General features: G+C 46.8%; 1 protein-coding gene across 1 annotated transcript; it reads left to right on the top strand.

Moving 5' to 3' along the window:
- Positions 1-26,356: 26,356 nt before the first annotated feature.
- On the top strand, positions 26,357-39,843 carry LOC140905496 (zona pellucida sperm-binding protein 4). The gene is made up of 12 exons (XM_073328944.2): positions 26,357-26,564; positions 29,249-29,367; positions 30,663-30,762; positions 31,066-31,221; positions 34,598-34,785; positions 35,212-35,309; positions 36,121-36,248; positions 36,870-37,059; positions 37,142-37,289; positions 37,875-37,953; positions 38,607-38,720; positions 39,695-39,843. Exons 1-12 carry the CDS (start codon positions 26,357-26,359, stop codon positions 39,841-39,843), a joined length of 1,677 nt encoding a protein of 558 aa, XP_073185045.1.
- Positions 39,844-71,816: the final 31,973 nt, after the last annotated feature.

Raw genomic sequence — 71,816 nt, 5'->3', positions numbered from 1 at the left:
ATACATATTCTCTACAACTCAGAGATAGATGTAGGTTTCATTTTTAGAAGGTACACACGATACTTTTTAAACAGTGATTTATTTTGAAAACTTTTCAGATTCATTTTCTGATATAGCCAGTAATGAGCTGCCAAAATCTTAACAACGGGTTCCATCCTCACCTCACGAGGGGGTCGTTGCCCACCCCTGCCCCCCAGGACTCCTGCCCCATCCAACCCCCCTGCGTTCCTTGATGCCAGCCCCTTCCCTTATCCCCTGACTGTCCCCAGAACCGGGCAGGAAGGTCTTGTGGGCCACTGTAGTGGGTGCCCACCCCACTCCTAAGAGCCAGAGGCACCTGCCGGGGGGCGAGGTGGGGAGTCCCGGAGGTGCTTACCTGGGGCAGCTCCCAGGAAGCATCCGGCAGGTCCCTCTGGCTCCTAGGAGCAGGGGAGCATAGATGGGGGGGGAACAGGGGGAGCGGCCACTCCCCCACTGATGACATCAAAAGTGGCGCTTTAGGTGCCGACTCCGTGGGTGCTCTGAGTCTGGAGCACCCACGGGGAAAATTTGGTGGGTGCAGAGCACCCACTGGCAGCTCCCCGCCCCGTGCCCAGCCCCAGCTCACCTCACCTCCGCTGTGCCTCCTCCCCTGAACGCACAGCCCTGCTTCTCCGCCCCCTGGCTTCCTGCGAATCAGCTGTTCAGCGGGAAGCCAGGGAGGGCTAAGAAGCAGGCGGCAGCGGCTTCCTGCTCAGGCCCAGGGTGGCAGAGGTGAGGTGGGGCGGGGAGCAGTTCTCCTGTGCGCCCCCCCTCACCCAGGTTACCTGCTGCGGCGCGGGCGGCCCTCCTTGCGCCCCCCCGCCCCAGCTCCCCTCCGCCTCCCTGGGCCTGAGCGGGAAGCTGCGGCCTGCTTCTCAGCCTGCCCCAGCTTCCCATACGAACAGCTGATTCGCGGGAAGCCTGGGGTGGGGGGCGGAGAAGCAGGGCGGGGCGGCACTTTCAGGGGAGGAGGCGGAGCAGAGGTGAGCTGGGGCTGGGGCCAGGGCAGAGAGCTGCCGGTGGGTGCTCTGCACCCACCAAATTTTCCCTTTGGGTGCTTTTGCCCTGTTAAATTTAGAAGCCCTTTTAGGACCGGTTGTCCCTCGTGGAACAACCATTCTAAAAGGGCTTCTAAATTTAACAACCGGTTCTAGCAAATCGGTGGGAACTGGCTCCAGCTCACCACTGGATATAGCTGTAAAACTGATTATTTCATTTACCAAAGATAATTGAAGCAGATATTTATGAAGTCATTGGGAGGAGATCTATCTCCAATTCAACAGGTTAATCATTAATATTTGGAGGATTTTCTTGCCAGGCTGTGTTAGGAGGAGAACATCACCAGACAGACATTTAAATTGTTTTATTTAACTAAAACATCGTTAAGTATTCTGGATTTTTTCTTTAACAGCAAACTTAATATTTTAACAAAAAAGCAGATGTCCCTTGCTTCTCACATTTATCTCCAGACTTCTCCTTCTTCAGATCTATTCCGCCCCCAACAATCTTCTATTCATTGAACTTTTGAAAGTTTTCAGTTTTAAAGAGAGGTAAGGGATTTACTATGTACACAAATTTGCAGAGGGACAATAGAGTTGAGGTCTGTTATTTCTCACCTCTGTATATTATTTAAAAACATTTTTGCTGTTAACAAGCATGTTACCTCTGGAGACACAAATCCAGTTTGAGAACTGCAAAACTAAGCATCTCTGATGCTATCTTCTAGACTGAGCACTGAGTCACATTGGGTAGATAGAAAGTTTAACCTAAATAATCTATACAGAAGCCCCTGGAACCCCATAAGATTGGGTCCCTAATCCATGAACTATTAGAACTCATTTACAAAACTTTTCTTAAATATTACATGAATATATTGTCTCATACTACAGAATTAGAATTTATAATCCCTATTCCATGATGAGATATAATGTATCTTAATTAAAACTATTTTAGATAGGTTTTTTCCTCAAAAATCCAATTTATATAAAAAAATCCGAAAAAAGTGATTGATTTTTTTATCCACCCTGACAGCGGAGCATGGTGGTGGTGGTGGTGGGGGAAGGATTGGTCTCCAGATGGAGTGAGGAGGGGGCCAGGGGCAAGATGAGCACAGTGGGACATGGGGGGGGGAGGATTAGTCCCTGCTGACTAGAACAAGGCAGGGGCTGGGGGCAAAAGCACAGTGGGCGGCATCTAGGGTTGGTCCCTGGAGCAAGGGAGGGGCCGGGGGTAAACTGCAAGTGCAGGAGGGCTGGGGAGGGGGTAAACAGGATCCACCCCACCCCTGCCCATATAGAGCAGGTACCTACCTTCTCCCTGGTTCTAGCCCATTCTCTTTTGTCTCTCTCTGCACTGAGCTGAGAGTGGGGGTGCACTGAGCACAGGGCTGGGGGTGCAGGGTCTGGGAGGGAGTTAGGGTGCAGGAGCAGGCTGGGGTACATGCAGGGTCTGGCCAGGAGCTAGGGTGAGGGAGGGGACTTAGGGTTGGGGCAGGCAGTTGGGGTGTGGAGTGCTTACCAGAGGCAGCTCCCATTTGGTGTGAGGGGTGCAGGTGGGAATGTGTGTTGGGGGGGTGCAGGAGCTCCCGTTTGGTGCTCAGGCTGGAGGTGGGGATGTGGGGATGCAGGAGTCAGGATTGGGGTTTGGAGGTGTGTGAGGGGGTGCAGGAGTCAGAGCAGGGGGCTGGGAGTGTGGGCTGGGGTTGTGGGGGTGCTCCCAGCCCCCTGCAGCTCACGGCAGGGGGCTCGAGGGGGTATGCCCTGATTCCACCCCCTTCCCGAAGGCCCCGCCCCTTCTCTGCCTCCTCCCCCGAGCAACAAGCGCACTGCAATTCTGCTCCTCCCCCTCCCTCGTGCCGGTGAACAGCTGTTCGGTGGCAGGGAGGGGGAGGGCCGGGAACGTGGCATGCTGGGGGAAGAGGCGGGAGAGAAGCTTGGCTGCCAGCAGAGCCTGACTTGCAGCAGCCGGAGCTGGCAGGACCAAGCTTCTGCCCCCTGCACCCACAGGAGAGAACCGAGGGGCAGGGGGCGGAGAAGAACAGGCCAGACCGGGCCTCCTTTGGAGCGTGGGCCCAGCACCATGGCAAATCAGGTACTGCAGATTGGCACAGTACCACCCTCAACCATGTCCTGGCCTGGGCTAAACAGTCATGAAAGGACTGCTGAGCTGACTACTCTGCTAAAGGCAGCTGCCCTGTGGCCAAATCGTGCAGTCCTTGCTTAGTTCTGAGTAGATCTGAGCAAATAATTTCCAAGCAATAATCTCTTGGCTGAAGTTCATTTGCCTTTCTGTCTGAGCAAATAAATTGAAATTTTCCCAAATCAGTCCCTTCAAATATTCTCAAAATGCATTTGTTCTATGCCTTGATATAGGAAGTTGAGCCATATTGCTTAGTTGTAATTGGTCATACAAGCGCCAAGGAGTTGTTTCTCCTTCCTTCTCATAAGGCAGTCAGGTTTCTGGTATGAACACACCCAGAAAGAGAATTTACAATTCACTCTACACAGGTATTTGCATGTGTGAATGTAAAAATTAATTTCCCTAGAGAATGTCTGAGTAAAAATCCATCACACAAGCATAAAAGGCTCTGTATCCCGTCTCTGAAAGTGGCCAGAGTCAAATACACCAGGGAGAGGAACAAACCTCCCTCCCTGAATCATACAGGATTGTACCATGAGAGGGGAGGGCACTTTCTTCCTGACCAGAGCTAGAGATCAGTGAAAGCCCTGAAGCAGGAGGATTAATTATACTAACATGTATTGTAATAAGCATAACTGCAGAAGCTGTTCCTATTCATAATACTGTCTACTTTCATCTGCTTGGAATTTACCAAACCCTATCATTGTAAGTGAACAAATCCTGTTGCAAATCCAGAGCCCCCTCTCTTACCCCATGAAAATACTTCCTCCTTATCTCACTGACAAAAAGGCCTTGGAAGTAGAAGTGCAACACGGCACACTTTGTGCGACTCTCTCCCTCAGGTAAGGAAGGAGTTTTGGAAAGTGCTGCAATAAGATGTTTGAAAGTCTTCTTGTTTAAATTGCCCCACATTTGCTTCTGTTTAAATAATGTTAAGCCACATTCTAGGCTTTTCTCCTTTCTTTTCAAATGAGCGTGTAAATTTCATGCTCAGGAACCTATCTGACTAAAAGCTAGGCTGACCAGACAGCAAGTGTGAAAAATCAGGACAGGGGTTGGGGGGGTAATAGGAGCCGATTTAAGAAAAAGCCTCAAATATCGGGACTGCCCCTATAAAATCAGGACATCTGGTCAACCTACAAAGCAGTCAGTAGAACAGCAGCAGATGGCATCCAAGTTCTACAGGCTTCGCCACTAACACTACCAGCATACCCCACACAGTACCCCCTTGTTTCCATTCAGAACCCCACACACTTCTGTCAATGTATCTCACTCCGACCGCCTGCACCCCTAGCTAATCTCCTTTTGTTTCCCTTAGCTCACATACTACTTGCCAAAATATTTAATTATATATTTTGTGACAAAGCTCCGACCTTGTCTTAGTGGGTCCCGCACATCCTGGCAGATTACACTAGCCTCAGAGGCTCACTGTGACCCTCCACGTAGTCCTTCTCTCTCTAGAGACAAGGGTGGCAGCCTACTGAGCCATTTTCATCATAAGCCAGCAAGGGAGGTGAGGAGAAGGTACCCTCCCTTGCACAGTCTCTGTTGTCTCCCAGTCTCAGTGATTAGTCAGGGAGGGAGAGCCCAGGCCCACCCTCGACTCCGGGCTCCAGCCCTGGGACCCTGACAATAGCAGCTTTTGGTAGCTCACTTTTTGGAAACAGGATGAATACAATTGCCTGGGTCACTTCCCCACAGCAGCCCCCACTTCCTCAATATCTACATCACCCTTACCTCGGGGCCTCTTTTCTTGTGCCTGATAAGGTTTGTACTGCTCTGTTTCTCCAGCAGCTCAGCTTCCTCCTACAGCTCCTGACACATACCCCACACTTGACTAAATGGGAGGCTTTTACCTAGTTTCAGCCAGCCCCTGATTGGCTTCAGGTGTCCCAATCAACCTAGCTGTTTCCACTGCTTTCTGGAAGGATCTTAATTGGCCCCAGGTGTCTTGATTAACCTGGAACAACTGCCATTTTGTTACCACGGTAACAGGGATTTGTTTAGCCTGGGGCTAACATACCTGTTTCTCAATACTTTCCTATAGCCATCTGGCCTTGCCCCATCACAATAGGTATATATAAAAATGATTAGAGTGAAGATATCAATGGAAGCCCCTCATCAGCTATTCCAGCTCTGTTGCTATACTAGCCACATCTGATAAAGTCTTATTTCATAGCCATAAATGTCACTGGCTTGAATTGGCAGCTGTTTTGAACTCCAAACTCTTCTAAACCAATGGGAGTTGTGTGCACAAAACAAAACTGCAGGATAATCAGGCCCCATCAGCTCAGGAATGGCACAACACAGTATGTATTTAAATATGTGGATTGTTTGTTAGGTGCCAACACCATGCAGATATCACTCACCCTGAAAGATAGACAACATCCCCTGAGGGGGACATTGCATGTTGATAAAATAGCCATATGACTGATACCAGTGCTGAGTGCATGTGAGAACACATTAAGTCCCTTCCATCCCAATGTTTAACAAATGTTCATGAATTAAAACTGACATTTTCAAACATGGCTTATGATCTGGGGGGTCTGATGCTGGTAGACCACGTGCCAGTTCATGCCGTGGTCCCTAGGCCTCAAGGGAACACTATCAAATGCACAGCTGGAAGCCAGTCTAACTCCCCTCTTTCAGAGACTGGGAAAATGGACAAGTCACTATGCATCAAAGGTCACAAGACCATAAAAACAGCCAAACTGAGGCAGACCAATGTCTATCTAGCCTGGTATCCTGTCTTCTGACAGTGACCAATGACAGGTGCTTCAGAGGGAATGAAGAGAACAGGGCAATTATCAAATCATCCATCACCTGTCATCCAGTCCCAGCTTCTAGCAGTCAGAGGTTTAGGGACACCCAAAGCATGGGGTTGCGTCCCTGAGCAGCTTTGCTAATAGCCATTGATGGACTTGTCCTCCATGAATTTAATTCTTTTTTGAACCCAGTTATACTTTTGGCCTTTTTTTGGGTCACACAGTGAGTCAGTGACTGAGCCAAGCATAGAACTCAAGTCTCCTGTGGCCTAATCCTGTGCTGTAATCACAAAACCACCCTATGCCCTGTGATTCTTGCCTATCCATGATGCTAGTTATACATCTCATTCTTGGAGCGAGAAAACCATCTATGAGTACCAAAGTAAATATCAAGTATGCAGAGAAGAACTTCACCTTTCTATTGTTATCAGTTACAAGTAGATTTTGATATCTATGTAGTTTACTACGAAGCTCTCTGTATCCAAAAGGAAGTATTTTATGAGACCGATTAGTGCCTGGGACTCCCTGTGGCTTCCACTGGTCAACAACAAAGCAAAGCACAAATGAAAAGAGAGAATTCCTCCAGGGAACTGAAAGTAACCAGTGGGATATTTTTAAGTTTCCTCAGGCCATGGTAGTTTGTTCTACTGCAGCATCCCTGGTGATTGGTACAACACCTCCCTTCTTTTCAGGCACTGGGTAAAAGGGAGCATGTGATGGTTCCCCTCTCTAGTTCTCCGCTCAGCCCCAGCGCAAGTCAGAGCTGTCAGCTGAAGGTAGCCAGAGTGTGGTGCCCTCCAGATACTCCTCCTCCCCCACTCCCTGTTTCTATTCCCCTCACCCTGCACTGGGCCCTGTGGAGTAGGAGCCAGCCATGCCAAGGCTATCTCTACTGTGGACTCCCCACACCAAGGGAATCCTTGTAGAAAGAGGAAGGGACAGAGACTCTGTCTCAATGTCCATTTTTCATTTCATGTCCCCCACATTATCTGCCCTGTCCCTCTCTCCCCCATGAACTTGCAGTCCAGGTCCCTTCTCCCCATGACATACTACGCATCTGCTTTGTTCTTTTCCTCTGCTGCTGGTGGCTGGCAGCCTCAGTCCCCAAGGATGTTTCAATTAAATCTTTGTATGCAGTGTCCATTGATGAGTAGGGGGCTAGCTGAGCTGGAAGTTTCCACCTCCCAGGTTGTAAAAAGCTTTAGTGGCATCACTGGCAAAATTAGCCTGAAACCCTTCCACAGTATCACGCCTCTGCAATTGCTCCTGTTGGGTAGACAGCTGATGTAGAATCGCTTGACACCCAGCTTTGGAAAAACCTCACACAAACAGGAGCTATAGTGTCCTCCAGCAAAACGTAAATCCTGATTAGGATTCTGAAAATTCAAGCTGGCGATTTTCCCCCGGCCTGTGTTACAGATGCCAAATCAAATACCTATGGGATCTTGCTGGACGACACTCTATCTTTCAGTGTACTATTGACTACATGACAAATAAGATTTCTTCCAAATCGAACATTTCTCCTGAAGATTTAGACACCGTCTCTGTCACAATTGGCAGCGTCTTGTAGAACTGTCAATTCATTTGCTACACCTCATCTGGGCTGCCGGGCTTGGGGCGTTAATATGCCATGAAATACTTGTGAACCTTTGAAGCGCTCGGCACGCAGAAACAGCAGCAGTGCTGCTGCGAGGTACTGCTTGGTGGCTGCCGCTGTGAACTGAGCATTCAGGCCACCTCATGCAAAAAAACAAGGGAGGCACTGCATGACGAATGAAGCTTTGCAAGGGCACCTAAATAATTTAGGAGCACAACTCCCAGTGGCTTTCAATAGGACGTGTGCTCTCAACTTTTAGTTGCTGTAATAGGGTGGGGCTCACTCGTCTCTCACGAGTGCCCCCAGCTGAGTGCACGGGCCTGCACTCTTTCTCCCTCTCTCTCTCTCTCTGGTTACAGAGTCTTTCCAGTGACTCAACCCTCAGGCAGAGTCACACGCAGTCTGTATGTGCAACACAAGCAAAACACACCCCTTCTAGGGTACACAATCCAACACTATCCTAGTACCCCACTGTTGGAACATCTCTTGCTGGAGCCCTCCTGGGCTCAGTCCCTTAACCAGTCCCACAGTCTTTGAACAGTCCCAGCCCTGCTTCCTCCCTGGAGCCAATTTCTTTGCTTTCCCTGGCCCCAGCTGGGTCATTAAACTGTTCAGGTCCCCTTCCAGGAGTGTATCAAACTCCAATATCACAGACCCTCTTCGAGGCCTTCAATCCTCTCTCCTGGGCCTAGTTCAACTCCTCTCTCTGGGGTTAGGCCACATCACCTGGGGGGAGAGGAACGGACCCAGTCCCACCCTCTACTCTGGGTCCCCACCCAGGAACCCTACAAATAGCAGCCACATCCTGCTGCCTCCCCTTTAACTCTGCTTCACCCTTAGCTCAGGCTATTCAGCTACCAAGCCCCAGCAGCCTGCCAGGAACTCCTCCGTACCCCCCTAGTCCGACCAGCCATGAACATGATTGGTGCTCTTCTGCCTCCCAGCAGCAACTGACTCCTACACAGGACTGCAGCTCCTTTTACTTGGGCCTGCTGAGCCCTGATTAGTGCTCCCTGCAGCCTCTCTTTGATTGACTGCTTCCCACGCAGCCTCTCTAGGGAATTTGGAGGACTCAGCTCCACTGCTCCTTTTTTGGTATGAGGTGTGGTAGTACCTTGATGGCATGTATTGGTTTAGGTTGCACATGTAAGGCCTGGTCTATGCTTCAAAGTTAGGTCAACTTAACTATGTTGGTCAGGCGTGTGAAAAACCCACACTCATGGTGCCGAAACTGTGCTGACCTAATTCCTGATGTAGGCGCAGCTATGTCAACAGAAGAATGCTTCCATCAGTGTGGACGCAGCTTCAATCAACCTAGCTACCCATGCTTGGGGAGGCGGTGTTCCTACACCAATGGAAAACCCCCTTCTATTAGTGTAGGCTGTGTCTACACTACGGGATTAGGCTGGCATAGCTGTAGACATGAAGACATATGTAGACATAAATTAACAGTGACGGTTGAGTAAGGACCTACATAAGGTTTGGTCCTAACTGATTTGGTACTAATTTTTTTTAAAGGCAAGAGGCTGATCATTCCACCTAGCTCCATCCCCACAGAGGATGTCAGACCACAACCACCAAGGCTGCTGGGTCCTAAGCAGTGGAGGAGTTGACCCAAAAGTTAGGGGGAACAAAGGGATGGCTCCCCAGATGAGCTCAATTCCTGTCTCTCAAAATTGCCCGCTAGCACCATATCCTACATTCATACCACAAAAAGCAAGTGTGTCTGGGGTCCTCAGAATTATCCATACTTGAAAATTTAGCTGTGCTTTAACATGGGCTAATTAACACTTGATAACTCAGCCACCTGCACGTTCTAATGTAGACACTACACAAATGCTTGCTGCTGGACAGAAATGTTGTCTCCTAGTCACGTTAACATGACTAATGAAAGTTGTGTCCTGTCCACATTAGAAGTGGCAATCTTTTCCAATGAACACATGAAAACAACTAAAAAGTCAAGTGTAGTGTCACAGGCTGGCTGGCCCTTTAAAGCAAGCTGGGCTCAGCCTCGCTTGTGGCCTAGCAACTTAGTGATAATTAGTGACCCTAGCTGAACGTGGTAGGGAGGTTTCATTATAATAACTGACCTGAGCTGCAGGGAGGGAATTAGGAAGGACTCTGAATACAGAGCTGAGCATTCCCAAGGCCAGTCACAGCTAAGAGCAGCAGGGGGTGAGTGTTGGGGCTGAGTGCCTGAGAGAAGCCATCTGGGAAGTATTCAAGGAGTAGCATGAAAGTTTAGAGATTACAGAGCCTGGGTAACCCCATGAGCTGGGAGAGGGGAGGAACAGACTAGATGAACTTAAAGTCTAAAGGGGCTGAGATTCTGGGTTTAGCTGGGGACAACTGAAGACAGACCTCAGCAAGGGCATGCTGTGCCTGCTGGGAGAGTGGGAGGAGAAAGAAGGTGTTTTAAAACTCTAAAGCAGCCAGACCTTAGAGAGGTGGTGCTGTGCCCCCAGTGAGATGCTGTATGTTAATAAACTAGTGCCTGAGACGGGGGTGCTAAGATAGGACTCAGAGCTTGGCTGTGTATTGAGGAGCTCTGGGGAGGAGGGTGAGGATGGGTGCTGCAGAACCAGCCATGACCAGTAAGGGGCATTGCAACATGGGCATGTATGTCTGCATGGCCGCATGCCTCAAGTGTATGTACATGACACTGTGTTCTTCCCAGCACTACGTCTCCTTTAGTGCTTGTGTCCCCCTGTCCTGCCTACTCTGTGTGTTCCCTGTCCGAGCACACTGTGTCCCAGTCATGTTTTGTCTCACCTTTGGATCTAGTCTAACAGGTGTGTCTATCACCATCCTCACAAAAGTAACTTCTCTTCCCCCCCCACCCGCACATGGGAAAGGGAACTGGATGGTTGTTCTTCTGTAAAGGAACTGCTCTGTGCAAGAGAAACGAGCCTATTCCCATCACTGCAGGCTGGGAGCTTGCTGCTTCATTCAACCACAACACAAGTTACAACAGGGGGCAGGGAAAAAATCCCCACTGACTAAACAGGATGGAAGGGAGGGGGTGGAGCATGTCACCATGCCATAATATTCTGGGTAACCCAGTTAACCCCTTGATGGCTATTCTAGGATAGTTTTCTCGTGGGGTCTTCCTTGCCTCCAGCTAGCTGTGCTGACAAGAGGGAGATGTTGGACTCTTTCTTCTAGCTCCCCTGCCTGGCAGAGCCGAGAGCTACTACCTCTGCATGTCAACTGATGAGCAGAGCTCTTACCTCTGCTAATCAACTGTTAGCCCCACAGGCAGCGAGGGGATGAGGTAAGGCTCAGCTGCTACTTTGGGACCTGGGGCTGCCCTCCTCTACAGGCTCAAAGTTGGAGGGGGTGGAGGGTGGGGGGTGTTAATTGTGGTCCCCTAATCACACACACCTTAAAGTAGGGAAATGTCCCGCACCTACTTATAATTGCACCTATGGCCCTAAGTAACCTCTGGGAACCTTTATTTTTGTTCTCAGAAGGTGCCCATCACCATATCATCTGAGCTGATGTTTTAGATTCCTGCCGCCTCTTCCTTGGTGTACCATTTCACCCCACTTCTCTATATTAGCCTATCATTTTTTCTTTCTCTCTGTTCCGTTCCAAGCCTGGCTGGCCTTAAAGTTGACTCAGCTCTGTTATAGGCTATACTCAGCACCACATGCTGAAGCAGCGTGAGCAGCATCTCTCCGGGAATGAGAGCACACCAGTGGGAAGGAACCAGAATGAGAAAGCCAGATGTTCTCCTAAGCCCATTGCGTGAGTCAGGATCCAGAGGCTGAGAGAGCAAGCTGTCTGTGTGTCCTGCCTGCAGCATCCGAGACAGAAACTTCTGTTCTTTTCCATCCCTCCTGGGTGTTCTTGTCATGTCTGTCTTTAAAGCAGTGCTAATCTTAACAAAAATGACGGTGGAGCTGCTATTTCACTTTTAACAGACTTTCCCATTCCTCCAGGAAAGCTATTTTGAGGGCAGATCTGATGGAGGCTATGGCACCAGCTGAGGGTTTGCCTGTTGTTGTAAGCATGAGATTTGGGGCCTAATTTCCCTCACTTACACTATTGTAGATCAGCATTAACCCAGTGGAGTTGCATCAGTCTGAGTGAGAGGAAAATTGACCCATGCAGTTAAGCCTGTTCTTTTTTTATGAAATAGTGGGGGCGGGGGTGGGGGGAGGCGGGGAGGGAATGGGCAGTGGAAGGCAGGAGAACTGGAAAGGAGAGATAGTAATATGTATCTAGAAGAGCAAGAGATGAGTGTCAGTCCCATTTTCTTTCTCTGAGTGACCTTGGCACCAAGCGCCCTGATCTTCGCTGACCGCGGCTCTTATCGTCCCAAGCTTGATGTGACCTTCCTGCTTTCCAGGCTTAAGCTTCTTATTCTATCAGTCACCATTTTTCCCCTTTTCTTTTGTCATATTTTAATGAGCAAAGTGCTTATGCAGATAGGAGGAGGAAGCAATTTCCCTGAATGGGGAAAGAAATCTACCAGGCAACCACACAGATTCTGATTTCATTTACACTAGTATCCCAACATTGGCTTCCATCAAGTTACTCCTGTTTTACGCCAAACATAGGAACCGAATCAGGTCCTTTGCCTCCCCTGACACTGTTCTTCCATGATTGGCCCTGCACCTTATTTTGGGAATGGGTAAAAAATCAGAGGTCCCAATTCATTACCTGACATGCACCTAGTATACTTATTTGCCCCATGAAAAAGGTGTGGAAAACGCTCCCAAATCAGAGTCGTAGGTCTTTGCACAGGTGTATAGATAAATGATGACACAAGATGCAAGGCAGTCAAGAATCAAGCTTGCCATTAGCCAACTGAAACTGGACAGGGAATTTTAGCTGGCCAGAATCCAACTACCCAGACTGGAATTGGTTCAGAATATGGGGTTACTCAAAGGCTTTTATTATTTATGTGCCCTTTTAATAATCATAACACTTGGCATTTGATAGCACTTTATATGCTCAAAACACTGTACAAACATTAACTCTTTTTATGATCTGTAAAGAAGGTCTGAAAGGACTTTTTTTTTAAGATTACACTCCCTCCCCTTTGTCTTGCTTTCTGACCTTTGCACCATTTTTGTACCAATTTAATTTATTTATGTTATTTATTTAATTTAAGGGGGTGATTTTAGAGCTAAATGGCTACACCGGTAAAAGCTCCAGAGTGGATGTCATTATACTGGTGCTTGAATATGGATATCAGGAGTAGCTATACCCATATAAGCATCTTTATTCAGATATAATTGAGCCCATAGCATGGACCTGAATGGCTGTAACTGTACCGGTACAGTTAAAGCCATATAACTTTCTAGTGTAGACAAGCCTTTAGTAATATCGAGGTGTCAGATTTAGTCTCCCCTGGTTTTGTTAGTTGCAGTGATGTTCCTGTGAGATCTGACACCTTAATGGAAGAGATGGGTGTGCAATCCTGAAGAAAGCTTTCCTTTACCCAAAATGGAAATCAGTCATTACAATTACACATGTGTGGATAGGCCAAGTGAAAATCGAAGGGTGAGATTTTTGTGCTGACCCTCTAAGGGTCTGTCCACACCCCAGCTGAGTGAGAGGTGCGATTGCAGCGCATGCAGAGGTACCTAAACTAGCTTTGCTCTAGCTACAGCCAGAATACAGGGGGTTTAAGGTACCTTTAAACCACCTTTGTGTCCTCCTGACTCTGATTTACTCTGGAGGTTGAAGTGGCTGCAGCATAATTTAGATGGTCCGGGAGTGTGAGGTGTTACCTAAATTATGGCAGCTTCTCGAGGCTGCCTTGTGGGCTGCAGCACTTCCCAAAATCTCCACAGGACTGCAATGTGCAGCCCAGCCCCTGACATGCCCCTCCCATCCCTGACACACCCCCAGGGCTTGAGAGAGAGTCCTTGGGAAGCAGCTTTATGGCCGCCTTCTTCAGTTCCTGTGTTGGGGAAATTCTTAGCAAGCCAGAACTGGGGCTTTTGGACAGGGGCACTCAAACCAGTTTTCTAGTAGAGGTGCTGAAAACCATTGAACAAAACTGCAAACCCTGTATATGATGGGCCCTGTACTTCAACCAAGGGGTGCTGCCACACCCCCAGTGCCCCTGCTTTTAGAGCCCCTTTACATTGCACTGGCTCTTTTACCTGGGGTTGAGGATCTCACCCAAAGAGTTTTAACAGTCTAACTAAAATTCCCTGGCCCTCTCAGTTGTTCAACCTTCACTTTTGTGACCCTTATGATACCAGATCTCCAGTCACCATCAAGTTTTCCAGGGCAGAGACCTGAATTTCTGATGTAAACAAATAAACAAACAAACAAAAACAAGCCAAAAATACATTTATTTTCAAATGTTATTTCACGTTTCTAAGAGAAAGCAAACAGGATAGGAGCCCAATGTGATTTCCCGTTCAGGTCACTTATAACACCCCTCTTGTTGTGAAAAGTACCTATAGGATTTTTAGAGTTATAGCTTAAGTTGTGCCCAGGGAATAGATGCACATGTGTGTAAACAAGTGACACTACAAGCTAACTTTGCACTCCTTTCTCACCTGAGTAGTTATGGGGGAGTGTGTGCTCACCACTATGAGCCCTGTGCAATTGAGCCTCAAACTGGTACTTGGGAGAAGGCAATCGCTAAGTATGAGAAATAGCTAAGGCCTAAAACATGTCAGTGGGACCCTCTGCTAGCAGCTGGTGTCTGGTTACTCCCTATAGCAGCGGATCCCAACCAGGGATCCACAGCCCCCTAGGGGGACACAAACAGCTTTCAGGGGGGCTGCCGAGCAGGGCCAGCGTCAGACACACTGGGGCCCAGGGCTGAAGTCCCAAGCCCCACTCCCCGGGGTGAAATCGAAGCCTGATCAACTGAGCTTCATGTTGCATGGAGCCCCAGGCAATTGCCCTGCTTGCTACTCCCTAACACCAGCCCTGGCTGTTATATGCAGAAAACCAGTTGTTGTGGCACAGGTGGGCTGTGGAGTTTTTATAGAATGGGGGGGGGCACGGAATGAAAAAGGTTGAGAACCCCTGACCTATGGTCTCAATCTGAGTCCCCTGACTCAGATGATGGTAGGGGTTCCAAGTGCTTCCCTTCAGCATGGTGATAAGATCTACCCAAAGTGTCAGAAAAGTTGATAAGCCTTATGATTTTTTCCCCAGGTCTCATATGAACCCACCCTTTCCACCTGGAGGTGGGCCACCATCCCTTGGGGGTGATGGCATTAGTAATGAGAGCACACTGACTGCTAGCTCATATAGACAACATAGCTTCCTTCCATACATTCCTCTCCCAGGAGACTGAAATGCATGCTACCTGCAGATAGCCCCCCCCCCCCCAGCCTCAACCAACAATATGCACTCCTGACCCTCTCCAGCTGCTCTCGATGTGCATTTGTATATGTCTGCTCTAGATGACCTGTGTAAAACTCCACTGGTTTTACAGCTGCGGCAGATTAATAGAGCCCTGCAAATCTGCGGATATCCGCTTCATATCCGTGGACTATTCTTGCGATCGTGGATCAGATGCGGATAAAACCTCCCCCACCCCTGGTCGTTAGCCCTTGTGAGATGGCTTGCTGCTGCAGGTGCAGATACAGGTAAAAGTCAGCGAATGGATCGCAGGTTGGATCATGGGTTGATTCTGGTGGATGTGGATCGGATGCAGATCCACATTTTAGTATCTGTGCAGGGCTCTACAGATTAACGGTTCTGTAAAGTAATCTTAGGTGAGTGCATATGTATTTATATAGTTATATGCACTTCGTTAACCTTTGGGTAAATATTTTCTGTAAATATTTGGGTAAATATTTTCTGTAAATGAGACAGAGACTCATAGGCAAAGGGTTCCCCTGTTCTTTGAAGATAACTATCCCTCCAGACCTGACAAACTCACTACACCAAACACAAGTCTTGCAGGATATTTATCCATAAAGAGTGATGTGTAAGGTATTTACAGAAAGCACATAACTTACCAATATTTATAATCATTGTGAGATGTATGTATGGGTAATATTTAAGGAATAATGTATTTCTACTGAAAGTATGCTTTATGGACTTGGAGTAAAAATTAGTCACCAGGGGATAATATGTTTCAGTGATGGCCCATTCAGGCAGGAGGGACTTGTCACTCTCACCCTGCTGAGCCAGTGATGCAGTGCAAGGCTCAATTGTCTAGCCTTGCTCTATCCCAAGACTTTCAAGGGAAAACCATTAGAGACAACAGCAAACAATCGAAACCTCTTGAAGATAAAAAGGAACATTACAACAAGACAGCAGTTCACCCTGTCTAGGAATAGAAGCAAAGTACTGTTTCACTATAACACAGAGGAATGGGAGGTGCTCTGTATCCTTTCACTGCGGAGACGCCTTGAAGAGCGAAGTGGCTTTTGTGAAAAACTGGATCCTGCTTCCTATGTTGCCAGGCAGCTCTCCAGCAGACAGAACTTGGGGGTGGGGGTGAGAAACCTATTTTATTAGATAGGAAAGGTAACTATTAATGAGTGTAGACTCAGGTTTGCATTTTAAGATTTTATTTTGTATTGTAGCCATTTGTTTCTGCCACTCTCTCTTGTTTCTAGTTAAATCTTTATTCTTTCTTTAACAACCCCATGTTTGTGTTGTTATAAGTGTTCACAAGTGCTGTGTTTATAGGAGTGGTGGTTTAAGGTTAAACTGGAGCACTCTGCTCCTTTGGGGGCAGGGGATCTGGGATTTCTGTGAGTAGCCAGTGTCAGGGGCTGGATATGACAGGGGAATGTTTCAAAGGAATTTGGGGACTGGGGTGCACCTCTTGTTAACCTGCAAGGTGAAGACAGGGCTGGCATAGCCCAGAGTGCTTGAGTGGTTAACAGACAGGTGGTGGTAGGCAGCTAACACCCAACCACCACACGTAAGGCTATCTCTCGCTAGAGCAGTGGTTCTCAAAGTTTTGTACTGGTAACCCCTTTCACACAGCAAGCCTCTGAGTGTGAGCTCCCCTTTTAAATAAAAACACTTTTAAATATATTTAACACCATTATAAATGCTGGAGGCAAAGCAGGGTTTGGGGTAGAGGCTGACAGCTCACGACCCCCCATGTAGTAACCTCAGGACCCCCTGAGAGGTCTTGACCCCCAGTTTGAGAACCCCTGCGCTAGAGGCAGGCAACTCACAGTCCTGGGTACTCTGGGATCCATCACACAGAGCTTTCAAAAGAAAACAGAGGTTTGTTTCGCAGGGCCAAATGTAATGGTTGCCAGCCTGGAAAGAGGCATCAATCACTGCCGAGAAGCTGAGTGACTGCGGATAGTGGGGAATAAAGAGCAGTGTGAGGGGGCCCTGTGGGAGCTCTGCATGGGTTTGGTGGTTATAAAGCACCTTCTCTGAGCTTGTTTGGTGTCAGTGTTTCTACAGCTTCATGTGCTCCCCATAGGTATTCCTTCACCGCATGGGACTAGGCAGGTGCAGGGGCATTTCATTCTGTGTTCCCTGCCCCCGGGGCCTCACTTCACTGCTCTGACCCTGCAGGTCTGAGAAAAATGGGACATACAACTTGGGATGGCCATTCCCCTCTACAGCCCTCATGGCATCAGCAAAATAACTATCGTTCCACCTTGCTAACCTCCTTCATCCCCACCTGCTTCTCTGGCTAAATTTCTCCCTTTCTCCGGCTGGATTCCCCTCTGTCCCAGGACTAGTCAGCCATGTTCACACTCACTGTTTACTCAGCCCAGCACTTATTCTCACAGCTCTGAAAAATCACCTCAGTCCTGTCATCTCAGTGACCTCCAGGTCACCTCAGTGACCCTTCTAGCCAGGAGAGGACAAAGAGGACTCCCTTCTCTGAGCTAATTCCCTCCCCTTGCCACAGGGCTGTTTGATCCTCCTGTGAGAAGGGAATGATGGTGCTTGTATGAGCAAGTGTCTTAACTCATTCTCCCAGTTTTCAATCAAACTCCGCATATTGGCTCAGATCCTCGGCTGGTCTAAACTTGTGACACTGAAGTCAGTGGAAATATACTGATTTACACCGGTTGAGGATATGGCCCATGCCTTTTAAAGCATATCCCCACACCTAACTCCCAGGCAGCCGAGCGCAGGCAGTATTGTCCCGTGGTCAGAACAGAGGCCAGAGAGTCAGGAGCCCGGTGTTCTATTCACTGTGTAAACCCGGACAAGACCCTCTCTGGGTCTCAGTTTTTCCACCTTCAGAGCGTTACTTACCCCTTGTGTGAAACTTGCTATGTAAGTGCAAAGTGATACGTGCTTTCATTCTGCTTCCTTCTCCGCACCACTCATCTCTCCACCACACTCCCTCGATGTTGCCACCCCCGTAACATGGAGAACCACCCCATCACTGAAGGGAAGGACAGCTAGACCTTCTAGAGAGAGCCACTCCTGTTGCTCTACGGGCAAGGCAGGACCCCAGGGCTTAGAGAGGGTAAGCAGAGGGTAGCTGAGTTGTTCCTTTTCACTTCCCACTTGACTCAAGTATTTGCATCACATCTGTGACCAAGTGGAACACAAAGCAGATAGCTCAGGGTATGTCTCTGACGGAGCTGGGGAAGGACTACAGAGCAAGCTAGCTAGAAGGCTGAGGGGTGCTCAGAAGCAGACAACTCCTGAGATCTTGGTAATTGCTTTGACTAGTTCAGACTATCGATCATGGCTGATATGCACAAACACATTGGATTTTTTCAGTTTTCATACCTCTGCCAGCCACAAGTCACATTTCAATATCGAATATTTTCTTTGTTCTTCCTGTGCAGCAATGGGGACTGTCCTGTGAACCCCTCTTCTCCCTGTGACAGGGCAGAGAAGATTCGGTGGGGGAAGAGAATGACACCTACATATTGGAGAAGTGGTGGTAGGAGGTCCCACGCTAAAGGGGGGATGAGAGAAGCAGGTACTTAGCCCGTAAAACAGCAGTCCCCAAACTTTCCAGGTTGCATCGCCCCTTACCTTTGCCTTTCCCCATCCCAAGCCAGGGCCGGGAGCATGGCCACAGCTTCCGGGGAGGAAAGGGGGTAGGCAGACATGGGGAAGGGGGCCAAGGCTAGGGCCACAGCTGGGGGCAGGTCTGGAGCCAGGGCCGGGTGTGGAGCCACAACTGGGGGCCGAGGGTGGGGACGGGGCCGGAGCAGAGCTGTGAGCAGAGCGGGGCTGGATGGCGCTCCCTCCCCACCCCGAATGGGGCCTGGGCCCCCCAAACATTCCCCAGCACCCTCCTAGGGGAGTGCACCCCACAGTCTGGGGACCTCTGCCATACGAGGTAATCATTTTGGCTTCAACTAAGCTTCTGGAGTTTCAGCCTAATTGAGATTCACTTGTTAAGGCCTTCTGCCTCACTCACTCCTTCCCTTTACCCACAATGCCAAACTGAACTATACCAGTATAAACCCCCTTTGCACCAGTGCAGCCTACCTCCATGAGGGGTTTGTACCACTGTAACTCAGTCAATGCCGATACATCAACGCATATCTTAATGTAGCCATGGCCTGATTCTTCACTGCCTTGCACCTGGTGTGTAGTTAATTCCTGTGCGTAGTGGATTTAAAATACCACCATTTGGACTTGGTCACATTTTACATTCATTTTTCACAGGTATAAGTGACACACAAGATGCAAGGCAGTGGAGGATCAGGCCCAATGCGTACATTACATCATAGGTCCACTGTGACCTCAGTTAGGCCCAGAGACTTTTAAGGCATTTTTGCCAGCTTTTACCAGGCTTAGTCCTAGGTGAATTTTTCTTGACAGGCCCATGGTCTGTATCTGGTCTATGCTACTATGTTCAGAAGAGTCTTACATGTTAACGTCAGAAGGGATCGTTCTGATCATCTAGGCCGACCTCCAGCATAACGCAGCCCAGAGAACCTCACTCAGTGACTCCTATACCAAGCTCATAACTGTTTGACTGGGAGCATATCTTTGGAGCAACATCCAGTCTTGATTTATAGACTTCCAGCGATGGAGAATCCGCCATCTCCCTAGGTAACTGTTAGTACAGTCCATGCAATTACTCAGTCCTGGACTTTGCTAGCACTGCTTTATGCATGTTTCTGCAGTCAGAGGCTCCTTTAGCCTCCCTGACAGACCACAGCTACCTGTGAATGGCATATATTATGCAAGAGCAGGGTAATGGGGAAGGAAGGGAGGGGAAGGGCCAATTAAAACTAGAAACCCTGGAACAATTAAAATCAGGTGATTGACAGAGCCAGCGAGAGGCATTGACTGCAGAAAGATAACCTGTTTGTGAATGCAGCCCCATTTTATCTCCCACCAATTGAATTAAGTTCTCTTTGGGCTCCAGATTTTTTTTTTAAAAAAAACCCCTAAATAAACATTGTAATGCTGCATACTTCTTAATACTTCTAATCTTCTGACTAGCAGAGCAAAAAATTAATATCCTCCTGTCTCGGTAAGAGGGAAACCAGAGATGCCATTGGGAGGAGGAAACAGGAAAAGATGAGCAACCAACCTCCCAGAGTATTTAGGTACAAATGTGTGTGACTGCAGATACAGAGGCCAAATACACCTCTTAGTTACAGAGATGCTTGGGCTCAAATAATGGTTGGGGGAAGTTATATCACCTTTTCACTCCTTTCCCTCTAATCCTATGGACAGCTAGGTTGTTTGGCCCTGGTGCAACTAAGAGCAGCTTCAGGGCCGCTGTAAATTACCAGCTCCTGGTGATGGCTCCCTAACGGCCATTCTGCCTGAATACGACTGCCAAAGTGCAAGGTGAGCTGGACGTGTCATCCAAACTCTACTAGGATTCCCCCTACACTGCAGACAGCAGGAGTGAGTGGAATAGAGTTGGCTAGTCTAGCTTTATACCACCCAAATATTCCCCCGTACAAAAGGAATCCCCAGATAGCTGTATCAGACAGTTCCCTCCCCCTGCCCCCCCTTTGTGCTGCCGGAGCACTGAGGCTCTGGCCCACAGTGTGTCAATTCAGAGTAACTCCACTGAAGTCTGTAGAGTAACTCCAGGTGGTCACTGGTATGAATGAGACCAGAAGGAGGCCTTTAACATACATGGGCCTAATGAGCCTGTTTCTGATCTCCCTCCCACGCACATAAATCTGGAGTAATGCCACAGAACTCTGTAGAGTTACACTAGTGTAAAGCTGGGAAAGCACAGATGTAATGGGGTTGATTCCCCTGTCTTGTACCTAATGGACTTTCTTACACCTGTGCAAAATGGGTGTAGAACACTGCCAGGTGAGAGCAGTGGGGTTTTACACCTTCTCTGCACGGATGTAAAATGGTTCAAGGCTGAGGAGGATGAGGCTCAAGTGTATAAATACAGAAGCTGATGCCGGGTGCCCCAAACACAGGCTATCCTTAAAGTCAGCGCTGTTCCCAGTTCCCTGTTTCCATCATCGGTAGATGTGCTGCCAAGTGAGTGATCAGCAGGACTTGCTAAGGAGCCCACACATATCCACAGAGGGAAGAGAGGAGGAGGCTGATGAATTTTGCATGATCTGAGAGAGACGGGGCATGTGCTGCTCTCCCTCACAGCAGAGAGCAAACACAGGCGGTTCTTTAAAAAAATTCACCAAATGCTTCCCCGGCCCCCTTCCCCTGGCCCTACCTTACTTCTGCACAGCCTATTTGAAGGCTTTTTGGAGTCTTGTGTGGCATGTGCGATCAGCTGTGCACTCGGTGCTTTCTCTAAGGTACAGCTAGCTCCCCTCAAAACAGCTTCGCTTTCATTCCCGGGCCCTGCCTTGGACTTGGAGAGCACAAACAAGATGGCTTTCCACCTCCCCTCCCCTCCCTGCCTAGGTTCCCCATTCTGAGTCGCAGCTTGTGCCACAGAAAAACATTGTCAAACACGAGCTGGAGTAGCTGCCTGGCTCCTGCTCCAGCTCTGCTGCAAAGACATATGGCCACCACATGAAACAACATGTCAGTCTCTTGGGGCCTGATTCGCCATTGCTTTGTGTCCTGTGTAATGAGAATGGCAGGGTTTTACACTCACAACACACAGGTATAAATAATTTACATAAGGGGCCTGATTCTTAGCTACCTTAAGGCCCCTATAAGCTGCTCTGCCACCATAAAGGGGACTTAAAGTGAACAGAAAGAGCCCCCTGAGAACACTGCCTGGGCAGAGGGCAAGCCTAGCCTGTGGAGAGCTGTAAGGGCATGAAGCCCTGGCCCAGGGGCAGATGAGGCGCACAGTTGAAGTGCATTGCCCTCAGGGGACTGAGCGTGCCCTCAGAATACAGGAAGCACAAAGCTTCAGGCCACTTTACATTCCCCTGCTTCAAGTGCAAGAAAGGAGTATCTGTCAGTTGGGTCCATGGTGCCAGGCTGTGGAGAAGCACGTCTGCAGTCTTGGCTGCTGTACGTCAGTGATCTGCTCCCTGTAGTGAGAGGGAAAAAGGTCTGTGGACTTGCAGGTAAAACCCAGGACACAGGAAGGCAGAGGATCTGGATTCTAATCCAGACGTTGCTGCAGACTCACTGTGTAAACTTGGGCAAATCACTTCCTCGCTCTGTGCCTCATTTTTCTGATGGGGAAAATAAAGAGACTATACCACTCCCCTACTTTGCATGGGGGTTGCAAGGCTGAATCCATTAATGAACAGTCTGGTTGCCGGTGGGCCTTTGGCAGCTGGCATAGTTTAGAGCAGCCGGGAAGTTTCGGGAAACTACACAGGGTGGGGGGAGGGGTGAGCTGGAGTGGTACTGGGACTGCGGAGCACAAAAAACAATTTTGTGTGCAGTGTTTCTTGGTGATATGAACCATGCCATGGTGTCCTCATCACGGTCTCTGGAAGACTGTCTCAAAGAGCTCACTGGCAGGACAGTTTACCTGATATTCAGCTTAAGTGTTCCTTTGTTTAATTTCATCGCATTATTCTTAACTAGACTTTCTTGGACCAGACTGTCACTACCGCTGCATCTCTTATGAGCATCTTTCCACATTTCTGGGTGCACATTCTTCCCTACCCTTTGATTTTGCTTATTTTTTCACATATTTTTTTCCATTGAAATATAAATCTGGTCCTGAGCCACAGAACTTGGTGTTGGATCCAAAGTTTCTCAAAGGTCAGGCACATTTTAATCCAAAGTTTTGGGTCAAGCCCTTTTGTGTTAACACACACACAAGCAAGCACAAAGAAAAACATCCTGTGTGGGATTTGTAGTAGCTCTTAGCACTGGCCTAATTTTGTGCCCGCTGAAACAAATGGTAAAACTCCGACCAACTTGAATGGAAGCAGAGTTAGATCAACATTGAGCCCCTTTGAAAATCCCATTCAATATGGAAAAAAATCTATATTAATAAATTGTTGAGGTGTTGGTTTCAATTCAGGAACAAAGAGGTACCATCAAGATAAAAAAATCACCATGTATTATTAAAACCAACAGAATTTTTAAAAAGCTAATTTGCTTTTCATCATTTCTCTATGTTTTTGTTTACTTTCTGCACATCACTCAGCTTGGACAGTGGAACTATACTGGTCATTTTTGTTAGGCTTTTCCATACACATGGAGCAGCCATACGCTTGCAGTTTGAATGACTTTTAGCTTACCTTAAGGGAAACAGCAAAATAAGAAAGCACAAAGGTAAAGTCTCAATGAGAGCGAGCAGGGTGTGTGTCTCTTCCCTTACATGCTGCACCACTCTGCCTTACAAAATGGCAGCTGTCACTGCAGACAAATGCCTTAGAAATTTAGAGTGTGCTATAGAAAACATAATGTCATCGTAAACAGCTACATACAGCACAAGTGTCATTCTGTATGCCCAATCCTTGCATCTGCTCTCAGTGTACAACCTAAGGTAGGGTGCCATATTTCCCTATGCTGAATACAGGACACCTGGTAAAATTAATTGAATTCAAGCGAGTTCAATGCCAATCAATTGTACAAACATACAAATTCACATCAAGTTGACTGAGCCCCTGTTAAAAAGAAATACTGCATAGTTGGATTATTTTTATTTACCTTATCTTTAAGGCTTTAGAGTTCACACGGGGAGGAGTGACACACACACTTCTAATTCTTCCTCCCCCCCCACACACACAGAGGGGTGACACACACACCTTCCGTACACCTCTGTCACACAGGGGGGTGACCGACCGACCGACCCCACCCTCCCTGCCTGGCTGGGCCCCCTGGATGGACCCACCTCTCCTTGTACCTGGCACCACATTTTACCGAGGCAACACGTGGGGGAGCATGCAGGGTCATATGTCCCCCCTCCCCATATTTCTGCCAGAGTCCACACCAGAATGTGGTCAGCAGCAGCCTTTTGGGAGGGACTACAAGGGAACTGCTTCCAGCCACAGGGGAGGTGTGGAGGTGAAGGAATGACCTGGCCTGTGTCTTTGCAGAGCTCATAGAAAATCAGGGTTGGAAGGGACCTGAGGAGATCATCTAGTCCAACCCCCTGCTCAAAGCAGGACCAGAACCCTAAATGGCCCCCTCAAGGATTGAACTCACAAGCCTGGGTTTAGCAGGCCAATGCTCAAACCACTGAGCTATCATAGCAAAGTGGGAATCCCCACCTCTCCTGTGTAACTGGAAGCAGCTTGTCCCTTCCTGTCCCCACAGTGTTGAGAGGCAGCTAATACCTCCAGGCTGCTGTTGGCCACCAACATAACCCAGCCACCTCCTGTCCTCTGGCTACACAGCAGCCAGGAAAGGGTTAAGCCCTAAGGCTGCCTTGTGCACCAGGCCCAGGGAACCTGACTGCAGGGGCTTCAGGGAACCAGAGAAGTGGCTCAACAGAGGAGGGTGCCTAGGGGACAGAGCAGCCTTGTGCTCCCTGGAGGCAGGACAAGGAGGTGGGGGCGAGGAGAGAGCTAAGCTCCTGCCCCAGGGGCTGCTGTGGAGCCTGCAGATTCGGGTTGTGAACAAGCTGGAAATCGCCTCCCCCCCATGTCAGAGTTTAGCTGAGGGGCAGAGAGGCTTCCCCATGCCAGCGCTGTGCGGGGCTTTGGCACATGCAGGGCTCGGCTCCTCCAGGCCAGCACCCGGGGCCAGAAGATCTTGGGCTTTTTCGGGGCACTGGCCCAGCCAGAGGATATGGGGGAAGGCTGTTGATGAGCTCAGCACCATGGGGGGATATAGAGGAGCAGCAGAGCTGCGGGGTGTGTGTGTGTGACGGAGCAAAGCAGGGAGAGGACAATGGGAGGGGGAGCACGTAAAGGGCTGATGGGTGAGTGGCAGAGGTGACACGTAACCAGCCTGCCCACACTCACCAACTACTGCAACTCACAGCGCACAGTCAGTGCCAGCCGGAGAGCTGGCCGAGAGCTGGCACACAGGGGAAGCTGCACAGACGGAACAGCAAGGAGAGTGGCACGCTGCATCTTTGCCCCGCCACCAGCCTTGCACACCAAACCCCATCATCGGCCAATGGACTCCCCACTTGCCACGGGTGGGTAGGCAGCTGGGGAGCAGGGATCCAGCCAGCAATAGGACCTACCAGTATTAATGGGGGTGGAGGGGGGATGAAAAATATGGGACAATTTGCCTGTTTTTAAGAAAAAGTCAGGACACTTGCAAGAGGGCTTAAATATGGGACTATCCCTTTAAAAATGGGACGTCTGGTCACCCTAACCCTAGGTGCGGGAGGACAGGGGAAGGGAAATCGCCATATGACACTTCTCCACAAAACTCCTGATCTTTGGACCAACCAGGGGTCAGTTCAGTTCCAGAAGTAAGCGGGAGCAGCCTAAGGGCTGCTCTAACTCATGAGGTCTGGTACAGGTGCACAGGAGGCCATTATTCTGTCTGTGGATTGCTAAAGCACAGCAGCACTCTCCCTCAGTACACCCCCAACACTGATGTGAGGCACAGTAAGAGGGCACAAAGCCAGCTATACAAGCTTTACACCAGCTGGGCATTTTGTGGGAAAGTCATCAGTTGCCTATTTAGGGGCAAAGGGACTATATACTGGCCAGGATCTGACCTCCTTTTTCCAGTCACTTTCCCTGGTTATGCCCTAGCTCAGTGCTGGTGTAATGTGATTTTAAAACAAAAACAAACAAACAAGCAAACATGTTTCTTCTAAATTTTTTGGATATGTCATTTCTATTCAGCTGTGGTTTTATAACCCCCAGCCCATTACTCTTTCCCTGTATTTTGTAAGAGATCCCACATCTGGAGCCTAAGCTAGGTTGAGGGCCTCCAGGACCCCTATCCTACCAACTGCATTACATGCATGTGCCTGTAAAGTTGAGGGGACACTGAGCAGATGCAGGAGTTCATCTGTGTGGATATATAGTAGCATGACTAGGTCCCAGGTTTCCACAGCAAATGCCTCTCATCCCCCTAGTGCACATATATATGAATCACAATAGATCCTTTCTGTGACATGATTACAAAACATACAGCATACATAGAAATATAAAAATGCTGCATATATGTGCATCTAAGGATACAGGAAACATTTGCATTATTTGCCAAGTAGCATGTTCTATTGCTCAGTGCTGCAGAAATCCTTGCCTATTCTGTCAAGCCTTTTTACCTTCCCCTGGCATTCATCTAGTTTGCTGGGCCTCTCATTTACCATTAGGTTCACCCAGTTAAGACATTGGATAGGTTTTTCAGACACTGCCTCCTCCATTTCCATTTTGAAATCTGTTTATTTTTCTTCAGCAAATATAGCTGTATTTCAAAAAGTCACTTCAGAACAAATAAAAGGGGCTAAATGTGGAGCAGGTGCTGTCAAAATTTAAACAGGAGAGGGAGTGCAAGGTGTGAATTGATTTTGGGCTGCCCTCCTCAGGGGTGCATAGCAGTCTCACCTGGAGTCAGAAATGCATCTTTGTTCTGCCCAATTGCAGCTCAGTTAAGGGTATAAGAGTGCTCCCCAGGGAGAGGGTGCCTTAGGAGCTACTAGATAGACAGCAGGATGGGAGTAATAAAGCAGCAAGGGACTTCTTGGGGTAGTCTAGTTTGGATATTTTGTAGCTGCCTTTCTTTAGCCTGGGGGGCTCCGAATGTCTTTAAAGATGCAGTATTACTATGGGACCATAGCCTACTAGATTGTGGCTGGAAGAGCTTGCAGTTAACCCTTCCTGAAAACCATCCTGAGATGATTTCCCTTCTGAGTGCTCTGGGTAAGTGAATTACATGGAATGAGACAGCCTCTTATCTGGCTAGAAGATAAAGCTGGGTGAATAAAAGTGTAAAGTTGAGGGAGCTTTACTCTTACTTCCTCCCTTTAGTGCAGTCCACTGGGTTCCCCAAGGCATCTGCCCTGTGTAGAAGTGTTTGTATGTGTGCAAGGTGGGTGTGGAAAAGCAGGCCAGCTCCTCCACTGATGTAAAGTGGTATAATTCTGCTAAACTCAAATGATCTGTCTTAGACCAGCTGAGGCTCTGGCCCATAAACTCAAAAGGGTAGCTAGCATTTTACACTTGCTGCCCTGACTTCCCTGTTACTCCATTGGAGACCTGCTGCAAGGAGCATTCAAGCCCATGATGCACAGGTGCAAGGCTGTGGAGTATTTTGTCCTATTGCTGTTGCCTTTGAGGGGTTGTACTCTATTCCCCCCACACACACCTTGTAGGTGTGTCCTGGTGACTTAATACTATTGCATCTGAAGAAGTGGCTTTTTACCCATGAAAGCTTATGCCCAAATCTTAGTTTTTAAGGTGCTGCCAGACTCCTTGTTTTTTAATACATTTGAGGCTCTTGCTCCTAAAAGAGCATAAGCCAAGCTGCCCACCATGTCAAGTCCTGTGGTGCTTCTATGCTAACTGTTTCTACAAACCTGAACTGTACTGCCCTATTTCAAAGGGTATTAGCACCATATTAGAGATGTATGCATTGAAGAGCTGAGAAGCAAAGTGACTTGCCTAAGGTAACAGTTGCAGGGGAGGGGTGTAGCCAACCTGGCATGAGCATTAAGAAGCTCCTCCAGATTCTTGCTCTGTGCTTAATCACTAAGCCCTGGCTCTCTCCAAAGATTTCCTGTTTGATCACAAGTGGGTGGAGTCTGGTATTCTTGGACTAGAACTGCAGCTATAGCTATTCTATATGTAAGCGGGGGAATAGTCCCACTCTTGTGGGGAACTTTCCTGGCTTCTGCACTACCCTGGTGAGGTGGGCTAGCGAAAGGATCTGAGTCCTCGCTCCCACTTCCTTTACCCAGTGGCCTCCCTGCCCTTGAGGACTCCCCTTCCACTCTCCTGTCTGGCAGAGTCCTCGTAACCCCAACAAGGCTGGGCCTAGGATTCCTGGGGGGCTTGACCCCCAACCCTGCTGTGGTCACCTAGGACAGGGGCTAGGGTGTCCCCACTCCAGGCTACTCTCTCTGCACTGGGCACTTCTCTGACTATTACATACAAGTTAAAGCAAATGCAAGTTATTTAATCAACAATTAATTTTAAAAAGAATAAGGGGAAATGGGAAAGGTTAACGGAAACACATCACCCCGCTCTGTGGCAGGGATCATCACAAACAGTGTCTCTGGAATGTCAGGGCAGTTCAGTCTGTTCCTTGTAAGTCCCAGGCCCTGGCTGTGCTGCAGGGATGCTGTGGGTTGGACACTTGCTTTGGTGGTGACCACACGCTCTCAGGCTCGAAGTGGTAGGACCCTTCTTCCCAGTGTTGCCCCTGCCTTGTCGGGGTTACGATCCAAGCCTGGCCTGCAGAGCCTCTTGGTGGAGGCATCTCCCTGTGCTGAGCCTGCTGCCCAGGGTCCCCCTTGCTCTCCCCAGCTGCTCACCGCACCCAGCTCCAGACTGCTCCAGCCCCAGCTGCACCACTTGGTCTCTGCACTGCTGCTGCTCTGCCTCCAGCTCCCTGGGCTGTTTCTTTGGCCCCCTCTGGCTCTGGTTGCTGCAGCTCTGCTCCCAGGGCAAGTCTGCTCTCTCTGGGCTGTGCCCCTGGCTTTGGGGCTGCCGCTCTGCTCCCAGGACAGGGTCTGCTCTCTCTCTGGGCTGCTTTTCTGGCCCCTCTGGCTCTGGCACAGCTCTGCTCCCCAGCTTAGCTGGGGCCACTGCTTTCTCCTTAGCTTGTCCCCATTCTGTCTGACCCAGGCAATTCCAGCTCACACAGGGGATGGAACCTCCCCTCCCCTTGCCTCCTGACTCCCTGAGTAGTCTGCCCACCTTGTCATTCAGGCTGACCTGGAGCACTGGCCTCTCCCTATTGTTCCTGGGGACTATCAGTCTCAGGGTCCTGACTTCCCATCAACCCTTCCCCTTTTAGTACTGGGAGCTAGCCAACCAAAACACCCCCACAGAATGTTAGTAAGGGGGCAACAGTCCCCTTACATATAGCTTATGAGCTTGCATGGGCTGGAATGCATAAGGGCACTGAACCCTTTCTTTACTTAGGGTTAGTATTGAAGAATTTGCTCTCTGTAGGTCAGGGGTTCTCAAACTGGGGGTTGGGACCCCCTCAGGGGGTTGTGAGGTTATTACATGGGGTGGTTGTGAGCAGTCAGCCTCCACCCCAAACTCTGCTTTGCCTCCAGCATTTATAATGGTGTTAAATATATAAAGTGGCTTTTAATTTATAAGGGGGGGGTTGCACTCAGAGGCTTGCTACATGAAAGGGGTCACCAGTACAAAACTTTGAGAACCACTGCTGTAGGGCTACTTACTGAAACAAACCTCTGAGGGGCAGTATACAACTTTTTCTCTTCCATATCATTCAATAATTGGATAGATTGATCCATACATGTTGGACCCTTCCTATTTCATCACTGAGCAGTTGTGGGTAGCTCAGCTGTTGGGATATGTTTGTCCCACAGGATTCTCTATTGTCTGCTGACTCTAGCCTTCCTTCCTAGATTTGGAAGGACTGCCTCATCCTCTGTCCAACTCTACGTGTGGTGTCCTCATCTCTCAGAAACAGGATGGTTCAATGATTGTCACTGCTCCCTACACTGGGTGTTTCTTCATCAAGAAGGTAGGGCCACTTCTGTCTGCAAGGAATAGCAAAGGGATGCACAACTGTTACCTGGATATCCTGTTTTCTGGCTATTAGGAACAGTATTTAGTTGTGTGGGGGGAGGAGGAAGGGTTGTGGGATGGGGAGGAGGAATGTGGCTGCAATCCAACAATCCCAAATGGCGGCTTAAAACCAAAGGAAAACCTTTCCTACTAGAAAAGGAGGGAGCTTTCTCTCAATCCAGACTGCTAGTGTCTTCAAGTTAAGCTTCTCCAAGACTTAGCAAGCTTCCTTCTCCCATTTAAGGTGTCCTGTACCTTGCTATTGTCCACTCTCTAGAGACCGTTGCAGTCAATGAGGAAACAAGTGTGAAGTCATTATAACTAGAATTTTACTCCTCACTTGTAAGCGCTGGTGGTAACACTTTTTTTAATAAGCTAAAAAAATTTCTTCAGTTGGATGAGACTCCTTCCTATTAAGGAGTGTTTCAAAATACAAACAAATGCCCTGTTTCTGAAGTGTTTGCATGTTGGCTAATGTCAACCATCACTCTTGACTTAAATTCCACAGTATAAATGAGACTTTACTTGCACCTGAAGTCTATGGGAGGGAGCAGTGACTCTGAATTAACACAGAGCCTGCTTGTCCTTTCCCATCTACAAAAATTAGATATACTCCATAATGGAGTCTCCATGACAGAAGCCAGATGAGAACTGGACCCAACATGTAAGCTACTCCTGCACTTTTTTAAAGAATTACAAGGTTGTATACCACAACTTGGAGCAGCTGAGTTGAAAGTTTGTGTGCTCCCCAATTTGGGTTCTTGGGCGGGGGTTGGGGGGAAATGTGGGGGTGGAAAGACCTAATACTATGACTATCAATCACAGCTAACCAACAGCTCAAAGTACTCAAGATTCTGGACTTGAACACAGACTTGGGGTCCATCTCCAGGTGAAATGTTTAGACCATCAAACTAATTGTCTCACCTCAGCTGAGGGTATAATGCCACCTGAGGCAGCTTTAGGAGCCAGAGTTCACAAACTTGACCTGGTATGTCACTGAGAAATGGAAGATGCTTCTGGATGGCTAAGCACTCTCCATAACATGTTCATGGTCCTCAAAATCCTGGGTCTGAAAGCCACTCTGCTCAGAATGGGCTTTGGTGTGGTCCCCATTAGTCCACCCATTGAAGGAGTATGGTTGGTTAACTTGTGATGGAGTGGGGGGGGAATCTCCTCCTGTTCCTAAGAAAGGAAGAGTGGGTGGAGAAGCTCTAATCACCTTGGTTTGGTTTCCACCCGCTCTTTCTGCAGAATGGTTATTTCCTCATGACTATCCGGATTAAAGGAATAGATGACACTGGGGAAGTATCTTTCCATGAAGAAGAACTGAGATGCCCAATCCACCTGCCAGGTACAATTTTAGGTTCCAATGTCCCAGCCTGAAACTGTACTGGCTGCTGTTCTGGGGTGGGGTGGCAGGGGGAAGAAACACTATGTACCTTAGTGTGCTGGTTTGCCACATCACTTGGTGTTGGGTGCTCTTTAGAGACTCAGGTGGCTGTGGTGCCTCAAAAGCCTAGAATACATGGGAGGCCAGACTGATGCATAGTGAACATGGGCTGCCACAGTGCCTAGAAGAGACAGGCACTCTGCTATATGGCTCCAAGTGGAGCAGGGTTCATTTGACTTGAACTAACATTTCTCCTCTCTCCAGCTCTAGATGCTCCAAGTACTAGTGTGTGCACAGCTGTTCTGCACCCAGACAGGCTGCCTTGTGCTACACCACCTGTGTCTCAGGAAGAATGTGAAGGGAAAGGCTGCTGCTATAGCCTTGGTGACCCTGTTGCTCCTTGTTACTATGGCAACACAGGTGGGTTGGAATCCGAAAGGTGTATCTTGGAGTGACCAAGTGGAATCTGAGCATCTTAACCAGGTGTCTAGTGTAGTTGGGAATGCTACCTTCAGAGCTGGAGCTACCATGAGGCTGTTCCACTGGAATTTGGCTAGCACCATCTCCTAAAGTTTAGGGCCAGAAGGGACCATCATGATCATCTAGTCTGACTTCCTGTACATCACAGGGCACAAACCTGCCCACCCCACTCTGTAATAGATCCATAACCTCTGGCTGAGTTGCTGAAGTCTTCAAATCTTAATTTAAAGACTTCAGGTTCCCCAGAATCCATCATTTACATTAATTTAAACCAGCAAGTGCTCATGCTCTGTGCTGCAGACAGTTTAAAAACCCTTAGGACCTCTGCCAAGCTGATGCAGGGAAAATTCCTTCCTGACACCACATGGCAATCAGTTAGACTAGGGGGTTTTCAAACTTCATGTACTGCAACCCCCTTTTTGACAATGAAAATTACTACAAGACCCCAGGAGGGGAACAGAAGCCTGAGCCCATCAACCTGGGCATGGGGGCAAAGGCCAAAGCCCAAGGGCTTCAGCTCCTAGCAGGGGGCCTATAACCTAAGCCCTGCCACCTAGCTGCTTCCTGCCCTGGGTGGTAGGGCTCAGGCTTCACCCCTGGGCCCCAGAAAGCTTAACACTAGCCCTGGTGACCTATTAAAATGGGGGTTGTGATTCACAGTTTGAGAACCGCTGAGTTAGATCAAGCACATGTGGGTAGATCCACTAAACCTGTGACCCATGAACTGCTTGCAGCCCAATCTGCACAGAGCTGCAGCCCGTGTGACATCCTCATTGCCATAGAGGTGGTATCGTATGCAACCCACATGACCCATTGTGGGTCACACATGCCCTTCCATCTAGTGTTCCACCTCCAGCTGTTGGAGGTGGAACATCTGCAAGCGCTACTGGCAAATTTTTAGGCCATTGTAGGTAGGCATCATACCATTCCCTTTGATAAATTTCTATCAAGCTCAGTCTTGCAGGCAGTTAGGGTTGGGTTCCCCCTGCACTACTCCCTTTGGAAGGCTGTTCCAAATCGTCCCTCTTCTGAAAGTTAGAAACCTTTGCCTAATACCATCTAAACTGGTTGATAGACAGTTTATACACACGGTGTTGGCAACACCTGGCCTTAACTTGTGTAACTCAACTGTCTCTCCCTGTTATACTCCGATTGCTCTCTATAAATACATTCATCTCCCCTCAGCCTTTGTTTTAAGGAATTTGCTTATTTAGCCTAACAAGTCTCCTCTCAAGGCAGGTTTTCCATTCCTCTGGAACAGGTACAGAGAAGGGTTTCTAGGATGACCAGTTAGACTTAAACATGGGAGACCATAACTGCCACAGTATTCCAGATGAGGGCCTCACTAGTGCCTTGTATAATGGCAATAACTTCCCTCTCTCTACTAGAAATACTTACCTGATGCATCCTAGGATTGCATTAGCTTTTTTCACAACCATGTCACATTGGCAGCTCATGGTCAAGAACAGGCTGACTAATACACCTGGGGGTCTTCACCTTTGTCACGTCCAAGTGATAAGTCCATAGCTTATAGCAAAAATTCTTGTTAATGAAAAGCAGAAGTTAGGGACTATTAAATTTCATCCTATTTCTCCAGTTTGAGTTTGTCCAAATCTTCTTGTAGGATATTCCAGTCCTCCTCCACATGGGCAATACTTCCCAACTTTGTCATCTACAAATTTTATTAGTACACTCCCGTTTCTTGTGCCAAGGTTACTATTAGACGTCTTAAGACTGATCCAAAACCAGTCTTTGAGGAACTCCACTACTAACTAGCCTCTGGCTTGGCAGTTCACCTTTCAGCATAACTTGTTGTAGCTTCCCCTTTAACCAATTCCTTGCCCAACTTTTGATTCTCCATTAAACTGGAGAAGGGGATTAACTTCCCATGTAGAATTGTATCCCATGCTAAATTGGGATAGCTGTCTCAAACACCCAGATGTGGTCTGATGGCTTGTGTTCAAGAATTGAAACACTAAGGGTGGAACAACATAGGCACTGAAGTCCCCCACTGCAATTGACAATGTCCACTGAGCCCTTTGGGCACCTAATGACACTTGGTGCCTGAGGTTTTTTCCAAAAGTAAAAATTCCCTAGGTGCTTATTTCCTTCTAGGGTGCAGCAGCAGTGGGCATATCCAGGGGCCAGTCTCAGACCAGGGCCCCAGAATGGTACATGAACCAGGGCAAGACACGTTTCAGAGTAACAGCCGTGTTAGTCTGTATTCGCAAAAAGAAAAGGAGTACTTGTGGCACCTTAGACTGCTCAATTTATTTGAGCATGAGCTTTCATGAGCTACAGCTCACTTCATCGGATGCATACTGTGGAAACTGCAGAAGACATTATATATACACAGAGACCATGAAACAATACCTCCTCCCACCACACTCTTCTGCTGGTAATAGCTTATCTAAAGTGATCATCAAGTTGGGCCATTTCCAGCACAAATCTGGATGAAATGCTAGGTCTCGTGCAAGCAAACACCATCAAAGGGCACAGAGCTGTCCTTCCTCCACACCTAAAGTCTCAGACCATAATCCATGCGTTGCTGACTTTCATAACTGTTGCTGCTGGTGAACTTTCCCAATTAACTTTGGAGGGCCTGGCTGAGTGGCCAAACTCCTAGCAGGCATTCCTTGATAGTTTGCTGCCTTAAACTATCTCTACACAGCCAGGGTCAGGCTTGTAAATGTCAGATCCTAAACCTAGTGAGACTTGTCTAAAACTCCTGGCTGGTTCCATCCCCTCATGGGAAGGAGGCAGAATTAAATCTCATCACTAATAAAACCTTGGGAAGGGCTGGAAATGATAGCATTGGAGCTGGCCTTGGTAACTTTGGGTGGGTCTGCAAAACTGTTCCCCTCCTCCCAAAGTAAACCTGCCACCATCACACCACTGTGCATTAGGCATGCCTGTAGGTGTCACATGATTAGCAAGATGACAAGAATACAAAAAATCCAAGGTGAGTGAGTTTGGTGCATATCTTCCACAGGCCTCAGTTAAGATGGGGAGGTGTATAACTATAAACACAATTGCTGCTCTGAAGGACCATCATACTTATTCTCCAACACCTACTGCAGAAAGAGGCCATTGTTGGATGACTAGTTTGCATCCTTTCCCAACTGAAAGGGATCAGTATTTAAAGAGCAAAGACTCTCCCTCTGTTTTTGGGCCACATCTGACTTGGGAAAGCTAAGGTTGGCTCTGCTGGGTACTACAGGGAGCAAATCTGTTTGAAGAGAGGCTTGCTGAGGGACAAGATGGCAGCATTCTCTGTATAGAGTCTAACCAAGTCTTTCTGCTGCTTGTCTTTCAGTGACAGCACAGTGTACAACTGATGGCCAGTTCTCCATAGCAGTCTCTAGAGATGTGACTTTGCCACCACTGATCCTGGACTCTGTGCATCTGGTCAGTGGGCATGGCAGTAGCTGTATCCCTGTGGCCAAGAGTAATGCCTTTGTTCTGTACAGATTCCCACTCTCTGCTTGTGGAACTACTTTCCAGGTAAGAGGGCAGCAGGAAAGGGAGATGGCCTTCCATGACTTCTCTTCTCTGCTGGGGGGTGGTCTTTGCTGCTGCTTGTCAGGGTCTGAGTGGGATAAACTAGTTTGTTTCTTCAATAAATTTCATGGCTATTAGAAATTCAGGTTGAAGAGGTGGACATCTAGGAAGGAGTGTCTGGGTGAATGAGAAGTAGCCACTAAGGGAATGCCTCTGCTTTCCCTCTTAAATGAACATCCAGGGGAGCAAATCACCCCTTATTTCTGGCTCAGTGGCTCAGGCCACTCACCACTAACTCTGCATCTCTCTTGCTTTAGGCAAGAGCCAAAAGGCAGAGCTGGATACTCAAGAATGCCAAGTTCTTCCAATTTGGGACCATACCCTTCTGGAGTCCTTGCAATGATTAATGCTAATCCCTTTTCTGTACAGGGAGCTGGAGACCAGGGTGTGTATGAGAATCAGCTTGTGGCAGACAGGGATGTGAGAAGCTGGAGCACAGGGTCTATCACCCGGGACAGCACCTTCAGGTACTTGTGTGTGTTAAGCTCTGGGGAGGCCTGTATGGGAAGGATGTTCTAGATTCCTCTGACCTTCTGGTGGTGGTCAGGAGCACTGTTAACCTGACAAGACTCTGCTAATATTGTTCTGAAGGGCAGAAATCTGCAGGTGGAGTGGATCTGCCTGCATGTTTAAGAAGGGACTTCCTAGCCACAACACTGCCATCTGCATTCCTCTGCAGAGGGCTACTACCAATCCCCTGAATACAGGGTTTGGGGGAACCCTATATGGACAGTCTTTACAAGTCAACTTAAATCCTTCCCAAGTAACAAGCTTAACAGAAGCCACTTTTGGACAGGAATAAATGTCTATGGGGGGAATTCCAGTATAACTGTACTAGTCTAAATTAATGCCTGGAGTTACATCAAACCTTTGTGTATAGAGTTGGCCTGAGGCAGACTCTGGGGTGGGGAATATGGGGAGTTGGGAGGAACAGGACCAACACCCTAGTGTATGCAGCTGACTGGCTGCTGGGATGGGCTTGGGATGACCAAGTAGCTTGTCTCACCTGACAGGATGACTAAAACTATGGCACAGGAGGAGGGACTAGTACTTGAAAGCCTCCCCATATCTCCTGATGCATTTGATCTCCCTTGTAGCTGTAACTCTTCTACCGTGGAAGAGACTCCTGAAATTGCTTGTGAATCTCTTTCTCTACATGACTAGTTGATGGTGGTCAGGTGGTTCCCTCATGGGACAGGGAGATGCACTGCACAGCATGGCCCTAGCTGGCTGCTAAGGGGAATAGAACACTCATTTGACTCTTCCTGTGCACACCAGGCTACATGTCAGCTGCAGCTACTCCACTGGGGACTTCCTTCCACTCAATGTGCAGGTCTTCACCTTGCCACCACCTCCACCAGTCACTCAGTATGGCCCCCTCACTCTGGAGCTGAGGATTGCCACAGGTAAGTGACATCTACCTTAGCAGAGGCTAAAATGCTTGGAGCCCACCATGCCTGGGTACTCTTTCTGGAGAACTCCCATTGCCAACAACCAGATTGGAGGTGGGGGATGGAAAAACAAGTTCTCAATGTCCTAGCAGATTGGTGGTTCCTACAGGGAGCTGCTACTTAAGTCTTAGAGCCCTGAAGTGGCAACATTAAGTACATAGAACAGGGAGATGTTACTAGCAGTTTTCCCAGGGTCTGAAGATCCAAAGAACTAGCATGGTTTTGTGATCAACTGATGTCCAAGTCATTGCAGCTCACAGAAGAACCTGCAATAGCAGGCACTTTCTCTTTCCTGACTGTAAAATGTCCCCTCTTCCTCAGTTTACTGGAGTCTTTTCCTTATGGGGAAAATAGATGCCTCAGTTGTGGATAGCTATGGAATAGTATTAGTTGCTGTCAGACAGGATTCTGAATTAGTTTGAGCACTGGTCTGATCTGCAATGGGAATTCCTGTGCAAAGCTCCCCATATCCAAGTGTTTATAGAACCAAGACTTACCACAGTGGACCCTAAAGAGACAGTTCTCCATTATGTCCTGATCTCACTCTTGCTTAAGACTGTAACTCTCATCCTACAGACCAACAGTATAGTAGATACTATGTCAACAGTGACTATCCTGTGATTAAACTTCTGCGGGATCCAGTCTACATGGAGGTCCGAATCCTGCAAAGAACAGACCCAAACCTAGCTTTGGTTCTGCACCAATGCTGGGCCACCCCAAGCACTAATCCCATGCAGCAGCCACAGTGGCCCATTCTAGTGGATGGGTAAGTGACTGGTTCAGGAAATGTATGGGGCTGTGGAAGGCTACTAGTGGGCTCCTGTCTCACTGCAGCTTGCCTTTCTCAGGTGTCCATACACAGGTGACAACTACCAAACAAAGCTCATCCCTGTGGGAGCTGCTTCAGGGCTGCAATTCCCATCACACTACCAGCGCTTCATCATCAACACCTTTACCTTTGTGGATCTTGCCTCCCAGAAGGCACTTAGTGGACCAGTAAGTCTTATGTAGTTCAAAATGCCTTGTTTCAGATCCTGTGTCAGGCTTGTTGGTCATGCTTGGAAAGATCCCCATACTGAGTTAAAACTTGGTAGAATCATGTTTAATCTATTAATGGCACAACCCCCCCCCACACACTGAAAACACTACAGAATTATGATTTAGGAAGGAGCCTGACTGGTCTTGCAGCATTAGTCTTGGGTCCTGCACCTCCTTTCCAGCACTGCAAGGTCTACCAAGCTCTGAACAGAAATTCCAAGTGGCTTTGGTGGCTTCCACCTATCCAGATGTCCTAATTAGCAACAAGCTAGGACTCTTTTTTTTTTTAGCAGCCAGTCTCCTTCACTCCTTACACTGAACTATTTGGATCCAGATACCTTGCTGTTCCAACCCCTCTAATGTTAAACACTTAACAGTCTTTACTTCCCCACCCCTTCAGTCAGTTCTGGGTCTCCCAGGGGAGATTGGGGAGACTTGGCTGCTTACTTGATGAAATAATACTTTGCAAAACCATAATTTTATGGTTACTAGCTAAAAGTTCAGAGGTTTTCTTCAGTCTACCTCTTGCATCTTCCCTTACAGGTCTACTTTCACTGCAGTGCTTCAGCATGTGTCCCATCTGCAATGGAATCCTGCAAAACTCTCTGCACCATGACAAGAGGTAAGAGCTATATACCTAACTTCAGGATGGGGCCAGAGGCACAATGCTTGCACAAACATCTTTTTGAGGATAGAGGGCTTCAAAGGTCTTGTGCCCTTATTTCCCAAGGTCATACTTTCTGTGGGCTGGAAATAACTCTTAGTTGAGCAACATGGCTTTAACTTTCCCTAGGGAGTAGGAAAGACTGATTGTACTGGGTCCAAGGAGAGATGCCAAGGTCACCTGGAAGGATGGGGTATCTATGGGTACTCTCAGGAGTATAACTGATCTCCCTCCAAAGTGAGGAGCTTCAGGAGAGGTTAAGGCTAAATCTGACAGCTCACTTAATATCAGTTTTGGCATGGCACTCTAAAAGGCTCTCTACCCCAGAGATACTAAAACAATACACAAGAGCTACTTGACAATGAGGAATATTTGGAGGCTCATTTTTTGGTGTTGCAGTGATGGGTTTTGAGGATGACTGAGTAATGGTCTGAACAAACACTGGAAGCCATGCCCTAGACATGGACTACATAGGAAAACCTGCATAGGTGAGGAACAGGATGGGGGAGGCAAGGCCTGAGACCTAGAGTAGGATGGGGGTGTACAGGGCCTTCCTAATAAGGATGAAAACCACCACACTCTGGTACTAATGTCTCCTTGTCTCCAAACAGCAAGAAGAGCACCTGAGAAGCAGGCCTCAGAAAATGCTCCAAGGTACTTGGTGACCACAGAAGGACCTGTGGACTTCCAGAACACTGAAGTGGATCAGACCCTTGAACAGAAAGGTAGTAAATGGAGGTGGTGCTGGTTGTCCCAGCATATTCAATGGTTCTACTGTAGTGCAACACTCCCCTAGAATTGGGGTATGACTTTGGGGATGAGTGGAGGATTGTACCACTAAAATGGTGGTCCCCCTTTTCTTTGGGGACATAATTACTGGACCTCCCATTCTTACTGCAGGCTTTTAAATAAACCTGCTCATCTAGCTTGGAAGACAAGTGCTGTAGGGGAAAACTAGGACCTGGATTCTACTTGGTTTAGAACTGGTTGACTCCTAGAGTAGAACAAAAGCCTGAGTGTCAATATGACAAACTATGATGTCTTCATAGAACAACCAGGATAGGGTTTGGGGTTCACCAGTGGAGTGTTGGCCTCCTGAGTAACATAGCTTTCCATCCCTTTCTGCTAACTCTCAGACTGCCTGCAATTTCATAGAATCCTAGATTAGGGCTGGAAGAGACCTCAGGTCATCTAGACCAACCACCTGCTCAAAGCAGGACCAACCCCAACTAAATCACTTCCAGCCCAGGAGAAATGGGACTCTGGATGCACAGTAGGGAGGAGCTTCAGAAGCCTGCAGTTGCTAGGGATCCCCTCCCTTTGTGCCCTAGGGAAGGAACTGGTGACCTTAAATCTGAGGGTCCACATCCACCCCTCCTTGGGTGGGACTAGCAAACTGGGACAATGTCTATTAAAACAGCTTTGCGGGAGTTGAGAGCAGTGCAATAGCTAAGGCGCTTGCAAACTGATCTCTACAATGTTAAGTTAGCCCCCTTCTGTCTTATAACTTACCTAGCATTAACATCTTATAGCCACTAGAATCTGGAAGTTAGAAGTACAGATTAAACTAACTGCAACACTGTACCCATGCACTTCCAGCAATGGAAATAGAGTAGGAACCTAGTCACCATTAAGTGGTGGATTATTCATAGATCACCTTTGCCTGAACTGTTGCTTGACCATACATTCCTTCTCACAGGCTCCCAATGGACTAGAGATCTCCTGTCCCAGGAATGGGAGCAAATGATGATGGTTGCAGTAGGAGCTGGTGCTATTGCTCTGGTTTTTGTTGGAGTAAAGTATTGGCAAAGACAAACTCTAAAACAAAAGAATATAACCTCTGAATAAAAGTATATGAAGGACCTGTGACTTGGATCTAGTTCTTACTGGGGGGAGAAAGAGGGTCCTTCATGTTTGGCCCTGTGTGAAGTTACCAGTGTCCCTTACAGCAGAAGTGCTGGTCTTTCCACTGAATTGTGGCCTCTGTATTAGTGCACACAACATGGGTATATTTAGGGTGCAGCATGCTACACTGTCAGCACTCCCTAGCATACCTGCATGCTCAGGGGCCTTTCAAACATCTGCAGGGATATAGAGCAAAATAAACATGTCTGCCTCTGTGGCAGCTGGAATGGAACTGTACAAAGAGCTTGACATAGTGTCTGTCACAAGCTGGAACAAGAAGTCTCATACTCAGTTTTCATCTTGTCCCTTGTCCTTACACTGAAGATTTTGTCTTCCCACCCCCTCCTGCCCACCAATTAGACATGTTTGACTTAGTCTAAGTTGCTGTCAGACTCCTTGGTTGCTCAGTAAATAGTGAGCTTTATACACTCCAACTGAGAGGACCAACAGCTCCCTCTTCATCCAGGTACCCCTTCAGGAAAAGCCAGCTGTGCTATCCAAGGACAGGTTAGAACCAAGCTGTGCAAGCTTGGAAGAAACAGCCTGAGTCTGTGCATGGAGGAAGTGAAGCCTGCACTCTAGAGTGGTAAGGGGGGTGGGGAGAGGAAAGCTTGAGCTCTTAATTAGTGCCAGCTGTCCCAGCTATGGGCTAACTGCCCCTTTGCCCACCAGCCTCCTCTGCTGAGGCAGGTTTTGGGTTTGTAGCTTTCACCTCTCAGGGCAGGGGTTTTAGGCTGTAGATCACTGAGTCTCAGCATGCCAGTCTGTCTAAAGGCTGCTGTCTGCCCTCTCCCTCTAGGAGGGTTCTGAACAGTGTCTTAGTGCAGCATGGTAACTTAGAAGTACAGTACAGATTTTTGTTCAATATAAAAAAGTTTGCAGCAAAGTATGTTTGTTTCATAGGGTGTAGGTCAATCAGCCTTATAGGACTCAGTTGGCACAAGCCAAGAGGGAGGGCCCTAGGCCCAAATGCCCTGCCCATCTGTTGAATCAAAGGGAAGATGCTCAGGCTACATAAGCTCTCAGACTTCATAAGTCCAAATTTCTTTTTCAGCCTCCTGAACATGAGTAAAAACCACTTCTTCCCTTGTACCCAGTCTTTGAAGACTGACTGCTGTAGGGGATCAGTATAGCCAGACTTTTGCATTTTCATCCTCTGGTGATTTCAGGACCACCAAAAAATACACAGGCTATATTGATACAAAGGGCTGTGCATATTATGCAAGCTTTCATCTGGACTACCTCAAGATAATGGGGTGCCTGTGTTCATATCTGTCACCAGGGCTATCATAGTCCTCCTGCTATGACCTGTTACCTGACTAGCTGAATAGAAGTAAAGCACTTTTCTCCCTAGGGCTATAAGTTCAGAATAGGAAAGGGAAAAGGGATAGTAATGACCAAAGATCAACCCATTAGCTCACCAAAATGAGATGCTGTCTGCAGCTGATCAGGCAGATCTTCATTTTATCCTTGGCTGGCTTGAGCACTGATGTAGCTAATGACACTGACCCCTGAGATTAGCCTTCAGTCTAATGATACTAATGCTACTGGGGAGTTAACTTTACTCCAATAGTATTAGTTTTAGACTAAAATGCTACAGCAATTATTGACTTCTAGTCTGACTCAAAGCATGAAGATCATATTTAAAATTGGCTCTTGTGGCCCATTTTCAGAGTGAAAGGGGAGGTCCTAGAAACTTGAATTGCAGACTGCAGAATGCTTGCCTCTTCTAGCCCCCACTGGGCTAGGAACTTATATAGAACCTCTCTCCTCAAGGTTGCCTCTGTATATGCCAAACTACCCAGGCACTGGTGCTATTAGAGGTTTTAGACTTTTATGCATCTTCAGCTGTTTGTCTTAACATAACTCTGCATTTAGGTGACAGGCTGATGCTTATAGTTCAGAGTTAAGGCTTTCATAGAATATCAGGGTTGGAAGGGACCTCAGGAGGTCATCTAGTCCAACCCCCTGCTCAAAGCAGGACCAATCCCCAATTAAATCATCCCAGCCAGGGCTTTGTCAAGCCTGACCTTAAAAACTTCTAAGGAAGGAGATTCCACCACCACCTCCCTAGGTAATGCATTCCAGTGTTTCACCACCCTCCTAGTGAAAAAGCTTTTCCTAATATCCAACCTAAACCTCCCCCACTGCAACTTGAGACCATTACTCCTTGTTCTGTCCTCTTCTACCACTGAGAACAGTCTAGACCATCCTCTTTGGAACTCCCTTTCACATAGTTGAAAGTAGCTATCAAATCCCCCCTCATTCTTCTCTTCTGCAGACTAAACAATCCCAGTTCCCTCAGCCTCTCCTCATAAGTCATGTGTTCCAGTCCCCTAATAATTTTTGTTGCCCTCCGCTGGACACTTCCCACTTTTTCCACATCCTTCTTGTAGTGTGGGGCCCAAAACTGGACACAGTACTCCAGATGAGACCTCACCAATGTCAAATAGAGGGGAACGATCACGTCCCTCGATCTGCTGGCAATGCCCCTACATATACAATCCCAAAATGCCATTGGCCTCCTTAGCAACAAGGGCACACTGTTGACTCCTATCCAGCTTCTCATCCACTGTAACCCCTAGGTTCTTTTCTGCAGAACTGCTGCCTAGCCATTTGGTCCCTAGTCTGTAGCGGTGGATGGGATTCTTCCGTCCTAAGTGCAGGACTCTGCACTTGTCCTTGTTGAACCTCATCAGATTTCTTTTGGCCCAATCCTCCAATTTGTCTAGGTCCCTCTGTATCCTATCCCTACCCTCCAGTGTATCTACCTCTCCTCCCAGTATAGTGTCATCTGCAAACTTGCTGAGTGTGCAATTCATACCATCCTCCAGATCACTTATGAAGATATTGAACAAAACTGGCCCGAGGACTGACTCTTGGGGCACTCCACTTGATACCGGCTACCAACTAGACATGGAGCCATTGATCACTACCCGTTGAGCCCAACAATCTAGCCAACTTTCTATCCACCTTATTGTCCATTCATCCAGCCCATACTTCTTTAACTTGCTGGCAAGAATACTGTGGGAGACAGTGTCAAAAGCTTTGTTAAAGTCAAGGAACAACATGTCAACTGCTTTCCCTTTGTCCACAGAACCCGTTATCTCATCATAGAAGGCAATTAGATTAGTCAGGCATGACTTGCCACAGGGAAAGGCCCCAACCAGAAAATAAAGAGCCTAGCCAATCCTCCCCAGTTTGCTCAAAAAGGTAGCATTTGGGGCCATTTTGAGTGTTAATCAGTAGGATTTTAAAGGCATAAATAATTGCATGAATTAATTCTGTAATCACAATTACTTACACCAACACACCTATCAGTAATGAGCTGTTCAGTGCTGTCCTGAAACCAAACTAAGTTTAAAAGCTACATCCATGGTGTAACTCCAGCCAAGTCATTGGTATTATACCAGTAATGAATTTGACTCTTAGAGGTTTATAAGAACTGTATATATATATATATAATTGAGAATCTCTAGTGCTAATGAATGTTTTAACTATCTTGACAGCCTTGGAGTCTTCTGTTTAGATCAGGTACTAGAGTGGTTTTCAAACTTTGTATTGGTGACCCCTTTCACATAGCAAGCCTCTGAGTGTGACCCCCCCTTATAAATTAAATATGGGGGTGGGAGTAATTTAACGTAATGGGGATTCAGGGCTGTCAGCCTCACAGAGCTGACAGCTTTCAACCCCCATGAAACTGTCTTACGACCCCCAGTTTGAGAACCCTTAGACATTCCTGCTGGGGCCAGTAAAGAGGCTTTTGCAGGGCAGTCTGGACAAGCAGTCCATGGGACCAGTGACATGCCAGGCTGCACATCATCCCACCAGCAAGTGAGCTGGAGTGGGGATAGCCTGACTTTGCACAGAGAATTTAGATTTTGGAAGAGGGTGAGAGTACAACTCAGGGAGTTTTTGCACTGCTCTGAGCTCTGCTGCATGAATCAGGCATCTCCACCACCCACAGAGACAGATGTGACCTGGCACTAGCCTCTGAGAGCCAGGCAAGACCCTAGGAAGATTACAGACCAGAGGACCAGTGCGCCCAGTTTGAAGTCAGGAGAGGACCCTGCACCCAGGGGGGAAGAACAAGAAAGGCATTTTATTTAAGCTGGCCACTGCTACAGTGATGCAATGCTATATCAGGGGCCACAGAGTGTCAGCCAGGCCATTCATGTTAGGAAGGTGCCAGGGAGGGAGCTGGGGTTTGGAGGAGTTTGTGAGTATGGAGAGGTGGGGAATTGGTTTATCAATCAATGTTTATTACTAAACCTTAACTCCTTCCTTCCTCAGATCCTATTTTTCCTTTTTACAGTAAAGACCCCTCTCTATTATAGTGTTAGTTTTGTTTTGTCATTCCTTTACTGGGATTTTGTTTTATTTACCTTAATTATCCCCTGTCAATTGGAGTTCATACTTCTTGCCAGCTTGTAGCAGTGCTATTGATTTCTCAAGGGACAGCTCCCCCTCTGTATGTGGCACAGTGAGGAGTAACTTTGAGTAGCAGCACCAGGCATGAAGAAAAAGGACATAGGACCCACCCTGTGTGAGAAAAGGGAGAATCTGCTTCAAATATTGATGATAGCAAGCACTAGTGAGAGAAGAAGGAGGAAGCATAAGCTACACCTCTTAGGATGGGCGGCAGCATTAAATGGCCCCCATTTTGGGGTCCAGTAAATATAGGATCCACACTTGTAATAAGAGACACTGTTAAAGACTGCCTCATTCCTTCCTGCCTGGGAGATGAGCTCTCCAGGCAGTACTACACCCTTTCCCACCAGCTGAAGGGGAGGGAACTACAGCTCTTTGGGCTGGTATTTTCTCAGTCTAGGCTTCCTTGTTGGCTCTGCGAAAGGAGAGAGAGAGAGAATCTGAAAGAGTGGGGAACAGTGTATGTGCACATGACATTAAACAGGGAGGAGCTACAAGAGAGAACAGATAAATAACCCAAAGGGACATAGAGAGATTAGAAACATGGGTAGAAAATCGCAAGATGAGGTTTAGCTTGGCAAAAACAAGCTTACACAACTGAAGACGAGTCTAGATCACACACACTTAACATGAAGAAGAAATGTGGAGTCTGACAGTGAGATCTCTTATCCTGTGGAATCAGGTCCCTGGGGTGGCAGTTGGAGCCCCTTTATTTGGGTCTTTTACAAACTGGATCGGACAAAGCACAAGCAAATGTAGCCATTGGGAAACAATCCTGTAGTGGCCAAGGACAGCTAGACTGGGTGAGCTAGTAGTTCCTTTTCCTTTTGAAACGACAAGGATTGTCTGAAGCTCCTTAGTGCTCCTCTATGTACCTCAGGGAAGAGCAAGACAGCAGTAGAACTGGTTGGGAATTGTTCAGTGAAACCGTTTTTCCACTGAAAAAGGGCAATTTGTAAAAACCAAAAGTGTTTGTGAGAAAGGGTGGGGTTTTGATGAATTTCTCAACTCAAAGCAATTTTGGAAAAAAAGACTTGAAATTGTTGAAATGCCCCATTTTGACATGTTTGAAAGAAAAAAAATCCAGTTTCCTGGTTCACAATTACTTTATTTTGAAATGTGAGCTAATTTTTAGTAAAAATATTTTTTAAAAAAGAAGTTTTAAAATGAACTTTTGATTGACCCAAACCACAATTTTTTTCCTGGTGTGTCTACACAAACATTTTTGAGATTTTGACTATCCTGATTTGGGCCAAGAACATTTTTCAAAATCTGGAATGTTTTCCTAGTGTGGGATGTTGTTTTCTGCCCGGCTCTATGCAGAAGCCTGGAGAAGCAAAAGAAGGTAAGGAAATAGGTCTACTTGGAAGCAGTTAATATTTGTATTCAGAGGACTGTTAGGATTGAAATAATAGAAATAGTCCTTCCCCTGTGCTCCCTGCCTGCTAAAGGCAAATAGCATTTGAGTAACTGGTCACAGCAGCTGTCTCTTGTGTTTGCAGGTCGCTGGCTCACAGTGACACTGAATGGGGGCCCTCTTTCAAACTCCTGGTTGCGAGGGGGACTGCAGTATTGGCCTCTCATCTCCTCCTCCTCCTCCCCGATGCTTTTGTTTTCTGCCTTAATTCCCTTTTGAAGGCTGATATTTTATTCAGCAGCCCCTGCTGTGTCAGAGCCCACAACAGAAGTTTTTCAAAAGCGCTCCATCAACAAAATGATAACAGGGGGTCTTTGAAACTCTGGGAGCCCTCGTCTGAGAGATGGTGCTGGGGAATGGGAATGGGAAGGGGAGGGAGGGGGCCCAGGAAATGCACTATTTGTTGGGAATAATGAGGCAAAAATGTGACGGGGGGGTTATTACAAATAATAGAGAACTTCAAACAACAGCAGAGAGTCATTAAAAACAGCAACAGTTAAATAAATGCCTAATTAGCAGGTACCATGAAAATGTAATTTACTGCTCCAGAGCTTCTTGAGGGAGAGTCAATAAATTTACAGCTGGAATTTTTTACCCAGGCACACAGGAAAGTGTGAATGGGTCCAGCCCACTCCTGGTTTGGAGTCTATCCTAGGTGGCTCAAAATCAAAGCTCTGCCCTGCTGGGGAGAGAGAGAAAGAATTAGCCTGCCAGAGCCAAGTATGGTTGAGCTCAGCCCATTTCTGTCTGTATCTGAGTTGTGTGCAGTTCTCTGTGGACATGTAGGAGGGAGAGGTATGTATGAGCTAAGTGAGGTCTTTGTGGGTGTGGTTTTGTGAGTCATGCAGGTCTACATGTGAATGGAAGGTGTGAGAGAGTTCTCTATGGATTAGGTTTACCAGATAGCAAGTGTGAAAAATTGGGACAGACGGTGGGGGGTAATAGGTGCCTATATAAGAAAAAGCCCTGAATAACAGGACTGTCCCTATAAAATTGGGACACCTGGTCACCCTACTATGGATCTGTGTATGTGACTGAGCTGAGTACAGGCTCATGTATGTGGGTAGGTGTATTTGAGCTGTGTGTATGTCTCTTATGGCAAATGAGAGTGAAGTGTGTGGTTCAACTTTAACACCACAAGTGTCACAAAGCACAGTAGAAACCCTACAACTACACATCTGCAAAAACACCTCCAACACAACATATTCGAGCCAGTCAGGAATTTTCCATTGGAATGATTTTGTGATGGAAAATGGAGTGTCATTCTGAATTTGTTAAAAACAAAATACCCCTGCATTTCCCTATGGCTCACTGCCTTATGGGAGTTGTAGTTCCGGCATCCGTTCTCTCCTCCGGGCCAGGCTCCCTGGACAACTTCATGCCCCCTAGGGCAGGGCACTAATTTCCTCTGATTGAACTGTATGGTGCATCATGGGAGTCATGTGACTACATAGGACATGTAGTCTAGCCAGGGAGTTTAGCCTATAAGAGATGAAAAATACCAAAACAAAATGATCTGTTTGACCAGAAATTATTTATTTTAACTTTTTTTGATTCACCAGAAATTTAAAAAATAATAATTTGTTTCCTTTTTGACTCAAACTGATTTTTTTAAAAAAAAAGATCCAGACCTGCCAACAAACCAAAAAATACAGGTTTTTGCCCAGCTTTACAGTCTAATGTGAGATGAGTGAATGAAACAGAGGGACACTTTATACTTCTGTGTCCAAAAGACAAGGAAATGCAAGAAAGAGATTTCCTCAAATTATAAGGGTTGAGAAAGACTTTTCAACAAAATGCAATGAACAGCATAAGAGTGACAACAAGATGGCATCATGCCACTGAATGAGTGGCAAATGGACACAAGCGATAAAACCCCAGCCACAGTTTGAAGACCTGTTCGGCAAAGACTGTCCCTCTCTCTGAGAGTTACTTTTACACTATGTCATTACATGTATAGCTTAACATTCCAATAAAGTATTGTTGAACTGAGCTGTGTGTGAGGGAATGTGAGTTGTGTGCTGGTCTATGTATGAGAGAACATTATGTGTGTGTGTTGTGTGTGTGGTGTGTCAGAGAGACCACGGGTGAGTAAATTATTTGCATGTATGTGTGGGAAAAGGTGCTAGCTGTGTGCATATACATTTGAGACTGTGAGAGCTGTATGGGGAGGTTTTGTACCTTTGAGAGGAATATGACTAAGGGCATTAACCCTTTAGCACAAGCTGTGAGGAATCAATAGGATTAATCAGAGATTTTTTTTTTTTAAAACCTCTGCTGCTTGGGCTTTTGTGTTAGCTGAACCTGTGGGTTATACAAGGCATCTCTAGCTGCAGAACTAGGTGCGGCCGGTGGAAGAGAGCAGGACTATTTCATGTACTGCTGCAGAGTATTATCTTCACCACAGAAGGTATTATTCCTACAAGTGAAGCAACAAAGGGGAACAGGAATTGGATATTGAGGTCACAGAGAAGACCAGCATGAGGCACCACTTACACGCTAGGAGCAAATATTAAGGGATATACTAGGGTTTGACTTACAAGGTTTTAAAGTACTGCTCTGAAGTACCACACATCAGCTGATCCTGGCAGGGATGGGGAGGGGAGTCTGTATTACACTGGTGGATGTGTTGTGGCTCTAGCCCTATGATTCAACGTTTCTAGAACAATTTCTGGAGGCCAAAATGTCTGGGACTCCAGAGCACGTATTACAAGGGATTGCCAGAAACGAGCTAACAGCTCCGCTAAGGCAATGCTGGGTCTCTGCTTTGCTGTAATGGTCAGTATAAAGTGGGCTACCTGCTGCGACACCTTGAATACCTTGCAAGAGATTTTGCTTTAAGGAATGGTACAAAGTCAAGATGCTGCAGGCAGCAGGATGTGAGAGAGCGCGCAACATAATGAGGGATCAAATGGACAAACTCAGGGGGCTCTTGACACTGAGCTCTTTTTGAAATGCAGTCAAATAGTGCCACGAAAGCAGGTATGTACTTGTCATAGTCATAGATACTAAAGTCAGAAGGCATCCGATGAAGTGAGCTGTAGCTCACGAAAGCTCATGCTCAAATAAATTGGTTAGTCTCTAAGGTGCCACAAGTACTCCTTTTCTTTTTGCGAATACAGACTAACATGGCTGTTACTCTGAAACCTGTCATTATGACCATCTAGTCCGACCTCCTGCACAACGCAGGCCACAGAATCTCACCCACCCACTCCTGCGAAAAACCTCTCACCTATGACTGAGCTATTGAAGTCCTCAAATCATGGTTTAAAGACTTCAAGGAGCAGAGAATCCTCCAGCAAGTGACCTGTGCCCCATGCTACAGAGGAAAGCGAAAAACCTCCAGGGCCTCTTCCAATCTGCCCTGGAGGAAAATTCCTTCCCGACCCCAAATATGGTGATCAGCTGAACCCTGAGCATATGGATGAGATTCTCCAGCCAGATACCCAGGAAAGAATTCTCTGTAGTAACTCAGATCCCACCCCATCTAACATCCCATCACAGGCCATTGGGCCTATTTACCATGAATAGTTAAAGATCAATTAATTACCAAAATCATGTTATCCCATTATACCATGTACTGTAGATAAGAGCAATGGAAATATAGTGGAGCTGCACAAAATTCAGCATTTATGGTGTGCAAGGATTTGTATGAATCTTTTCGGGTGCTTAGATCTAGGTTCAGCCTATCATGCAGTTAGATGACAGCATTTGGCAAACCAGACACAGTTACTGCTTGCTCCACTTAGGGGCCCTAAACCTCAGCTACTTTCCTTGGACTCTTATTGAGAGGTTTGGGGAGAGACCCCAGGCCACATCCACCTTGCCCCAGCTGGCTCTGGGGCAGGTCCCATCCGCCCTGCCTGCTCTGGCCCAGCTGCCACTGGAGAAAAGGCATAACATATTGGCAAAGCGCGGTATGTGTGTCTCTTGCTGAGGCTAACCTAAAGAGGATAAATGACTGTAGTCTTCAGTCCAAGTGGCAGAGACCCGTGTTTTGGAGCTATAGGTTCTCTGGGGTTCGATCCTTGCTGTTGACCCATTTGAGGGCTATCAGAGAAGCCATTTGAAAAATTAAGGTTTATATTTGGACCCCCATCCTCCCCGACATATTCAGGGAGGTTTAAAGGTCACGTCCGTCTACCCTAACAAGCTTACAGTGGCACAGATGTACTGATGCAGCTGCACCACTGTAGGACTGCTCATGTAGCCACTCTGTGTCAGCGGGAGAGAGCTCTTCCGTCGACATAATAAAACCACCTCCACAAGCAGCAATACCTATGTTGGCGGGAGAAGCTCTCCTGCCGCCACAGCGCTGGTCATACTGCCAGTTACGCTGGCGAAACTTATGGCGCTTAAGGGTGGGGTTTTTCACACCCCTCAGCGACATACATTTTGACGACATAAGTGGCAGTGTGGAATGGACTTAGACTCATCTTTTATTTGAAGGAAGCCTGAATCTTCAAACAAAACTAGCACAGGTTGGACACAAAGCCATAAACCAGGCTCAGGATCTCTCAGAAAGTTGGTGATTCTCTCTGAATTTCCATCTTGGAACAAAACCAGGCGAGTTTTGCATAATTCTGGAATATGCTGTGAAGTGAGGATACTCTGGAGAACATGTGCTAGGGTATACTTATACTCCAATGTAGAACGCAGCATTGGCACTGTACAATTGCAGTGAACACTGGGAAGTTTAAATTAAACTATTTTAAATTTACAGAAAAAATGACAGTTTGTCAAAAAATGTACATGAGAATGAAGGCATGTGGAGGTGCAAGGGTTCTGATACCACAAAGAGCATTTAAAGGGGCTGTACAAATGCTACTGACACGAATACAAATACATCTTCTCATGACCCTTTCTCTTCCCACAAACATTCCAGCAAGGAAATCTTCCCTGGTGTGAATGTTCATGGGAAGCAAATAATAGGGCCCATGAATCCCATGAAAGAGGATAGGTTGGTCTTATTTGGATGAATGTTTGCAAATACTGTTTTTCACTCTTTTCCCAACTGTACAAAAGATGTAGCAACTTGGGGCTTGAGTAGGATGTAGAGAAAAAGTATAGTATGGTGGCTTGGGGACTAGTTTAGCACCTGAGAACTCTAGATTCAAGTCCTTGCTCTGCCTCAGATCTCCTGTGTCGCCTTAGGCAAGTCACTTAGCTGCTCTGTGCCTCAGTTTCCCTTTGTAAAAAGGGAATACTCGCACTTGTCTTCCTCACAGGGGTATTGTGATGATAAATTCTTTAAAGCTTGTGAGATGCTCAGTTACTACAGTAACGGTGGCCACATAAATAACTAAAATAGATAGTTTCAGGGGGTAGCCGTGTTAGTCTGTAGCCACAAAAACAACAAGGAGTCTGGTGGCACCTTAAAGACTCACAGATTTATTTGAGCATAAGCTTTCTTGGGTAAAAACCTGCATCTAAAGAAGTGAGGTTTTTACCCACAAAAGCTTATGCTCAAATAAATCTGTGAGTCTTTAAGGTGCCACCAGACTCCTTGTTGTTAAAATAGATAGGTTAGCGGGAGGCAAATCTGATTAGTTGTTTGATCTTTTTTTTATTATGTCTTCAGAGTGACTCCTGTGATGTGGCTCATGAAACAGAGGCGCCACAAGCTAATGTGGTCCGCTGTGTCTGTAACAGTTGGAATAGGCATAGCTTCGTACAAAATGGAACTCAATACACAATGGAATTCTATTATAAAGATCAGTTAGGACCATGTCCCTCTTTTGGGATTATTATAGGCAAAGGGTTATAGTCCCATGAAACAGTGAACTTTCCAAATAGATGTGTGCACAAGAGGAAAAGCTGTACTTGCAAGGGCACAGACGGTTTTGCTAGGCATTTTAATACCAAGGTGAGTCTCTCAGGTTATAATTGACTCTAATTAGCACTCCCACAAACGGTGACATTCTTTACCTTCAGCCAAGTGGCTCTTAAATATTAGGTGTGAAATTCTTTCTTATCTTTGGAGAACATAAAAGAAAATCACTTTCCATCGGATGCCTCACTGATCACTGAGGCATAGACATCTGCACACATAGAGAGTATTTTTGGGGGAAGTGAGTTTTGATCTCTAGAGCCAAATGATCCCTAGAAGGGGAGCTCAGTAAAACGGAATTCCACTGTATTATCCAGCTATAAATCATAGCAAGAGAAGAGATGAGTGTGTATGAGTCACAGGTCATTGATTCCTTATTCTCCAGAATGAGGCTCCACAAAGAATTAAAAAGAAGGTTTGTAAGAGCTGAAAGACTGCAACATTCCCCCAAGTCAATCTCATTCCTTTATCTACTATTAATTATATAATTATTGTGTGTATAGTGCCATAGGCATGCATAGCTCTTTACATAGTGAATGAAGACACAGGGTGAAATTCTGACCCAACTGAAACCAATGAAAATAGGAGTTTTTCCACAGAAAATTAAGACTTTTTAGTAAAAAAATCAAAACCTGAAATATTTTGACTGAATACCTACATTTCAGCCAAAACCCCAAATAGTTTCATTTGGAAATACCATTACAGTTCCTCCTGGGAGTTGAAGTTTGCGTGCTAATACTCTCATTCTCCTCTATAAGGTTGTGCTCCCATGTTCCATAATGCCCCATGTTCACCTCGCTTGGTGAGCTACCATGATGAATCTTGGGAGATGTAGTCTGGCTGGGGAGCCTGGCTCAGAGAGCATGAGGGTGTCTGAGGAAACCAAACTATATCTCCCATGAGGAACCATGGTGGCATATCCAAATTGAAATACTTTGGTTTTTAGCTGCAAACTGAAAACTTTCGGTTTTGGTCTTTCTATTTTGTTTTGTTTTTTTTTTTTTTTAAATCTAAATTGCCACAGACAGTGTATATATTTTCATGAAAAACAGTTTTCATGGACCCATTTTCAACCAGCCTAATTTCACTGATAGCCTGGATGCCTGAAGAGCTTAGAGTCTAAAATGATAATGACAAGACAGGATGCTGGGGAAGCTGTGACATGCAAGCAGGTTGGAGGAAAGAATACAGAGAGTAAGTTTATGAGGCTGCTTGGGTGGTGCAATGCCCATTAAATTAATTCCTGGGTTTTTAAGTTGTTTTCATAACAGTATTTTTATTGTATTTTGTTATTTAAAGGGAATTGATTGTAAGGTCTTTTTTTTGATAGAGAGATTGTGGGAAAAGGTGGGGTTTGGGACAGGATTTGGAGGAAAGGCAGGTTATGTGGCATACATGATTGGGGAGGGCATTCCAGGCATAGTGGACAGCACAGGAGAAGACACAGAGGCACTTGTGGTAGAGGGGAAAAGGGGAGAATGGAGGGAGGTGGGATTGGCCACAGAATCCACTGTTTTTTGTTTGGTTGGTTTGGTTTTTTTGGAGAATTGTGCTCCAGAACCTCTACTTTCATGTAAACAAGCTTATATTTTTAGCCCTCATAGTTGTGAGGTGTAACGATGCTGGCTTTGGTGTGACACAACTGAGCGTGCCAATTCAGGACAAATTGCTGAAAGCAGGGCAGTTGCAGCCCAAGGCTGGGGGTTTTCCACCTCTAAGGCAAACCAAACCAGCCAGACAGAGAGGACTTTGGTTTTACCCCACTGGCTAACCACAAGTCACACAAGCAATTCCCTTAGACACACCAGTTTCCCAGTATCACCACCAGTGTCACTCATTATGGGGACAAATGGTTATGAAAACTAATACCCCAGTAAAAGAAAAACAGTTGTCTCAATCCCAAAGGACCAAGCCCCAGACCCAGGTCAATATACAAATCAGATCTTACCCACAAATCATGCTGTTGCCAGTCCTTTAGAATCTAAAATCTAAAGGTTTATTCATAAAAGGGAAAAGATAGAGATGAGAGCAAGAATTGGTTAAATGGAATCAATTACATACACTAATGGCGAAGTTCTTGGTTCAGGTTTGCAGCAGTGATGGAATAGACTGAGGGTTCAAATCAAGTCTCTGGAGTACATCCACAGCTGGGATGGGTCGTCAGTCCTTTGTGCAGTGCTTCTGTTTGTAGCAAAGTCCCTTCAGAGGTAAGAAACAGGATTGAAGACAAGATGGAGATGAGGCATCAGACTTTTATAGTCTTTCCAGGTGCAAGAACACCTCTTTGTTCTTACTGTGGAAAATTACAGCAAAATGGAGTTTGGAGTCACATGGGCAAGTCCCTGCATACTTTACTGAGTCACCACGTGTATCTGCCTTCTCTCAATGGGTCAATTGTATAGCTGATGGTCCTTAATGGGCCATCAAGCAGGCTAGACAGAGCTGACACCAACTTGTCTGGGGTGTCACCCAGAAGCATAGCATAAGTTTGAAATACAGACAGTATAGAGCCAGTATTCATAACTTTAACTACAAAAATGATACACACATATAGACAGCATAATCATAACCAGCAAACCATAATCTTGTCTTAGACACCTTATTTGAACCCTTTATACAAGATTTGGTGCCACTACAGGTCCTTGGTTGCAACCATGATCTATACGGTCCCAGATTATGTCAATAACGTCACATGAGGAAAGCCTAAAAAACATAAATTGCCTGAGTTTGCAGGCAGTCTGAAACAATAGTTCTGAGAGGTGTGAACTGACCCATTCATCTTAATTGTGTTTTCTCTGAAACCTAATGATTTCAATTTAAATATCAACATTAACTGATTCATAGCTGATCATTTTAATGGAAACATCCAGTTAAAGAGCTTATCCTGCAATCTCAAACTGCCTTCCTCCCCTTCTTGAGTTACAAAAGTCCCACCTACACTCTCTTCAGATGCCACAATCTCCAGCTTCCCCTTGATAAATATCAGCAGGGGCCCCTCTACTGATTTAAATGACACTGACACCGAATTTCCACTGCCACAGAATCTAGAGACTTGCTGAACAATTTAGGTTCAGCTTGCTCTGAAGCTTTGTCTGTACCGAGGCCTGGTTGGCACTGTACTCTGAAGGAGGCAAATTCACACTTCTTCTCTGCTAGGAATTATTGTGGCATTTTCTTCTTCCTAGCACATCATCGAGAAATCCACATTCCTCTGCCCAGCTGTGCCCACCTCCTGTGGAACACCATGTGAGAGAATGAGCTGGCCCTCAATCCTTTGTCACTTCAAAATAAAAAGCACTCTGTCTTTAAATGCGTCATTGTTAATACTCCTCCCAGAGCTGGTGGTCATGATCCTTGTCTCCTCCAGGGGAGAAGAACATGGGTGGCTAAATGAGTGAATATTGATAAAGACACAAAGAATCTTTCTCCTTTAGGTCACAGGTTCCAATCCACCCCATATTGATGACTGAAGGTCATTCCTATTTATGCCTGTTAGTGGCCTATATGAAACTGGACAGTCTCCATGCAAAAGAATAAATGGACACAAATCTGACATCAGGAATTATAACATTCAAAAACCAGTAGGAGAACACTTCAATCTCCCTGGTCACTCAATAACGGACCTAAAAGTGGCAATTCTTCAACAAAAAACTTCAAAAACAGACTCCAATGTGAAACTGTAGAACTGGAATTAATTTGCAGACTGGATACCATCAAATTAGGCCTGAATAAAGACTGGGAGCGGTTGTGTCATTACAAAATCTAAACCTAATTTCCCCGTACTGTTATGCACATCTTCTTGTCAACTGTTTGAAATGGGCCACTCTCATTACCACTACAAAAGTTATTTTTCCTCCCTTGGTATCCTGCTGTTAATTGAATTGTCTCGTTAGACTGACCTCACACTTGGTTAGGCAAATCCCATCTTTTCACGTATTTATACCTGCTCCTGTATTTTCCACTCCATGCATCTGATGAAGTGGGTTCTAGCCCATGAAAACTTATGCCCAAATAAATTTGTTAGTCTCTAAGGTGCCACAAGGACTCCTTGTTGTTTTTGCTGATAGAGACTAATACGGCTACCACTCTGAAACCTATATGAAATGAGTTGGTGACTCAGTGCAGCTCCTAGTGGACCACATGAAAAAATTCACTGGTCCAAGTGGCCCCCTTATCGGAAGTCTCAGGAGAAAGGCAAGAACCGACTAGACCACGGAGACCACCTTTTCCTTCCTAGAGTCAGTTCTGAGTTATAGTTCACAGCTGGGGGAGAAGTGGGGGTGTCAGCATGCAGAGAAACTGGCATTGATACTGCTGCTGATCTACACATTGTGTGCAACAAAGGAATCACTCTTCAGGCCTGGCAATCTGGTACTTCACACCAGCACTAAATTAACTTAAGAAAACAAACAAACCTGGAGGAGGAAGGGGGTCAAAGAAAACTAGACCAGACAGACAGCAGAAGAGTCCATAAGATCTGTTTAGTCTGATATCCTCCGATCCCAGTCTGTTTAGTCTGATATCCTCAGATCCCAATCCTTGTTATAAAAACTAAGATTTGGACTCTTTACAGTGTTTTAGATTGTTTTAATTTTGGGGAAGTAATAACAACACTTAGTGCCTTTCATTTGCAGATCTCAAAGCATTTTACAGAGTCAGGGAAGTTACAGTAATCCTATTATACAGATGGGCTCACTGAAGAGAAATGATTTACCAAAGGAGATGTCAATAGCAAAGCCAGGAATAGAGCCCATATGTTATGAGTCCTAGGCTGGTGCTCTATCCACTATAATACACTAGCTAAAGTAATCCAATACCATATCAAGTATCTGAATAAATGTGCTTCATTAATTAGTCAAAAGATTTTCCCCCTAACTTGTAAATGCAATAAACTGCATGAGATCCAGTGAGGGTTTTTTCTGCCTCTCCTAGACACACCTGATGATACAATCCAGATTTATCTGCCAGCCTTGATGCCTCAGGTATCCCCTAGTTCATTGCAGGTCCAACAAGAGTAAATGCAAGAAACAGATGCAAACAAAAAAAGTTTGGTTTGACCTGTACTTCCTCAAAGTTTAGGGATGTTTGGATCCGGGGTTTGAGATGGGACTGGCTTGAAATTCAGATATAGAGCAGGCCAAAACTTCCTCAAAGTTTATATTGTGGGGTTTCAGATCCAAAGTTGTGGTGGTTAGATGTTGCTTGTAATTTTTAGAACTGGGAGCACTGGCTGTTGGGAGTCTGAAAGGACAGGAAAGGACAGGAAACAGGAAGGATGGGGGAGGAGTTGAGAGGCTGGGAGAAAGCTACAGAGGGTGCAGCAGCAGCTTGGTAAAGAGGTTTCCACTTTGAAAATAAAGCCCTGTTGAAGCTTGTTAGTACCTTGCCTGGTTGATACAACAAAAGTTCAGGTGTGGGTCCCTGTGACAGGGTGGAGTGGCCCCACACTGGAGCAGAAAGGATTAAGGCAGCGCTCTTAGCAGCAGAAGCCACTCTCTCTCTCGACTCTGCTGAACATGCTCCAACTGCTGCTGCAGTATAAATGGGAACAGCCTAGCTCAGTCTGGGCTGACTGCTAAGGAGGAAGGACACTTAGTAGACGCTCCAGCCCAGGAGCTGTTACAGCCCTTACCAATGGGAGCCAAAAAGCCCGAGACCCAGACAAGGGGCCTGCTGCCATCAGGTGTACTGGCTCTGTGACAATCCCTCTCTAGCAAAAACATGATTCTTTTTCAGTAAATACAACAGATGTGACCTGAAGACACTTGGGGAGCAGACCTGTGAAATATAAATGGGATTATTTAGGGAGGCTGGTGGATACAGACAAACCCAATCATTCTCTCTGGCTTCTAGACTCAGCCTGGGTTGTCAAGTTTCACTTCACAGGGCCTAAATTCTGACCTTGACTAAGCAATTACAGGGGGGAGTGCTGAGTGCACTACATAATGGGAGGAGCAGAACTTGCATGTAGAGAAGTTCACTAAGATGTCCATTATTACATAGTGACAGGTTTCAGAGTGGTAGCCGTGTTAGTTTGTATCAGCAAAAACAACGAGGAGTCCTTGTGGCACCTTAGAGACTAACAAATTTATTTGGGCATAAGCTTTTGTGGGCTAAAACCCACTTCATCAGCTGCATGGAGCGGGAAATATAGTAGGCAGAATATATATAGACAGTACATTTCCACTCCATGCATCTGATGAAGTGGGTTTTAGCTTATGCCCAAATAAATTTGTTCGTCTCTAAGGTGCCACAAGGACTCCTCATTGTTTTCATTATTACATAGTCACTGGAGTGAAACAGGACTGTCCATTACAACACCTCACACCAATGGATCCTACTTTGAATTTTTCTTCCTTGTTTCCATACTTGATCATATTGTTAGAATAGATACACAGGCACCCACAGTGATGGCTCTTGTGAGATTTGAACCAGCAGAGGTCAGAGTCACGTTTCAAGGCTTTTCAGCTTTCCCATTGCAGCTCATTCCATTGCTTCTGGACCTTCATCCCACTTGAGATGGCTGAATGAAACATCCTCTGAAAACTCTGATCACAGGTTTTGCTTCCCTCAGTGGTATCTGTAAAAGAAATCTTCTAGTTTGGACATGCAATACTAAAGTGTGAGAGAAAATAACAGTTGCTTTAAATAATGAACTAAAGCACTGGGAGGTTGTTGGTTTTTTTTTCCTCCAGACAGATTTTTCTCTCCACTTTGCTTTCAAGTCAGTTTCAGGACGGATTGACAGCCCTGCGGAGCAGCATCCTCTGGGTATGCACCAAAATGGGTATAGCTAACACAGTGGTAGTGCAGGCTTTCACTCTGCTCTGCCAATGTGCCTCAGGCCAGTGAGTCCCAGAAGCAGGAAGCTCTGAGCTAGCCCAGGAGAGTCTGTTCTTGCGGTACAGCTAGCTTAGCCAGAAGCAGGAAGTATTTGAAATCTCCCCATGAGAAAGTTTGTTCTAATGGGATTTCCAGCCAAGTTTTGTAGAGCCCAGAGGTATGGATACTTTGAATAAGGTCAGGAATGGATTAGGCATCTTGAACCAAACTGCAGAGCCAAACTCTTATAAATGTTGAGGTGCTAGGTCCACATTTTTTGCTCTTTCCTATCTCTTTAACAGGCTGCACTAAAACCTTGAATTCAAACACTCCTAAACTTGAGGGAAAGCTTGACTCTGGATCTCAACCCTCCTCAATTCTAGGCAAAATCATTGTGCAGAGACAGGTGACAACCAAACTGCAGCAATGCCTAGAAAATTCTGCCATCCTGGATCATTCACAATGAAGGTTCTGTTCATACAGCTGACCTCTGGGGAACAGAGAGGGGTGACCAAGGGTACCCCAATCCAGATCTCACTATTGCAAAATGTTTTTCCTGTTGTACTTGGGAAAACTAACTCTGGCTCTTTAAGGCAGGGAGTGGGGGTTTCTTCCAAGCATTCCGGTGTCAGTGGATATGCAAATGAACCAGCTGATGAAGGGGCGGAGACAGCCACTTCACAGGCAGGTAAACCGATCCCCACAGCTAAGCATCAGACAGTGAGTGATGGTGGCAGGAAACGCAAAGGAATCGTGTGTGTGTGTGTGTGTGTGTGTGTGTGTGTGTGTGTGTGTGTGTGTGTTTTATTTGCATGGGTTTAACCCTGGAGAGGAAATGCAACTACACAGGGGGTGGGCCAGTAACATACAAGGTCCCCATACACCCTTTCCTTACCAAAAGACATACCTAAACTAAGAACCTTTACTGAGGGGATGAGAAATACGAATGCTAAACACATGGAGCTGTTTAGACAGAGAGCGTGGTGTGATAAGCATACCTGGAAGCACCTCTCTGTCATGAATTTGCTGGTAATTTTATGTCTCTTACTACACACACTGTGTGTTATTTGATACTGGTGGTAAATACTTTAAAGATGTGTAACATGCATGATTTTTGGAAGAGTCTTTGGTACAAACTGGGAGTGGTAACAAGAAAGTCCTATAACATTACTGCTTCTCAGCTAGTACCTGTAAACGGGCTTAGAGCTTGGCACAGCAAGGAAAGCATATCCAATCTAGACTGCTGTGTGAAAGGGGAAACTGAGGTCCATTGCCTCATGGCATTGGTGGCTAAATGCAAATACATCTACACTTTAAAAGATATTGATATCTGCATTATGTTCATAATGCTACACACCAAAATGTTTTCTGGCAACCTGGGAACAGAAACCCAGAACTTTTCAAAAGCACCTTGAATGATATTACAGTGTTTGGTAACACTTGGAGGTTGTATAACCAAAGCCAAAAAGGGATTTTAGGCATACTGCCTCTGCATTGAGGGAGGGGGCGAATTTCATCAAACGTTTGGGTTTGTACTCCCAAAAGGGGTGGGCCCGTGAGAGCTGGGGGAGCCCTCTCACACAGCACTGACTTCAATCTGTGTCTGCAGTGGGGTGTGACACAGATTGACCTGTGTATATGTGTGTGCTGCAAGAGGCTGGAGAGCCTAACCCAGCAAAGCACTAAGAGGGAACCCAGGCTAATTGAGCAGGGGAGACTCAGTTAAACCCCGGCACATTAGGTGACACCCCAAAGGGCTCAAACCCATCACAATAAGTTCATGGAGGAAAGGTCTATCAATGGCTATTAGTCAAGATGGTCAGGGACACAACCCCATGTTCTGGGCATCCCTAAACCTCTGACTGCCAGAAGGTGGGACTGGATGACAGGGGATGGAGCACTCAATAATGATCCTGTTCTGATCATTACCTCTGAAGCACCCGGCATTGGCCACTGTTGGAAGACAGGATACTGGGCTAGATGGACCTTGGTCTGGCCCAGTATGGCTGTTCTTCTGCCTCAGACCTATGGATAGAATAAAAATATTTTGAAGATGGAAGACACTCTAGAAGTTCAAAGTATGTCTGTTAGTAATATCAGTTTAATCCTTGACACATTTTTTTTTATTGGGGAACAGGAAAGACCGAGACTATGCACTGTATGAGCAGGCGATATACTCAACTGCCTCGTAGGTTTTTTCTCTCGAATGTCTGTGATTCTGTGATTCATTTCCAAGTGGGTATAGTCTGACTGGTGGTCAGCAAGAAGCATCTATCTTCATGAAAGCACTGCCCCTTCTCCCCTGCCTGGATTCCCTTCCTCTCCCACTGGTGCTGTCAGTCTGGATATGTGTCAAATCCCCAACGCTCAGCAGCCTACATCCAGCGCTCCATTATTATCACGGATGCTAATCTCTAACCGCAGAACACGGGTCAGAACCAGAAGATAATTGCAGCTCCCATCCGCCAGGCATAGTCCTTTGTGAGTAGTTAATGAGTGTTCAGGAAAATAAAGCAGAAGAAAGAACAGGGGGATTGTGGTTTGCATACAGCGAGATAGAGCATGAATAGGAGATGGAAGGAGGGGACAGTTCACTGATGAGGGGAGGGCGGGGGGAACAAAGAATTAGAAAAAATCATTTGTACTATATCTACTGCTGCATTTTTCCTGTTTCACCCAAGCAGCTGCTGCTACCTTGGGCAGGAGGAATGCCAAGCACAATTGATGCGGCAGCTCCTGGAGGTAGGATTACATGCTACTTGCTTTTGTTGCGATGCGCGCTCTTACTGGGGGAGTTTCCCCCACTACTATTGAGGTGGTGGGGCACACCTCAGACAGACCCTGCCTATGTGTGCGAGATGTTGCTCTCTAAAGAGGATAAAACACCTGCCACTGCTGCTCACTTCAGCTGCTAGGTCAGGTGGCAGAGGCCTGTGATGCTGAAGCACAGAGGTCTTGGTCCCAGCTGCCTCCCTGTAGCTTGTATATAGTGATCAGGCCTGACATCTACAGTACATGGCCTTGTTAAAACCCCATCAGACCCCTTTGCCGTGAAAGACATGGTCGTGGTGGCTGCTCTTAGGGGCCCACTTGGCAACTTGCCAGTCCAGGTAGCAGGCCCATGAAGCCATCCCAGAATTATTTGTATCATGATGTTGCATTGATAACTCTGCATCGTGAGGTGACTGTGCGGTGCAGCAAGAGGCAGAAGAAAACAATGCCATGACACCCTGATGCATGGGTGCCAGTTTTCCCATGGGATTATTATGGAGCAGCTGGGCCAATACAAATAAGCAACCACCCTAACCAAGGAGCGGAGGAGCTGCTTCCCGAGCATGAATTGGAGTCACTGGGGATGGCCGGGGGGGGGGGGGGAGGGGAATAAATGAGCGCTGAATGTGTTTGTGTCCATGCAAGTCCCCTCTCCCTAACGACCGAGTTAATGTGCTTGTAAAAAGATATGGCATAAGGGGGATGTGGCTGCAGGTTGATTAGCATTTTATGGTGAAATTAAGCTGCATGACAAATGACTAGCTGGTTGGGCTACTTTTACAGCCCAGCAAACTCCACTTTTACATGCTGGAAGGGCTGGTTGTTAGGGATTTCCCCCGCTCCCAATGAGTATTATTATTGTTAACTACAGAGTGGCTGAGAACGGAGTCCTAGAGAGGGGCTGCAGGAACTGTTGGGTGGTGATAGGAATCAGCTCTCCTTCTGAGTCAGTACTCAATCCACTGCCCCAGCATGGCTCGAGGGGGTGCTGGGCTGCTAAAGTGCTATCTTTTGGTTGGGAAGAGAAAGTGAAATCTTGGCCTGCTGGTGTCATCAAAAAAGTCCTCCTGCACTTTTCATAAAGATAGCAGTGTTAGCCCTGGTATCCCAGCCATATTCCAGCCCATCTCCCTAAATTCCCTGTGAAGTTTCAATTGGATATTGTATTCTTTTTCACTTCCTGTCCTAAACCTTTGGGCAGTGTTGCTGAGTGCTATTATATAGCTGCCAGAGCACCCCCCGACACACACACATCCTCCCGAGCCATGTGCATTTTTGAATTGGGTGAGTGGTCCCAATACGAGTAGTTCATACAGAGAAGTGGGATTCTGCAGGATAGAACACACTATGGAAATCTTTGGTGCAGTGTTGGGGGTTCAGAACATTCTGCAGTGCCTTACAATGGACTGGGTTCACTACTCACGCCACACCCCCTGAGACCGCTGGCCTAACATTCATGGCTGGAGGAGTCACAGCATTCAGCAATAATGGCCAAGAGATGAGCAAGAGATGGGCAGGGCTAAGGGAGATAAAAACAGGGTAACCACACACCCCGTTTTGGACGGGACAGTCTGTTTTTTGAGCCCTGTCCTGGTCATTTGCTGATCAAGCAACCGATCAAGTTGGCAAGAGCAAATGGGACAAATGCCCACTTTTGTCAAAAAAGTGGGGTGTGGAGGAATGTGCAGGGGGCGAGGGGAGATGCCAGCCCCATGCAGGGGGGAGGCTGGGCTGGAGGGGTGCAGAAGGAAGGGTTCCAGTGCCTGGGCGGGGGGGGGGAAGCTTGGGGGGATAGGCAGGGTTCAAGTGACTGGTGACAGCCTCAAGCGGGAGTCCAACAGGGTTTAAGTGACCAGTGACAATTGGGGGGGGGTTGGGGGGTTGGGTGCGTCAGATGAGCAGCTGTCCCGTTTTCCGTTTGGGAAATATGGTCACCCAAGATAAGAAAGGAATGAAAACTGGTAACCCGCCATGGTTGCTGAAATGCGTATTTACATAGGGATCCTTTATTTTGTTGTTATGAAAGTAAACTCCTTTCAACTAGCTTTGCATTCCTCCACACAGTCATCCACTCCCACACGCATGCCTGTGCAATACACGCCCCCCCCCCGCCTCAAAGGTTTTTTATCAGTGGACGTAAATATACTTCTGTGTCTATCCACACACTCCTGGAATCATCAGAAAGAGAAAGAGAGAATCCAGCTGTGTAGCACTTGGGACTATTAGAGAGAGGAGTGAATCCAGCTATGTACGTACTCCCAGTTGGGAACTGTCATACAGAAAGAGAGAGTCAATCCAGCTGTGTACCCCCACCTGGGGACAGTCCAAGAGAGAAGTAGTCAGGCCAGCTGTGCACCCTCACCTGGAGACTACCTGAAAGGGAGAGAAAAAGTGATCCTCCAGCAATTGTAACAAAGAGGAAGTTAATCCAGCTGTTTTATCTCCTATAGGAGTGTCAAGGAGCCAGAGCGAGAGATTCCTTGGGCACTGTCTCAAAGACAGAGGATGAGACTCCAGCTGCACATTGCTCCTGGGACTGTTAGAGAGAGAGAGAGAGAGAGAATCCAGGTGTCTACCCCCTCCCAAAACCAGGGGCTGTCACAAATCCCAAGGTGGAGACCTCGTTGCTCACAGGAGTGGGGCAGGTCCCATGCTATAGGCCTCTGACTCCCTGATGGAGGGGAGCAGATCCTGCTGCCAAACAGTGAATAGAGGGACTTGCATGACAGAGAGCATTTATCCAGCACATGCCATGCTTTCTGAGTGATGGAAGGGCTCCATCTGGTTAGAAGTTGCAGTATATAACTGCTTATCATATAATGTCACTGGAAAGTCAATTTTAGGGGGAAAATGTGACAGATATTGAATAGCCTAATGTCAAGAGAATATCAGTTTTGTGCTGGGTGTTTTAGAAATGTGACAAAAGTGGATCACGGGGACAATCAATTCTGCAGGTGAGCACGGTGGGCTTTGCATGACGAGGGGCATAACCTGACTTGAGGGATGACTGCTACGGGGTCCGGCAGCATGCACTGTGTGTGTAGCATGTGCATGCACTGTACAATCCATTAGTCATTGAGGTCCTGTTTCAGAAATCCACCCCTATTAGGCAAAGCACATAAACATGCACTAAGCTTAGGCACATGCTTCAGTATCTTTGACTACAATGGGATTTAGCATATGCTTATCCAGTTTTCTCAATAGGGTCATAGAGATTACAGAGACCGAGGACACTGTGGTGGTCGGGGGGTGGTGGTGAATGTAAGGGTGTCTTTTTTCCTGTTTACACACTGTCAAGGTTCCTTCCCCACTCTGATCTCTAGGGTACAGATGTGGGGACCTGCATGAAAACCCCCTAAGCTTATTTTTACCAGCTTAGGTTAAAACTTTTCCCAAGGTACAAACTATTTTACCTTTTGCCCTTGGACTTTATTGCTGCCACCACCAAGCGTCTAACAGATATATAACCGGGAAAGAGCCCGCTTGGAAACGTCTTTCCCCCCAAAATCCTCCCCAAACCCTACACCCCCTTTCCTGGGGAAGGCTTGATAAAAATCCTCACCAGTTTGCATCGGTGAACACAGACCCAAACCCTAGGATCTTAAGAACAATGAAAAACCAATCAGATTCTTAAAAGAAGAATTTGAATAGAAGAAAAAGTAAAAGAATCACCTCTGTAAAATCAGGATGGTAAATACCTTACAGGGTAATTAGATTCAAAACATAGAGAATCCCTCTAGGCAACACCTTAAGTTACAAAAAGACACAAAGACAGGAATATCCATTCCATTCAGCACAGCTTATTTTCTCAGCCATTTAAACAAACAGAATCTAACGCATATCTAGCTAGATTACTTACTACATTCTAAGATTCCATTCCTTTCTGTTCCCGACAAAAGCATCACACAGACAGAAAGAGCCTTTGTTTCTCCCCTCCCCCAGCTTTGAAAGTATCTTGTCTCCTCATTGGTCATTTTGGTCAGGTGCCATCGAAGTTATCCTAGCTTCTTAACCCTTTACAGGTGAAAGGGTTTTTCCTCTGGCCAGGAGGGATTTTAAAGGTGTTTACCCTTCCCTTTATATTTATGACATGCCCCCCAAATCACAGATAGGGTGAAACGCTGGCTGTGATTTCTTCCTGGAGCTCTAGGAGAAAACAGAGTTCATAAGACACATGCACCTCTAAATATACTACCAAGTATATAAAGACTAACAATATTTTCCACATCTCAAGGATGATTTTAACCACTTGATTCTGGGAAACTTTCACGGGAGAGTGCATCAGCCACTTTGTTAGAAGCTCCTGAGATGTGGATGTTGAAATCAAAATCTTGGAGAGCTAAACTCCACCGAATACGTTTTTTGTTATTTCCCATGGCAGTATGAAGCCACTGTTGCGCAGCATGGTTGGTTTGCAGGTGGAAACGCCGTCCCCAAACATATGGGCATAGCTTTTCCAGAGCATAGACAATAGCGTAACGTTCTTTTTCACTGACTGACCAGTTGCTTTCCCTCTCAGACAGCTTCTTGCTGAGAAACACTACAGGGTGGAATTCTTGATCCGGTCCTTTCTGCATTAAAACTGCTCCCACATCACGCGCGGACACATCTGTGGTTACTAGGAACAGTTTGTCAAAGTCTGGGATCCTTAGCACAGGGTCAGACATGAGTGTCGCTTTAAGCTGGTCAAAGGCCTTTTGACACTCTATGGTCTACTGAACGGCATTTGGCTGTTTCTTTTTGGTTAGGTCTGTCAGTGGGGCGGCAATTTGGCTGTATTGCGGTACAAATCGCCTGTAATAACCGGCTAAGCCTAAGAAGGATTGAACCTGTTTCTTTGACTTTGGGACAGGCCACTTTTGGATAGCATCCACTTTGGCCTGTAGGGGGTGTCCAAAAAAAGTCACTCTGTTTAGGCCTATTTGACACTTCTTAGCTTTAACAGTTAGTCCTGCCTCAAAGACTTTTTATAGATGTGCTCAAAGACTTTTTGTAGATGTTCCAGGTGTTCTGCCCAGGAATCTGAAAATATGGCCACATCATCAAGGTAAGCAACTGCATATTCTCCTAATCCCACTAGGAGACCATCTACAAGTCTTTGGAAGGTGGCGGGTGCATTCCGCAGCCCGAAAGGGTGTACATTAAATTCATACAGCACGACATGGGCGGTGAAGGCTGACCTTTCCTTGGCGGATTCATCTAGCGGTACCTGGCAGTACCCCTTGGTTAAGTCCGAGGTAGAGATGAACTGGGCCCATCCCAGTTTCCCTAATATCTCATCTGTGCATGGCACTGGATAGTTGTCTGGGCAAGTTACAGCATTTAGCTTACGGTAGTCCATGCAAAAAACGTATCTCCCCATCTGGTTTGGGAACTAGAACCACTGGAGATGCCCATGCACTGCCAGAGGGGCGGATTACACCCATCTGTAACATATCTTGGATCTCCCATTCTATAGCAGTTTTAGCTTGAGGAGACACCCGGTAAGGTTGGACTTTAATTGGGTGAGCATTACCTGTGTCAATGGAGTGGTATGCCCGTTCAGTCAGTCCTGGGGTGGCTGAGAATGTCGGCGCATAGCTAGTGCACAGCTCCGTGATCTCTGTCGCTGCATATGCCCAAGGGTCATGGAGAGGTTCACCTCTTCCATGCCACCAGCACTTTTCCCTTCATAGTAGACACCTTCAGGCCACCCAGTGTCATCTCCTCCCTGGGCTGTAAACTGACAAACCTTTAATTCTCTGGAATAAAAGGGCTTTAGAGAATTAATATGGTACACTTTAGGCTTTCAGGTAGAGGTGGGGAATGCTATGAGATAATGAAGAGCTCCCAGGCGCTCTTGGACCGGGAATGGCCCTTCCCACGATGCTTCCATTTTATAGGCCTGGAGCACCTTTAAGACCATGACCTGGTCCCCTACTTTGAAGGAACGCTCTCTGGCATGTTTATCATACCAAGCTTTTTGCTCTTTTTGAGCATCCTGTGGGTTTTCCTCAGCAAGGGCTAAAGAGGTTCGGAGGGTGTTTTGTAGGTTGGTTATAAAGTCCAGAATGTTAGTTCCTGGGGAAGGTGTAAATCCCTCCCATTGCTGCTTCACCAACTGTAATGGCCCCTTAACCTCGCGGCCATGTACAAGTTCAAATGGTGAAAACCCTAAACTGGGATGGGGTACAGCTCTGTAGGCAAAAAGCAACTGCTGCAACACTAGGTCCCAATCATTGGAGTGCTCATTGACGAATATACGTATCATGGCCCCCAAAGTTCCATTAAACTTCTCCACCAGGCCATTTGTTTGATGGTGGTAAGGAGTGGCAACCAAGTGATTAACCCCATGAGCTTCCCAAAGGCTTTCCATAGTTCCTGCCAGGAAATTAGTTCCTGCATCTGTGAGGATGTTGGAGGGCCAACCTACCCTGGCAAAAATGTCTGCTAGTGCCTGGCACACACTTTTAGCTTAGAGCTACTGCTTCCGGCCATCGGGTGGCAAAATCCATGAAAGTCAGTATGTACTGCTTTCCTCTGGGTGTCTTTTTTGGAAAAGGACCCAGAATATCAGAGCTACTCGCTGAAATGGAACTTCAATGATGGGGAGTGGCTGGAGAGGGGCTTTGACCTGGTCTTGGGGTTTTCCCACTCTTTGGCACACCTCACAAGACCGGACATAGGTAGATACATCCTTGCCCATTCCCTCCCAGTGGAATGACGTCTCCAAACGGTCTTTGGTCCTGTTCACCCCAGCATGGCCACTAGGATGATTGTGGGCTAAGCTCAAGAGATTGACCCGGTACTTAGTTGGAACGACCAACTGTCTCTGAGGATGCCAGTCTTCCTGGTGTCCACCAGAAAGAGTTTCCTTGTATAAAAGTCCTCTTTCTACAACAAACCTGGATCGATTAGAAGGGCTGAGAGGAGGTGGGTTGCTCCGTGCCACCGTCCAAGCTCTCTGGAGGCTTTCATCTGCTTCCTGTTTGGTCTGGAACTGTTCCCTTGATGCTGCAGACATCAGTTCCTCATTGGATTGTGGACATAGGCTTGGTCCCTCTGGAAGTGATGTAGGGGATGTGGCTGTTTCCGTTGACTATGAACCACTCTCCGCTGGTGCACTATGTTGCGGTTCAGGATTCAGCTGAGCCTCTTGTGTAGGGTTATCGGCTGCTGCCGGTTCAGGTTTGGTGGGGCCCTCTGGTGTTGCAGTTGCAAGTACTGGCTTCAGTGCTGGCAATAGGTCTGGTGCTAGTTGTTCCGCTGGTTCCGGTTCTGGGACTGGCTCTGTCTGGGTCTCTGTGACTGGATCCACTACTGCTGTTGTAGACACTGTCCTGGGGTCCAGGTCCATCACCTCTGATGGGGTCCTGGTAGAAGTTTCTGGAACAGAGCTAGGCGTGACGGCTTGTTTAGCCTGGCTGCGGGTGACCATTCCTACCCTCTTGGCTAGCTTCACACGATTGGCCAAGTCTTCCCCCAACAGCATGGGGATGGGATAATCATCATAGACTGCAAAAGTCCACATTCCTGACCAGCCCTTGTACTGGACAGGCAACTTGGCTGTAGGCAAATTGAAAGAGTTGGAGTTGAAGGGTTGAATCATCACTTGGATCTCTGGGTTGATTAAATTGGGGTCCACTAAGGAAGCATGGATAGCTGACACTTGTGCTCCGGTGTCCCTCCACGTGGTGACCTTCTTCCCGCCCACACTCACAGTTTCCCTCCACTCCGAGGGTATCTGGGAGGTATCGGGGCCTGAGGACCTCTGGTGTGATTCTGGTGCAATGAACTATAATCTGTTGGGGTTCTTGGGGCAGTTGATCTTTACATGCCCTGTCTCGTTGCATTTAAAACATCGTCCAGCTGACGGGTCACTGGGGCAAGGTGGGTTGCTGGAGAACTGTGTGGTGGGACAATAAGGTGGCTGAAGGGTTCCTTGAGGGGTAGTTGGGGCCTTGGGCTGCCCCCAGTGGTTGGGTGTGGTCTGAGGTTGTCCTTTCTGGTATCCGCTCCAACTGTGACCAGTTTTTTTTTTCTGCCACCTCCACCCATTTGTCTCCAATCTCCGCTGCCTCAATTACAGTTTTGGGCTTTCCATCTAGGATGTATCTTTCTATTTCCTCAGGAACACCCTCTAAGAACTGCTCCATTTGCATTAGGAAGGGCAAATCTTCTGGAGACTTAACACTTGCTCCCGATATCCAGGCATCCCAATGTTTCACAATGTGGTAGACATGTCGGGTAAATGACAAGTCTGGTTTCCACCTTAGGGCTCTGAATCGCTGATGGGAATGCTCAGGTTTTAGCCCCATTCTGACTCTCATCTTGGTTTTAAACAGTTCATACTCGTTCATGGGTTCCTTAGGCATTTCAGCCACCACCTCAGCTAAGGCTCCACTGAGCTGCGGCCTAAGTTCTACTACGTATTGATCTGTAGAGATGCTGTACCCAAGGCAGGCCCTTTCGAAGTTTTCTAAGAAGGCTTCGGTATCATCGCCTGCCTTATAAGTGGGGAACTTTCTGGGATGGGAAGTGGTACCTGGAGAAGGATTGCTAGGGTTTGTTGGTATATTCTGCTGAGCCTTTGCCTTCTCCATTTCCAGTGCATGCTTCCTCTCTTTTTCCTTTTCCTCCTCTGCATGCTGCCTCTCTTTTTCCTTCTCCTCCAGTTCTTTGTCCCTTGCCTCCATTTCTTTTTCCTTGGCCTCCATTTCTCTCCTGTGGGCAGCCTCCATTTTTTTGGTTGCTTGTGCATCCATCTCCATCTGTCTGAGTTCTACCCGTCTTTCATGTTCCTTTTGTCTTTCATAAGCCTCAAATCTGGCTAATTCCAGCTTCTGTTGAACAGTGCAGTCTGTCATCCTAACCTCTCTGTTTTTAACTAACTTTACAGTTGAGAGCTAGAAAGAAAGAAAAGAAAAAACTTGGCTTGTAAAATTTTGCTGTGTTGTCCGGATACCTATGTTCTCTGATAGTGATTGTCAGCCTACAGAAAAATTCTTTAAAAAAAAATCTAACACCTTTGTCTCCTGGTAAATAGGCAGAAAACCCCTCTAGTTGCTCTTAGGTAAAAAACAACTTCAGGTCTGTGAGGACTTGTGAATTTCCCTGCAGGAGGTTAACTACCCTGCCTTTATGTAGAGAAAAATCCAGCTCACAAAAGACAATCCCCTTTTGTCTCTGCTCTGGCTCCCAAGCAGAGGAAAAAAAAACCTCTAATTGCTTTCAGCTTAAAACCTGCTTTCCAGTAGCCCAAAGGAAAAAAAAATTCCTTTTAAAATCTGAGTTTCTGGTTCAAAAAAATCTCAAATTGATCTCAAAATGATTTCAAGTTAATCCCACCACTCTGCCACCATGTCAAGGTTCCTTCCCCACTCTGAACTCTAGGGTACAGATGTGGGGACCTGCATGAAAACCCCCTAAGCTTATTTTTACCAGCTTAGGTTAAAACTTCCCCAAGGTACAAATTATTTTACCTTTTGCCCTTGTACTTTATCGCTGCCACCAAGCGTCTAACAGATATATAACCGGGAAAGAGCCCGCTTGGAAACGTCTTTCCCCCCAAAATCCTCCCCAAACCCTGCAGCCCCTTTCCTCGGGAAGGCTTGATAAAAATCCTCACCAATTTGCATAGGTAAACACAGACCCAAACCCTAGGATCTTAAGAACAATGAAAAACCAATCAGGTTCTTAAAAGAAGAATTTGAATAGAAGAAAAAGTAAAAGAATCACCTCTGTAAAATCAGGATGGTAAATACCTTACAGGGTAATCAGATTCAAAACATAGAGAATCCCTCTAGGCAAAACCTTAAGTTACAAAAAGACACAAAAACAGGAATATCCATTCCATTCAGCACAGCTTATTTTCTCAGCCATTTAAACAAACAGAATCTAATGCATATCTAGCTAAATTACTTACTACGTTCTAAGTTTCCATTCCTTTCTGTTCCCGACAAAAGCATCACACAGACAGAAAGAGCCTTTGTTTCTCCCCACCCCCCAGCTTTGAAAGTATCTTGTCTCCTCATTGGTCATTTTGGTCAGGTGCCATCGAAGTTATCCTAGCTTCTTAACCTTTTACAGGTGAAAGGGTTTTTCCTCTGGCCAGGAGGGATTTTAAAGGTGTTTACCCTTCCCTTTATATTTATGACACACACTCTTACCTCCTTGCTATACATCCCCTAATGTCCCCCCACCAACTCCCCCCCAAATAGTGGCTCTTAACCTTACCACCACCATAATGCACATGCTTCAATGGCTTGCTGAATTGGGGCCTAGGGCTGTGCCATACGTTTGCAGGGAACCTGAGCCGTACAAAATGCCTCTAATTTCCTGTCTCAGTACTAACTCAAACCTAGTGCTGGATGGACAATGCAATCTTAGTGAGCGAGATCTAAAATATTCTTTCCAATTTATAAAATGAATTAATTCACACCCCTGTTATATTTGCTTTCTGTGAATATTTGCAGTGTTGGATTTTACTGCTAAGAAGTGCCCACCTAGAGTGAATTTCTCCTGGAACCTTAGGCCAGGTCTACACTTCAGGCTTATATCGGTATAACTACACCGCTCAGGGTTGTGAAAAATCTATGCCCCTGAGCGACATAGTTATATCAACCTAACCCCAGTGTAGACAGCGCTATGTCAGAGGGAGAGCTT

The sequence above is a fragment of the Lepidochelys kempii genome, chromosome 1 (assembly GCF_965140285.1).
Source record: "Lepidochelys kempii isolate rLepKem1 chromosome 1, rLepKem1.hap1, whole genome shotgun sequence".
NCBI classification, from domain to species: Eukaryota; Metazoa; Chordata; order Testudines; family Cheloniidae; genus Lepidochelys; species Lepidochelys kempii.
The sequence above is the reverse complement of the archived record's forward strand: the minus strand, read 5'-3'. Positions and strand labels throughout refer to the sequence as shown.

Excerpts from the sequence above, each read along its gene's own strand:
- LOC140905496 (XM_073328944.2), top strand. The coding sequence starts at position 26,357 with ATGGGAGTAATAAAGCAGCAAGGGACTTCTTGGGGTAGTCTAGTTTGG. Across the intron at positions 34,786-35,211 it reads CTTGTGGAACTACTTTCCAG|GGAGCTGGAGACCAGGGTGT; the intron begins GTAAGAGGGCAG and ends TTTTCTGTACAG. Across the intron at positions 37,954-38,606 it reads TCTCTGCACCATGACAAGAG|CAAGAAGAGCACCTGAGAAG; the intron begins GTAAGAGCTATA and ends GTCTCCAAACAG.